General features: G+C 41.2%; 2 protein-coding genes across 7 annotated transcripts; one reads left to right on the top strand and one right to left on the bottom strand.

Annotated features, from left to right (window-relative positions):
* The first annotated feature begins 1,709 nt into the window (after window positions 1-1,709).
* On the top strand, window positions 1,710-29,172 carry LUC7L3 (LUC7 like 3 pre-mRNA splicing factor). 6 transcript variants are annotated; one of them, XM_075994465.1, is made up of 12 exons: window positions 1,710-1,971; window positions 15,375-15,441; window positions 18,447-18,486; window positions 19,000-19,144; window positions 19,664-19,738; window positions 20,952-21,056; window positions 21,928-22,089; window positions 22,701-22,984; window positions 23,540-23,700; window positions 26,971-27,111; window positions 27,217-27,322; window positions 28,666-29,172. In XM_075994465.1, exons 1-12 carry the CDS (start codon window positions 1,873-1,875, stop codon window positions 28,697-28,699), a joined length of 1,419 nt encoding a protein of 472 aa, XP_075850580.1. In that variant the 5' UTR covers window positions 1,710-1,872; the 3' UTR covers window positions 28,700-29,172. The 6 variants fall into 6 exon arrangements, with proteins under 6 accessions (XP_075850580.1, XP_075850579.1, XP_075850582.1 ...); XM_075994464.1 differs by having other exon boundaries at window positions 27,217-29,172; XM_075994467.1 differs by lacking the exon at window positions 27,217-27,322 and having other exon boundaries at window positions 26,971-27,164.
* Window positions 29,173-35,540: 6,368 nt separating this feature from the next.
* Window positions 35,541-40,589, bottom strand: ANKRD40CL (ANKRD40 C-terminal like). The gene is given in 4 exon segments (XM_075993909.1): window positions 35,541-35,681; window positions 36,880-37,040; window positions 37,648-37,725; window positions 40,550-40,589. Coding segments are annotated over 4 exon segments (420 nt in total).
* Between the last annotated feature and the right edge of the window lie 20,359 nt (window positions 40,590-60,948).

The following is a 60,948-nucleotide window of genomic DNA, read 5'->3' as shown; positions in this document are numbered from 1 at the left end:
CCTCTGTTACTCTCTGACAGCACCCTGTTCTTTTCCTTTCGTTATCATAATAGCTAATGATTAAATGAACTTAAAATGTGTTGGCAGCATCTCAAAGGCTGAGGTAGGAGGATCATTTGAGCCCAGGAACTCGAGGCTACAGTGAGCTATGATCACGCTACTGTGCTTGAGCTGGGGTGACAGAGGGAGACCCTTCCTCTAAAAGAACAAAACAAAACAAAACACTCTATTGGGCCTAGTTGTATCAATATGTAGTGCTTTACATTGTATCAATTCATTCAATCTTCATTTAATCTTTACAACAATGCCATGTGTGTATGGGGTGGCTATTATAAACCTCATTCTACAGAGGAGGAAACAAAGGCACAGAGTGGCAGAACTGGGATTACCAACCCAGACAATCTGGCTTTAGAGTCTATACCCTTAAGTGTGCTAGAGTACCATCCCAATTCATACTGATATTTTTGCGACTTTATTATTATTTTTAAAATTTTGATTCCCTTCAATATACTTTTTCTTCTGTGTTGCCCAGGCTAGAGTGCTGTAGCATCAGCCTAGTTCACAGCAACCTCAAACTCCTGGGCTCAAGTGATCCTCCTGCCTCAGCCTCCCAAGTAGCTGGGACCACAGGTGCAGGCCACCATGCCCGGTTAATTTTTTCTATTTTTAGTAGAGATAGTTGCTCTTGCCCAGGCTGGTCTGGAACTCCTGACCTTAATCCATCCTCCTGCCTCAGTGTTTGAGAGTGCTCGGATTACAGGCGTAAGCCATCACGCCCAGCCTATTATTATTATTTTAGACAGGAGCTAGCTCTGTTGCCCTGGTTAGAGTACAGTGGCATCATCATAGCTCACTACAGCCTCCAACTTCTGGACTCAAGCAATCCTCCTGCCTCAGCCTCCTGAGTAGCTGGGACTACAGGCTTACCCAACTACTGTCTACTTTTTTTTAAGTATTTCTTTGTAAAGAGGGAGAGTCTCACTTTATTGTTGCCCAGGCTGGTCTCCAACTCCTGGCTTCAGGCAATCCTCCCACCTTGGCTTTCTAAAGTGTGCACCCAGCCTTAGTTGTGGCTTTATTTCTTTGGTGATTGTCTCTCTCACCAATGCACAGGTCTGCGGGAGCGAGGACTGTGTCTGAAAGATTCTGAGCTTAGCTTCAAGCACAGTGCCTGGCACATGGTAAGTACTAAGATATTTGCTGAACAAATGAATCAATAATGTTTTAAGATTCCACACTGACAGGCATCATGTGTAGGACTGAATCCTCATACTCCTTTTAGAAACCGCCTTGTCATTTCCTGCCTTGATTTCCCACCCTGTGCATCAGGAGAATCCGGGTGGGAGGACAAAGCAGGTAGAAGAGGCGGCGAGTGCACTGGGAAAATGGAGTCGGAACACGGAATCTTCAGTTTTCCCCACTGCAAGATGGCTCCGTGCACACCGCGGGGACTCGGGGAGAGTGCCTGTTTTATCCATTTTGGAGCAGCGTCCACGCTTCAAGCCTTGGGATCCTATTTCTCAGTGAAAAAGCCCGGGAAGACCTGCGCTTGGGGCGGCTCCCGGCCGCACACGCAGAGCGGCACCGCCTCCTAGTGGGGGCGGAGTCCGGGCCGGGCCTCGGCAGGCCCCGCCCCCAGACGGCGGAAGCCGGACCGCCCTCGCCGCCCTCGCCGCCCGGGCCTGGGCGTGTCTCCGCGGGCGCACGGCATGCTGGGAGGGCGCCCGCGCGGCGGCCATTTTGTCTTATCGGCTTCTCAGTAGAGGAGGCTTTTCGGCCTTGGAGCGGGCCGGGGGGGTTGGCGACTGTGTCGCCGGCATTTTCGTTGGTGGGTGCCAGGGCTGGTGGGAGCAGCCGCCCGAAGAAAGCACCATGATTTCGGCCGCGCAGTTGTTGGATGAGTTGATGGGCCGGGACCGAAACCTCGCCCCGGACGAAAAGCGCAGCAACGTGCGGTGGGACCACGAGAGCGTAAGTCCCGCGGGCCTAGGGCCTGCGCCCGGGCGCCATGGGGGAGGGGAGCAGGCGCGGGCTGGGGCCCGCCGGGTCGCGGTGCGGTTTGGGGCCCGGGCCGCGCCGGGGTCGGGCGTCTGACCCGGTGGCCGAGGGAGCCGGGAGCACGGCCCAGGAGGGGGAGATTCAGCCCTGACCCGGGAGAAGGGGTGATTTGTTTTTGTTCTGGTATCGAGGAAGTCCGAGAGAGCCCTTGGTAGAATTGGAAAGCAACTTGATGAGGCGGAGAAACGCGGGAAAGGAAGGATAGCAGCATTTTATTACTCCTAGCGGCTTCGAGTTTTCACCTCATGAAATAGGGAGAAGGGCAAATTATCCCGTTATTTGGGTTGAGTGTCATATTTAGGCTAAAATTTCTGGCCAGAATTAGTGGTAAAAATCGTGGCGGTGTCTTAATTTCAGTGGTGCTTCAGTTTTGACGCTTAATATGGGAGAACAAATTTAAAAGTAGTGATAACTTGTTAGGGTTTACCGTGATTTACACATACTGTTTGTTAACATTGTGCTCTAATAAGTCCCACATACAGATGGTTGTCAGGTTTCCCCACACACGTATAACTTATTTGCTTCTCTTAACACTATGAGTAAAGGTAACTGTTACAACCCCAGTTTCACAGGTGAGACTTGAGAGGCTCGCGCAAAGTCTCTTGGCAAGTAAGTGGCGAAACTAAACCAAATCGTTCTGTTCACTTTCTATAATTCTATGAAACTGGTTCTCTGCAAATACTGTATTTCAAGTAGTTTGATCTAGTTTTGAACATACAGTATAACGTTTGTTTTAAATCTTACCCGAAGAGTAGATGGAGAATTTAGTTTTACTTTCTGGTTACAATCAAACATAGTAAAAGTTAAAACAGTTGCTAACGAAAATAAGAAGAAATAGTTCAGCAGAAATGCTTTTTTAGAAAATTAGTTGCTTGCTTCATTTAAACAGTGTTTGGTTAGAGTAAAATTTCTCTTTTGCAGCGCATGAAAACAAGTTACTGCTAGGTGAATCCTTTTAATACCTTAAAAAATGTGTTTGACTAGAGGTGTATTGGGTGCTACCTGATTCCAAAGCAGTATGAAGTGTTCTTAGAGTAGAATTCCTTGTAGGCTATCTGTCAGATTCATTCACACATTTGTCATTGATTTAGAAATGTGAATCTTTTAAAGAGGTTTTTTTTTTTGGCATTTGGGTTTTTGCCTCCATCACTTTAGGAGACTTAAGAGTAACTTATCTTGATCCTCTTTCTTTTCTAGGGGTCTTTGTCGAAATGAAGTAACTTTTTCAAAAATTTTTGCCACCTCACTCAGTAACCTTTAGATCTAAGCTTCGCAAAGGTTAAAAAAAGGAACATTACAGCCATTCAGCTGATGTGCAAAAAGGACATTTGTGTATTTGGGGTTCAAGAGAAACATGCTTTTGATTGCACTGCTCATCAACTGGAGCAGCCTTATGTCTCTACCTTTTGGTTTTTTTTTTTTTTTTACCTTTTGGTTTTGAAGATGTGTTGTGAAAAAACTTTTCTTTGCAGTAGTAATTTATTGCCATATTACATTGTATGTTTATGACTTTGTAATGATGAGGCTCTCAGAATAGCAATTTAGGTTTTATGTCATCTCAGCCATGATCTGCTTTCCTTTCAGTTTTAGTGCTTTTTACTGATTTTAACTTTTAGTATTTGTCACCAAAATATTTCATACCTTTAATGACCCATTGCACTTCATTCTAGATGCAAACATCTTAAGTCAGTTACTAGCATTTCAGATTCATGTCTATAAGGAAAAGGTTAGTGGTGTTGACTGGGAACAAAGCACATGGCTTCTTCTAAGTAAGTGGAATTGTAGGGTATAATAAAGCTGGGGAAGCTCACGATACCATTTCTGGGTCATTTGCATATTCTTTTTCTGTTGGCTGTTAGCACTAATCCTGGAGGGATGAACAGGCTCATGTGTTTGTTGTAAAGCATTCACCATCACTGTAGCCTAATACTTCAAAATGGTTTTGCATTCTTATTCTATCTAGAAATTGTTCTTAGCCACACTTGCATAGGAAAAGCCATTTCAGCTGAGCAAGTTCCTTCTCTTTCCTTTAGAATAGGGATGAATAAATATCTCCCAAAAGGAAGCAACAGTATATTAAAACTCCAGTTGCTGTGGCATTTTTAGATGTTTAACAATTAAAATGGAAACTACCTTAGTGTTGAAAGTAGTCCCAGGTAGCAGTATTTGACCTGTTGTTTTAAATGCAAATTTATGTATCTTACTCCAGAGAGAGTCTAATTCTGTAGGTCTGGAGTGAGGTGCATAGCCCAGAAATCTGCATTTTTAAAAATGGCTCCTTTAGGCATTCTGAAGTTTGTAAACTGCTTCCTGACTCATCCTGATTAGTCCTGGACTTTTCACTGTACAGATGTGCACAATTAAATTGTAATTGATATTACTTTGGTAGATGTTAATACTGTACTTTTTCCTCCCTTCATGATCCATGATGTGTGAGCAAGTGGCTCTTGGGGAAGCTCAGTTTTAAGTGAAGGATGCATCTGATGCAAATCATCGACCATTTTTTAGTAATGATGTGTATGTAACCATCACCGAGGTCGAATCTTGAAAATGCTTTTCTGGAGTCAATACAGGCATTTCCAGCTTCATAGATTGCTACCTCTGGATCTGAGAGATAGAAAGTAGTTTTCAGATGAATTCAAATCAGCTTTAACACTGTTCCAGAGATTCATTGACACACACTCCTTGCCTTTTTTATTTTGTATTTGCTTGAGATTGTTGGGCTTTTTTTTTTTTTTGCATTAAGTAGTTTATATCTGCTTTGTTTGGTTAATCCTAAACAACCACAATGATGAGGAAAGCATATGATTGTAACTAACTGCTTAGGGTGAGTACCTTTCAGTTTGGGTCCACAGGGGAAGATTTCAGTGTTTGCCAGGAAGGCATTAGTTCAAATTGAGGCTTTTGCATTCTAGATCTCAGAAAATGAAATTACTTAATTGTTGACTTAACTCTGATCTGGTAATATCTGAGGTGATATTTCTTTCAACATTTATGAAACTCAAGCATACCCTCTGTTCAGTGAATGTTTAATAATTTATGAAGAGAATTGAACTAAATGTTCCTTCCTAAAATCTTTGGAATGTTAGATACTGTCATTGACACCGAAAAGTTGATTAGAAAAGGAAAACCAGTTAAGGCTTCTATCCACATTTTTACTTGTGAACTTTTTTTTTAAACTCTGAAAAAAGGGCTCAAAATTTGGGAGGGAAATTGGAAGCAAAAAAATGAGTGGTTATAGTGCATGACATCTGTTAAAATTAGTATTTTACTAGATAGTTTTCATTCAGAGAGTCACCAAAATGTTCTTTCTGTTGGAAATGTAGGCATTTCCTGCCTTATTCTATAGTACATGGTAAGTGTTAGCTTCTCAGAATTGCCAGAAGTCTGTGTGTTAATTTGTGTATATAACTGCTATTTGCTTTTTCTTCCCCAAACATACAGAATTAGAGTGAATAGAATAATGGATTCTCTATGTACCCCCACACAGTTCAAAAATATCAACATGTGATCATCATTTCCTCTATCCCTTCTATTCTTTTGAAGCAATTCTATTATTTCAACCTTAAAGACATCACTATGCACCTCTAATATAAGGACTTTAAAGAAAAACATAACCAGGGTACTCTTATCACACTGAAAATAGTAAGGTATTTCCTAAATATTTGGCTGCTTTAGGAAATATATGTGTGTGTATATTGTTATATATGTTACTAGACTAGACACAGAGGGAGAAGGCAGCCTAAGTCCCTAACACTTTTTTTTTTAACTAATACAGTGCTTCATTGTTTTATGAAATATTTTTAATTTTGTCATTGCATACTAGTAAGTTGGGGAAATTCTTATATTCATTTATACAATAAAAATGTATTGCTTGTACGGTAGATAAAAACAGAATAGTATAGATACAGCACTTGGCCCTACTGTGTTGGAACCGTCAGTGTGTTAGTAACAGATATGAAGGAGTAATGTGATAAAGTGTCACAATGGAAAAAAGTACAGTGGATCTTTGAAGAACACAACATGGGTTTGAACTTGAGTGAGTCCACTTGGATTTATTTTCAAAAGATATATTGGAATATTTTTTGGAGATTTGCAGCAATTGAAAAAATGCGCAGATAAACTACATAGCCTACAAATATCGAAAAAATTAAGGAAAGTTGGGTATGTCATGAATGCATAAAATATTTGTAGATGCTAGTCTGTTTTATCATTTACAACCATAAAATATTCACTGATCTATTATAGAAAGTTAATATTTCAAAACTTACATAATCCCTTACAGAAAGTATATGGCACCATTTGTAGTTGGGAGAACATAAAGATGCAGTATTAAATCATATTGCATAAAACTGACTGCAGTGCATAGTATACTCCTGTAATAATTTTGTAGCCACCTTGTTATTGCACTGAGCTCAAGTGTTGCCAGTTATCCCTATCAGCTTAAAAAGCCCTGTGATGCTAATCATCTACATGTGAGCAGTAAAAAGTGCTTTCTTGTGGTTCCTGCGTATCTTGGTTGTTTAGGATTAACCAAACAAAGCAGATATAAACTACTTAATGCAAAAAAAAAAAAAAAAGCCCAACAATCTTAAGCAAGTGCAAAATACAAAATAAAAAAGGCAAGGAGTGTGTGTCAATCTCTGGAACAGTGTTAAAGCTGATTTGAATTCATCTGAAAACTACTTTCTATCTCTCAGATCCAGAGGTAGCAATCTATGAAGCTGGAAATGCCTGTATTGACTCCAGAAAAGCATTTTCAAGATTCAACCTCGGTGATGGTTACATACACATCATTACTAAAAAATGGTCGATGATTTGCATCAGATGCATCCTTCACTTAAAACTGAGCTTCCCCAAGAGCTATTTGCTCACACATCATGGATCATGAAGGGAGGAAAAAGTACAGTATTAACATCTACCAAAGTAATATCAATTACAATTTTTTTTATTGAGACATAGTCTCACTCTGTTGCCCAGGCTAGAGTGAGTGCCTTGGTGTCAGCTTAGCTCACAGCAACCTCAAACTCCTGGGCTCAAGCAATCCTTCTGCCTCATCCTTTGGAGTAACTGGGACTACAGGCATGCGCCACCATGCCTGGCTAGTTTTTTCTATATATTTTTAGTTGGCCAATTAATTTCTATTTTTGGTAGACACGGGGGTCTCACTCTTGCTTGGGCTGGTTTCGAACTCCCGACCTTGAGTGATCCTCCTGCCTTTGCCTCCCAGAGTGCTAAGATAACACTGTGCCTGGACTGAATCTTTTTATTAAAATTCTTTTATGGCCGGGTGCAGTGGCTCATGCCTGTAATCCTAGCACTAGTAAATAGACAACATGTAAACTTAGGGTATCAAATACTATAAATATATTTTCTCCTTCTGATTTTCCTTTTTTTTTTTTTTTGAGACAGTCTCATTTTGTTGCCTAGGCTAGAGTGAGTGCCGAGGCATCAGCCTAGCTCACAGCAACCTCAATCTCCTGGGCTCCAGTGACCCTACTGCCTCAGCCTCTTGGGTAGCTAGACAGGCATGCACCACCATGCCCAGCTAATTTTTTGTATATATATTTTTAGTTGGTCAATTAATTTCTATTTTTAGTAGAGACGGGGCCTCTCTCAGTCTGGTTTTGAACTCCTGACCTCCAGTAATCCACCTGCCTCGGCCTCCCAGAGTACTAGGTCTTTCTCAATTTCTTAATAACATTTTCTTTTCTCTAGCTTTTTTGTAAGAATGGAATATATAACACATATACAAAATAAGTGTTGGCCGGGCGCTGTGGCTCACGCCTGTAATCCTAGCTCTTGGGAGGCCGAGGCGGGCGGATTGCTCAAGGTCAGGAGTTCAAAACCAGCCTGAGCAAGAGCGAGACCCCGTCTCTACTATAAATAGAAAGAAATTAATTGGCCAACTGATATATATATAAAAAAATTAGCCGGGCATGGTGGCGCATGCCTGTAGTCCCAGCTACTCGGGAGGCTGAGGCAGAAGGATCACTCGAGCCCAGTTTGAGGTTGCTGTGAGCTAGGCTGACGCCACTGCACTCACTCTAGCCTGGACAACAAAGCGAGATTCTGTCTCAAAAAAAAAAAAAAATAAGTGTTGATTGACAGTTAATGTTATCAGTGAGGCTTCCAGTCAACAGGCTGTTAATCGTTAAGTTTTGAGGGAATTAAAAATTTATACTTAGATTTTCAGTGGCTGGGGGGGGGTCAATGTCTTAATCCATTCATATGTAATAAAATTAAAGGCATGGAAATGATAAGAAATGGTGATCATAGCACAGCTGACACATAAAACTACATGTTGTCAGGGACTGAATCTTTTTGTTTTTTTTTTTTTGAGACAGAGTTTCACTCTGTTGCCCAGGCTAGAGTGCCGTGGCCTCAGCCTAGCTCACAGCAACCTCAGACTCCTGGGCTCAAGTGATCCTACTGCCTCAGCCTTCTGAGTAGCTGGGACTACAGGCACAAGCTACCATGCCGGGCTAATTTTTCCTATATATTTTTAGTTGGCCAATTAATTTCTATTTTTAGTAGAGATGGGGTCTCACTCTTGCTCAGGCTGGTTTCGAACTCCTGAACTTTTGAGATCCGCCCACCTCGGCCTCCCAGAGTGCTAGGATTACAGGTGTGAGCCACTGCACCTGGCCATAAAAGAATTTTAATAAAAAAAATTCAGGCCAGGCCCAGTGTTATCTTAGCACTCTGGGAGGCAGAGGCAGGAGGATCACTCAAGGTCAGGAGTTCGAAACCAGCCTGAGCAAGAGGAAGACCTCGTCTTTACTGAAAATAGAATTAATTGGCCAACTAAAAATATATAGAAAAAATTAGCCAGGCATGGTGGCGCGTGCCTGTAGTCCCAGCTACTCGGGAGGCTGAGGCAGGAGGATTGTTTGAGCCCGGGAGTTTGAGGTTGCTGTGAGCTAGGCTGATACCATGGCACTCTAGCCTGGGCAATAGAGTAAGACTCTGTCTCAAAAAAAAAAAATTCTTTTATTAAAAATTATCTCTTTGGGGGTTTATCTCTTTTCAACTGTCAGCTAAAAGAAAGACATTTGCTTATAGCCTATTATAATTAGAATTAAACTTAGTGGTAGAAGTGACAAAAGACTACAGGGTGAATTATTTTTTCTCACCAGTAAAATTTCCAGGCATTCTTGCATTTTAAATTAACACATGTATATGACAGTTGAGATATTGCAGTAATACTTTATTTGAAACTACAATAAGGTTGTTGATAGGTTCTTGGAAACTGCAACTTTAAGCAAAATGACCTATAATAAAACCAGTTTTATTGTAGGCTAATTAATATAAACAAGAGTAAGTTCCTGTGGCGTATTTCTGGTCACAAAAACATTGCCAAACTTCTTAGTAAGGACCTTACAAAATTAAATATCGAAATGTGAGCTACACATACATTTAAGAAAGATTAATAAAAAAAGAGAGATTAATAAAAACAAGACAATGATTTACTCAATTTTTGGTGAATCAGTGCTGGCAGTTGTGGTGGCTTAAGTCAAGGAATAAATGTAAAGTGAAAATTGTAAGAAACAACTACCACCCCACAGTTTAAAAATAGTCACGTGGTAGGCTCACTGACTGGTTTCGGACCGCATCGTTTATTGTTGTGCGTTTGTGTGATTATTGTATACTTTATGAATTTTTATTTTACAATAATTTGCATTCATTTCTTTTCCAACTTATTCCAGTTCAGGGTTGCAGGTGGCCGCAACCTGTTCCAGCAGCTCAGGGCGCAAGGCCAGAACCAGCTGTGGACAGGATGCTCTTCTATCAGAGGGCACACTCGCACACCCACACTGACTGGGATTATTTAGACACACCAATTCACCTTCTGTGTGCAGCTTTAGATATGGGAGGAAACCGGAATACCAGAGGAAAACCCACACAGACATGGAGAGAACTTAATTTGCAAGCTCCACATAGTGATCCTAGATGGAAATCAACTTTTTTTCCTTCAGGGTTATAACAGAATGAAGTTATTGGAGGACTGGCTGTATGTAGTAATTAGGATTAGCTATTTAAATTTATTTAAGTCCCTGTCAACAGATTTACTATTGCCAACATGAGTTATATTTCCTGTATGTTTGTATGTAGTTGTTTTTTTTTTTTTTGGAGACAGGGCCTCTCTGTCACTCAGGCTGGAGTGCAGCGGTACATTCATAGCTCACTGTAACCTTGAACTCCTGGGTGTAAATGATCTTCCCACCTCAGCCTCCCAAGTAGCTGGGATTATAGGATCACACCACCATGCCCACCTAATTTTTAAATTTTTTGTAGAGACGGGGTCTCACTGTGTTGCCCAGGTTGGTCTCAAACTCCTGGCCTCAAGTGGTCCTCCTACATTGGCTTCCCAAAGTTCTGGGCCCTGGCGTGTTACCAGTGTTTAGACTATCAGAATTAGACATTGAATAAATGCATTATCTTTTGTAAGTAGTTTAACAAAAATAATGCAGACTGCATTGAAAATATATGATTAGCTCAAGGGAGAATTACATTGCTTGCTCTTGGGTTTCAATAGGTACAGAAAGACAGAAACATTGAGATAGATGTTCTTAGTGTACTTTTGTAATTGGAAGAAATCGATAATCAGAATTGAGAAATACCTATGTTAAAAGAAGTGAATGCTAGTAAAAAAGGGCACTGTTAAGATGCCTTAGCATTTTCCCAGTTAAATATTCATACTGTACTTAAATCCCCCAATATGTGTCTTCCTTACATTAAATAATGTTCTCATTAGAGATTGATTCCATTTGTATAAGACAGTTGATTTTACTGTTTTATGTTTTCTGAGTTTAGAATTAAAATTGCTTTTTATGAAAGGAAACATGCTTGCTATTAAAGATTCAAATTTAACAGATGTAAAAAAAATCTGTTCTTGCTCCTTTCCCCATTGCCAAGTCCTTCCCCAAGACAACTTAAAAATTGGTATGTGTTTCCAGACCTTTCCTAATAATTTACAGACATATAATTTTTGATTTTTTTTTTTTTTTACAACATTTTCACTTGTACTGTGGGATTTTTCCTTGTTGGTACATATGAATCTACCTTATTTAACTATTTGTTTCCTGTTGGATATGTAGATTATGTCTGATTTCTCTTGCTGTTGCTAACTAAGCTGCAGTGAATATTCTAGAATGTATATCTGAGCCACTTGTAGGACAGGTTCCTAGAAAGATTAAAGGAATACACATTTTACATTTTGGTGAATGCTGCCCAGTTGTCCCTGGGCCCTGTAGTATTTGGAGTGTCACTTTCCCATCAGTGTATCTAACACCAGATATTTTAATTTTTTGGCAATTTGACTGTGTTTTAAATGGTGGAAACTTGCAATTAAAATTTTCTAGTCAAATTTCCAAGATTGATTATGTTTCTGATGAGATTGAGCTCTTCTGGTAATTGATGTTGCCTTACACTTATTAAGAGGATAAATCATGATTATGTTAAGAGAATTCTAGCATCCCCTCTGTGATGTTTATGCCTCCCATCTTTGGTTATTAAGTTGCTAGGTCCATGGTGGACATTTAATAAAGACTTGCTGAATAAAAGGCTAAGTGAATGAGTGAATTAGTACATATTTAGAGAGTTTGCAAGATTACTAATTTGTAATAAAGGCTTATATCTTTTAGGGGGTCACTATTAAATGCTTATTGCTAGTATTCCAAAACTTGAACAATTGGCATGATTATATCCAAAAGATACTAATTCTCTTGGTTGATTTTTTTTTTTTTATTGGCACTGATGGCTTTAAGTACCCAAATATGCATGTACTGCCGATCTTTTTTTATATACATATATATATACACACCTTTTTATATATTTTTTATTTTTTTGAGGCAGAGTCTTGCTCTGTCGCTCCGGCTAGAGTGCAGCGGCATCATCATAGCTCACTGCAATCTCAGATTTTTGGGCTAATGTGTCTTCCTGCCTGAGCCTCCCAAGTAGCTGGGACTACAGGCAGGTGCCACTACGCCTGGCTAATTTTCTATTTTTTTCAGAGAACTGGGCTGGTCTTGCTCAGATTGGTCTTGAACTCCTTACCTCAAGCAATCCTCCACCTTCTAGAGTGCTAGGATTACTGAAGTGAGCCTGCTTGGGGGTCTCTTGTTAATATTTTTAGTTGAACATCCTCAATCCCTGTGGAGAGTTAAAAGAAGCAGTCTAAATAGCTAGAGTTTATTGGATAGAGTAACAAATTTGATGTGCCATTAAATGGTCAAGCAGTATCTTGAGAGGGAAAGAGCCCGTGGAACTGGATTTAAATGGATTCTGTTCTGGATTCTCTTAGTAGCTGGATGTGTTCAGGCAGGTCTTGTGTTTGATTTCAGTTTTCTCCACTCAAATGGGGTGATTAAACTAAATTTGATAGCTCCTGGTTAGTCCACAGACAGGCATGTCTTATTTGGTCTACTCTGCATAGCACCTAAAGGCATCTTAAAAATTAATTGGTAGTATTTTAAAAATAAGGATAACTCACCCTTTTCTCCCAGTTTAACACATGTATATGGTTTTGATCTTCATAATCACATGGGAGATATTTATTACCTCCTTTTTTTTTTTTTTTTTTGAGACAGTCTCACTTTGTTGTCCAGGCTAGAGTGAGTGCCGTGGCGTCAGCCTAGCTCACAGCAACCTCAAACTCCTGGGCTTGAGTGATCCTTCTGCCTCAGCCTCCCGAGTAGCTGGGACTACAGGCATGCGCCACCATGCCCGGCTAATTTTTTTTATATATATATCAGTTGGCCAATTAATTTCTTTCTATTTATAGTAGAGACGGGGTCTCACTCTTGCTCAGGCTGGTTTTGAACTCCTGACCTTGAGCAATCCGCCCGCCTCGGCCTCCCAAGAGCTAGGATTACAGGCGTGAGCCACAGCGCCTGGCCAATTACCTCCTTTTTTAATATGAGGGAATCAAGGCAGAATTACAACTTGTGTTTCTTTCCTTTTTTTTTTTTTTGGAGACAGAGTCTCACTTTGCTGCCCAGGCTAGAGTGAGTGCCGTGGCCTTAGCCTAGCTCACAGCAACCTCAAACTCCTGGGCTCAAGCAATCCTCCTGCCTCAGCCTCTCGAGTAGCTGGGACTACAGGCATGTGCCACCATGCCCAGCTGATTTTTCTATATATATTAGTTGGCTAATTAATTTTATTTATAGTAGAGATGGGGTCTCGCTCTTGCTCAGGCTGGTTTCGAACTCCTGACCTCAAGCAATCCGCCCAGCCCGCCTTGGCCTCCCAGAGTGCTAGGATTATAGGCGTGAGCCACCGCACCCAGCTGCAATTTGTTTCTATAGCAGATAAATGGCAGCCAGGATTTGAACTCTACATCATGTTGCCTCTCCAAAGCGTACCTGTTTCACCCTTGACTGTTTCATACTTTTATGTGTCTTTTCACATTTGCTTCAATAAGTACTATGTAGCTATTTTCTAGAAACACTTGAAGTTTGTATGTGGCTATATTTTAAGAGTCAGGAGGGAGAGTAGAGAAGTGTTTATTCCTCTTGTTTTAATGAATGAGCCTTTCTGAAGATCAATAGAGATTGTGGCTTGACCAGTTTATACGTAAGAGGGAATAATAGTCTTACGTTGGTCATGATGACAACAATAGCAGTCTTATTGAAAACCATAAAATTAATCTTTAGATAAAATCTTCTCTAAAACCCTAGAATATACTTCTGTAAAAGTGGGAAATAGAAATTAAAATGACTGTTTAAAGGTAAAATGCACAGTAATAGTCAAGTTTTATGTCTACGAGAGCTGCACACAAAATTTTGTGTTTCAAGATCATTATATAACCGTATAGTTTACAGCTATCGATAATGGCAGATTGTGGCAGTAACTTTACTAAACACAGTTTTGTGAAATTTGTTAAGTAATTGTTGGGTCTGTGGAACCAGGGTTAATGTAATAGTCTGAAAGATTAGGCCACAGTGAAAGTGGCGTACTCTTCGCTCCATCTTGCCTCCCCCAAATAAAGAAATTATTAAATATTTTTTAAAAATTGAATACTAGCATTGGTATTTTATTGTGACACACCTAAAGTGAATGCAAAGTTTAACAAATTAGAATTAATTTTAGTTTTTTTTTAAAAAGATGGTGTCACTGTGTTGCCCAGCTAGAGTACAGTGTCCATTCAGGGGGACAGTCATATAGCCTCAAACTTCTGGGTTCAAGCAGTCTTCCCACTTTACCTTTCCAAGTAGCTGGGAGTACAGGCATGTGCCACTGTGCCCAGCTGCAAAGAGTAATCTCAAAAATCAAATATTAGAACTTCTAAAGAAAGAAAATAGTATAAAGATACTAAGACATAAGGTTATGTCAGGATAATCTTGGCATAAAACTAAATCTGTTGTTTAGGGACTGTTTAGATATGTTTTATGACTTTAGCTCTCTGGATGCAGCTTATGGGACCACATTGCTTCAAATGAGTGTAAAGCCTTTGAGGCAGAAAGCAGTCTTTTCAGATTTACCATCCAGTCCTAAGTGTCTAGAAAGAACTCTCAAGTTTAAATTTAACACTACCTTTTCTTTCATATGTCATAGTTGTGCATTGATAATCCACGTAGTAATGATGAAGTTTTATGTGAAGGGAGAGAGTGATGCTTTGGAATTCTGATTTACATGGTTTGGTTTGCAGTGTTACAGAATTAAATACAGAATAGAGCAGTTTTGGACTGTATCTGAAGGAGTTAACAGTAGTACCAATGGGGAGAATTAAATGTTGGTTTCATATTAATAGTTTTCCCCCCATATCCCACCAAGAGTCATTCAATAAAGTGTTGGCATGTATGAAACTATCCAGTACATTTTATGGTGTATTATAAGATCTTTAAAAATTTGGAACCGAGTTGCTTTAAATGAGTGTTATCTGTAATTTAGACAGTGATTTCCAAATCCTAATCTGTAAATAGGTTCTAGTCTGTTAAATAAATAGAATAAGAATAGTGTAGGGTTTTTTTAATATAAAGATTTCCCTTTATTCTGGGATGTCTTTCCCGTATTTGTTTTTGCTACTGGAGAACCAACAGGTGGCAGTTAGAAATATTTATTAATAGTAGAAAATATTGGTAGGTAATTCTGTCAGTACTGCACATCTATTCTTTTATTGAAATTTGGAAGTCTAAGAGTCACTAATTTACCTAGTTTATATGATTCAGCAAATGAACTTGTTCTTATATTTGATTGAAAGATATATACATGAAGAAATTAGACAATAGTTATGTGGCACCCTTTACCAAAATAGCTTTAAAACTGAGCAATTTAAAAAAATTAAGTGCCTTTGTTTTTTTTCCCCCCACTAGGTTTGTAAATATTATCTCTGTGGTTTTTGTCCTGCGGAACTGTTCACAAATACTCGTTCTGATCTTGGTAAGTGAATTTTCTGTGTATCTTTTATCAAATTTATGACTTTAAAAAAAACTGGTCCTTTGTAGTTCCTGTTTTTTTTCTTAAAGTTTTGCTAAGTAATTTCTTGGCTTAGGTATTTATGAATGTGTTAATAAATGTCAGTTTGATTAAACATGGTGGCTTAATTAAACATACATGTCTATTTCCACTCCCTCCCAAAATCTCACTAAAATGAAAATTTTTAAAAGATGTAAATGGAAGAGGAGATAACATTAGAGATGTCAGCAAATTTTTGGAAGATGGCAAGTGGATGGAGGAGTAGCAGCAAACTCAACAGAGCAGAGAAGCCTGTACCCTAAAAGCCTGCAGAAGGGGATACTAAACAGAAGCAAGTGTTTGATCAGCAGAACGCTGGACAGGCTCAGGATTTGGAGGCACCAGGTACCACAGAAGGCAGGGTTGAGTCATGGGTCTGAAATTAAGAGAGATTAGTCTAGTTCAGGGTTTTTCAACCTTGACATTATTAACATTTTGGGCCAGTTTTTTTGGGAGCTGTGCCATACATTGTGGGATGTTTAGCAGCATCCCTGGCCTCTACCCACTAGACGCCAGTAGCACATCCCGTTGTGACACTTAAAAATGTCTTCAGACATTGCCAGAAGTCCCCCAGAGTTCAAAAGTGTTCCCATTTGAGAGCCACTAGTCTAGGTTGTCCTGTATATATGTTGATTTTACCTCCCCTACCCCTATATCTCAGGAAAATACAGGTTTATTTTCTGGAGAAATTGAACTGGAGAGACTCTAGTTCATCTGAACCACAAAATACAAAAAATAATTGACTATTTTCTCAATTCTCTCAAGGATGATACATAACTAGTATCATTCCAGATACATTAAAGAAGTTAATTCATTATGGTACAATGTTTGTTTTAGAGCATTAGGGACGCTTTAGGGCCAGGAAAGTCTAGATCTTGTGATTGCAGAGATAGCACAGATCAGCAGCAAGTAAAAATAAGACTGTAAAAGAGATGAAATGAGTCTGTATTCTTAATATGAGGCTGTCCTCTACCCCGTTCCTAGAAGGATACAGCCAGATGTTTTTCCCCAGGCAGAAGAAAAGAGGATTCTTATCTAGAGAAAGTAAACAGTTCCAGAGAAGTGACCTCTACAGATACTGACCTTTGGGGAATCTCTTAAAGTCTTACTGCCTGGTTTTCCTATGGTGAAGCAATAGTTAACAAACCCAGCCGATCCATAGTAACTTCCACTCAGATCTTGGAGGTTTATTTTAAAAACCAGTTGCCAGCCAAGGAGCACCAACCAGACATTTGAAGAAAACCTTCCATGTGAGAGATTTACCAAAACCAAAAGAGAGAGAAAAACTTAGTGGAATTAGAGATAATGGGCAAGACAAAAGAAAATTTTAAAAATCATAACTAAATTTAGTATCTTCAGAGAAATAAGAGAAGATACTGCATTCATCAGAATTGGATCCATAAAAAGGGAACTTTTGAAAAATAAAAAGCACTTAGAAATTACACCTGGAGAAATCTGAAATAAAATCACTGGAAAGATGTGAAAATAAAATCAAAATCAAATGCTGGAACGTTGGGCAATAGGATAGAAAAGATAATTTTTTAAAAAATTAGGGAACTCTAATACCCAATTAGTAGTTCTGGACAGAGTAAGCAGAGGGGGAAGGAAATGACCAAAGAAATAGCTTAAGAAAAAAAATTATAGTACTGAAGGCCATCAGTCTCTAGATTGAGCAGATCCTACAAGTGGTCTTGACAGTGAATGAACAGGATCCATACCAAGGTATAGGATTATGAAATTTCAGTACACCTGGGATGTGAGGGGATGTGTAAGTCACAGGCTTATGAATCTGAATGGCCCAAGACTGGTGATTAGCAATGCAGGAAGCTTGAAGACTTTGGGGAAAAACACCCTCAGGGCTCTGAGTGAAAATATTTTTGCCAACGTTAGTTTTATAGTCAGACATCAAAGTATGAAGTGAAAAAAGGCATTTTCAAACATACAAGATCTCAACAAATTTATCTCCCATGGACCTTTTCTCAGGAACTCCACCAAAATGTGCAAAACTAAGAAGGAGCGAAAAACAAGAGAATCTAGGAAAACTCATCCAGTACAAAGCAGAAAAGGAATTCATCAGGATGGCAACTCTTTAGTGAGCTTAGAAAATGAGTATCCCTGATTGAAGTAAGACGGAAAGTTCATGGAAGAAAATGAAACTGATTATCTGATGTATTTTGAGTTTTAAGGGAAATTAGTATGAGAAAGTTTCTATAGCTGAGTTGAGTGTTTAAGAAGAATTTTAAAATAGATACATAGAAAACTAAACAGATGAAAAAATTTCATGAAAAGTGTATCAGAAGTATCACATAATGCACCTTTTGTTTGGCCTGACAATGAACAGTACTTGCATAGTTGAACTATAAACATTGGATGTTTGTTTAACCTAAAATTTAAATGTCTAAGATTGATAAACCAAGAAAAAGAGAAATAAGCATAAGCTTGAGAAACATGAGATAAAGTCCAACAGAAACAGCTAACAGTGAAGTTGGTTGCTTTTTGAAGGTGGGCAGGAGTAGGACTAGGGTGCTAGTCTTGTGCTATTTGACTTTATCTGGAGGTATTTGAAAATAATAAAATGTCATTGATGGTTCAGACCAGTGGTCCACCCGGGCAGAGTTTTCTTTGGTGGCAATAAGGAACAATTTCCTTCCTCCTTACCCTTTTTTTCCTGCCTTTTTCTCTCCTTCCCTCCCTTCTGTTTTTATCCTATAGTTGCTCCCTATTGTATTAACCTTGAAGACTGAGGAGATCACTTTTCACGTGCTATTTGGTCATAATGCTTCATGGTTCAGTAGGATCACTTTAGTTGTCTACAGACTGCTTAGTGATAAAATACGTCTTTTTCTTTTTAAAAATCAAAATTTTCTTTTTTTTGGCAAGAAAAAAATGCTAATGTCATGAATAATTTATATCTTCTTTTCTTCCCCTAGGTCCATGTGAAAAAATTCACGATGAAAACTTACGAAAACAGTAAGTAGTTGTGCTTTTTTGTCATTCCCCCCCCCCCCAATCAACATTTGGTTTAAAGGGGACAAGGGTTGAAGAAATAATTGAAATTAAGCAAAATGAATGTCTGAGAGAGGTCTAGTCACTAGCTGGGGATGGTAATAAGGTTATATGGCTTCAGTAATGATACCATTAACCACCATATGAGGTACATACTTACACGCCAAGCTTTTTTTCTGCGTGACAGTTGCTTTTTAACAGCCACGATTTTATAGATAAGACTTGTACCAGGTCCAGAGTCAGAGATCTAGTGTAGTGATAGAGCTGGTGGTCAAACCCTTTTGTAAACCTGTGCTCTAAACCAAACATAATGATCTATATTGACTTCCCTGGTGGCAACCAGAAATTCACTTCATATGCTTCCGGTTTGCTCTTTAGCCTGAATGCCGCAGTCATTGAGACTGGTTAAGATAGAGTATATGAGATGTAATGGATAAATGTTTGGAAAGTAGTGCTTGTTTGTTCTCATTTTATTAGGTATGAGAAGAGTTCTCGTTTTATGAAAGTTGGCTATGAGAGAGATTTTTTGCGATACTTACAGAGCTTACTTGCAGAAGTAGAACGTAGAATTAGACGAGGCCATGCTCGTTTGGCATTATCTCAAAACCAGCAGTCCTCAGGGGTAAGTATGAAATGAATTTACAGTGTTCATAAAGCATCCGTGTTCTCTGGAGACTCAGAGACCTCCCTAATACTTTTGAAAATGTCTTCTATTACTTTGTTCTTTTAGAATGATTTAAAACTTAAAGGCATTCATTTTTTTTTCAGTCTTTATTAGTAACATTGATTTTGCTAGTCATAAGATTTTTGTGTTAAATATCAGTAACTGACAAAATATGTAATTGACTAGAAATTGAAGGTAATTGAATTATCCTTTTGATTAAACATTTTAGATTAAATACAGATTAAATATTTAATATTAATATTAAATTTAATGTTTAATATTAATATTAAATACAGATTAAAAGGACTAGTCACACCAAACATTAATGAGAATGTGGGCCAGCTGGAACTGCATACACTGCTGGTGAAGGTATAGAATAGTATGAATACTTTGGAAATAATAATGTATAGCATATAAGAGTTTGAATGTTTATCTTTGTAGATATTTGTTTGTGATATATTTTGTTGTCTTTAACAGGCAGCTGGCCCAACAGGCAAAAATGAAGAAAAAATTCAGGTTCTAACAGACAAAATTGATGTGCTCCTGCAGCAGGTGAGAATTATGTGCACTGATGTCAGAAACTACTAGGGACAGACACTTAACAAGCAGAAATATAAGGATGGCAAATAGGAAAAGATGCTCAATATTATTAGTCATTAGGGAAATACAGATTAAAAGGACTGGTCATACCAAACGTTAGTGAGAATGTGGGCCAGCTGGAACTGCATACACTGCTGGTGAAAGTATAAAATAGTACAACTACTTTGGAAAATAATTTGTTTCTTAAAAAGTTAATAATAATGCTGGCCAGGCCTGGTGGCTCACACCTATAATTCTAGCACTTCAGGAGGCCAAGGCAAGAGGATTGCTTCAGCCCAGGAATTTGAGACCAGCCTGGACAACATGGTGAGACCTTGTCTCTGCAAAAAATTAAAAAATCAGCTGGTTATGGTGGCATGAACCCAGGAATTCAAGGTTGCAGTGAGCCATGATAACATTACTGCACTCTAGCCAGGATGGCAGAGTGAGCCCCCTTCTCTATGCTCCCGCCCTCCCCCCAAAAGTACCATAAGCCATTCCTGAGTATTTACCCAAAAGAAATGAAAACATTTATGTACACAAAGACTTGTACAAGTCTTTATTTATAATAGACCAAAAAAGAAAAAAAAACAAAAAACATTAGAAACAATTCAAATACCCACCAGCAGGTAAATGAATAATTAAATTGTGGTGTATCCATATGTTGGAATATCACTTAGTGACAAAAATGAGTTAACTACATGCAACAGTATAGATGAATTTTAAAATAATTAGCCTGAGTGAAAGAAGCCAGACCAAAAAAGGAGTACAAACAGTATGATTCCATTTATATAAAATTCTAGAAAATGCAGACTAATCTATAGTGATGGAAAGCAGAAGAGTGGCTGCCTGAGGATGTGTATGGGTTTGAGGTTGGAGGAGGTACTGAAAAGAGGCCAGAGGAAACCTTTTGGGGAGTGATGGATATGTTCATTATCCATATGGTGGTGATGATTTTATGGGTATATACTTCTGTCCAGACTTACCAAGTTGTGTGGCATAAAAATGCATTTTTTTACCCATCAGTTAGACTCATTAAAAAAACCACAGGGGTAAATTAAACCCAAAGAGTCTTTAGTAAACAAAAAAGATGGAAAATAAACACTTAATACTAATGAAGTATGGGGACAAAAGAAAATAATTTGGTTAGAATTCTTGACTGTCTTTTTGCCCCTCACCCTTTCAGATTGAAGAATTAGGATCTGAGGGAAAGGTAGAGGAGGCCCAGGGGATGATGAAATTAGTTGAACAGTTAAAAGAAGAGAGAGAATTGCTTAGATCCACAACCTCGGTAAGTAACACCTCATTTTAAATCATCTAGCCTATTCATTATGAATTACTAGGGACCCATTTCTGTTTGAGAACTTTTGGAAACAACTTTTTAATGTCTTAAAGTGAAAGTCGTCAGACTTTTTCCTACAGGGCCATGTGGTAAATACTTTGTTTGTAGGCCACAAGGTCCCTGGGTGCTACTGAGCACTGCTTGTGTATCATGAACTCAGTATTAGATAATACCTAAATAAATGGGTGTGGCTGTTTTCCAGTAAAACTATATTTACAAAAACAGTCCTTTAGCGGCTAGCTTGCTAATCTCTGCCTTAAATCTTAAATATTTACTTGATCCTGGATTTTATTTTCAGTACCTATTTACCTTAGAAATTGGCACACATTGTCTCTAACCTTTTACTTTTAATATCTAAAACATGTACAATATACATGTTTTAGATATTAATGATAGTAGAATATAATTGGTCATTGGTTCTCTAGTATTGAATAGGATATGTTCTGATTATACTCAGTAAGTTCCTTAATGATATTTTAAAAATTTTTTATTTTTTTAACTAACTGAACTGAACAGAATTGAATCTATGCAAGAAATGAATTCAGTATAAAATAGGTAGTTTTCTGAAAGGTAGTTTAAAATTTTTAAGGTGACATTGGTGTTCAACAGTTGAACAGTGGGTCTCAGTACATTTCCTATATAATACGGCAGCTTGGTTGCTGTGCTTTCCTAATAGTTGACCAGTTTCTAATATTATTGCTTTGGGAAAATGGACAATAGCAATTCAGACACATTAGAAATCTGTTCTAAATGTTAACTACTTTTTGGGATTTGTTTCTCTTCCTTGGGTATTATTGTAATAACTGATTTATCATTTCAGACAATTGAAAGTTTCGCTGCTCAAGAAAAACAAATGGAGGTTTGTGAAGTGTGTGGAGCCTTTTTGATAGTAGGAGATGCCCAGTCTCGGGTAGATGACCATTTGATGGGAAAACAACACATGGGCTATGCCAAGATTAAAGCTACTGTAGAAGAACTAAAAGTAAGTTTCTTCTAAATATATATTTTAGCTATAGCTAAAAATCATGATTTTGGCTGGGCTCGGTGGGTCGACACCTGCAATCCCAGCACTCTGGGAGGCCGAGGCAGGAGGATCGCTCAAGGTCAGGAGTTCGAAACCAGCCTGAGCAAGAGCAAGACCTTGTTTCTACTAACAATAGAAAGAAATTAATTGGCCAATTAAAATTACATGGAATAAATTAGCCAGGCATGGTGGTGCATGCCTGTGGTCCCAGCTATTTAATATAGCTAAAAATTGATCACATGGAGATAGAAACCTCTCATTGATATTTTGCTGAAGTGTGTAATTACTTGAAGCACTGAGAATCCCTGTGAAATTTTACTATTTATTAAACTATGAAAGCACTTTATTTTCTTGATTCTATAAAGTACCAGAAATTGGGGAAGAATATTCCTGAGGATTTAGTCATGTAATGATATCTTGTGCACACATATGGTATTGGAATTTCTACATTTCCTTAAAGGGCATCAGCTTCCATAAGTTGGTCTACAAATTACTTCACATTAGGTGACCATTGTTTGGCATTGTCTTTAAGGTTACAGTTGTATAAAAATCCAACTTGATTTCCTTAGGAAAAGTTGAGAAAAAGAACTGAAGAACCTGATCGTGATGAACGTCTAAAAAAGGAGAAGCAGGAAAGAGAAGAAAGAGAAAAAGAGAGGGAGAGAGAAAGGGAAGAAAGAGAAAGGAAAAGACGAAGAGAAGAGGAAGAAAGAGAAAAAGAAAGGGCTCGGGACAGAGAAAGAAGAAAGAGAAGTCGTTCACGAAGTAGGCACTCAAGCCGAACTTCAGACCGAAGATGCAGTCGGTCTCGGGACCACAAAAGGTCACGAAGTAGAGACAGAAGGCGAAGCAGGTATGTAAAGCACCGAAGACAGCATTCAGCTTATAATGAATGCAATAAACAGTGGCAGTTTATTATGGTTATTCCTTGGAATTATACTTGGAAGCTCTTAAATATCTTGAAATGCTAGAATGAGAACTGAAGAGAGTGAGAGCTGAATCAGTGAATGGCTCCATCTTCAGGCAGCTGCTTTGCTGTTTCCCACCTGTATAGGAGATTTGACACAACCTTTTTAGGAAGTCAGTATACCTGACTTGAGTTTCTCACTGATTCTAAGAAGACATAAAATATTAAATCAACCATACTGTTTTAATTAGAGTTATAATTGAAGAGCCTTAAAGAACACAGTAATAACTATTTTAGCACTATTGAGATAAATTGAATTTCAAAAGATTTTCGATTCTTAAAATTTCTAATGTAATATGTTTTAGTAGTAGGTTTTATTCATTTGCTTTTTTAAGGGTAAGTTTTGCTTAACATTCGTTACTCAACAGTGTATATTTTTTAAGGTGTTTTCTCACTGTAATACCACCTGAAGTTGCCTTCCTTTTGTTTTAAATTATTAAGAAGTAGAGATCGACGGAGAAGCAGAAGCCATGACAGATCAGAAAGAAAGCATAGATCTCGAAGTCGAGATCGAAGAAGATCAAAAAGCCGGGATCGAAAGTCATATAAGCACAGGAGCAAAAGTCGGGACAGAGAACAAGATAGAAAATCCAAGGAGAAAGGTTAGTTCCTATGAAAATTCAGTTCATTAAGAGACTTTTCACACACTTTTCTCCAGACACAGGCAGAGTTCCATTTGAAGCATACTCTTTTTCATTTAAAAGGAACACCATTCAGTAGGAGACAGGCATTCTTTCCCCCCTTCTGCTTTGATTTGTGAGAATGACAGTTGGCCTGGTGTTTTCTTAGGGCATGTTAAAATCACATCCTTCGATTGCTAACCTGAAGATTTTTCATCTGGATTCTTTCAAGTATTGTGTTTCCTTTCAGGGTTATTAAGCTGTAGAATTTATTACCTTGGTTACTGGCTACATTTTTTTAAATTCACTGCAGTGTTCCATAATATGTCTTGTAATCTAAATGTATTTTGTTGCATTGATCTTTGTTTGCAACATTCATTTAACTCAGTAATTCTAAGTATCTAGAAGTTGAATACCTTACATGTGTCTTAACATGTTTGCTATTGAATCAACATGCTCTTTCACTTCTACTTCTTCCTTTAGTTTTTTGTGGCATACCAATAGCTGACTTGCTGTGCTATGAGCACTATTAATGGACTTTTCATTTTGTCTGGCATGTTTTCACAAGAATATTCTCATCTTTTAGCTTTTATTGAAAAATATTCTTTTAATTATCAGGGTCTCTTCCCTTTTCTTTTGTTTTCTCTGATTCTTTAGCATCTTTGATTTTGTATTGACACTGGGCTGTTCTGCTTTGCATGGTTTTAGGAATGAGGGAAGGGGCCTATTTCTGATTTTCTTAGCTCTGCTTGTTCCATTCTGTTCTGTCTTCCTGTCCATGTTTGATCCCCAACATTGGAGCTGCTGTTTGAGTTTATTATACTGGTCTTTTATGAAGTATTTATTTATTTTATTCTTTTATAGAACTATCCTAGTTTTTTACTGGATTGAGTTAGAACTAGCAGCATAAACAGTGGACATAGTTTTTGGCTTCTGCTTTTATTCTTAAATAAGTGGACCCTGTGTTTTAAAAATGTATTTGTTTTCCATTTATTGGCTTTTTCTATAACATGGAAAAATGTTAAAAAGTAAGAAACATTTTGACTTTCAGGAACTTCAGTACTTGCCATTCAAGTTCAGAAATTGCTTCTGTGATTCAAAAGGCAATCACTACCAAAGGTTAACTGACTTTGCATTTTAAGAACATTTTGCCCAATCTTTTTGCAAGACTTTCTGTGTAATATATTTTTGAGGTGAGGAGTCAATTCTCAAGAGCCAGATATGGATATCAGGTCAAATTAATCACTTCTCTTTTGAGAAAGTTTTTAGTCTTTTATATTCAGTTGTTACTTCAGTTGCTCTATTCTGTGTCATCATTTGTGCCACTTAAAATGGTTGGTTGGTCGGTTCTTATGGGTAAAAGCTAGCTATCCTTCATAACTACCTAAAATCAAAGTTAAGCAGTAAATGGCACTGGCCTGCCTAGAAACAGGCATATTTGTATAATTTCTGGGTAGAGTAAAAAAGTTGTCCTGAGTTGCTTACCTGTAATCCTAATGGTAAATGACAACATCATGGAATTTAGCTAAACTTTTATTTATGCAAAATAAGCTTGTTTAGACAGACAGGTTTTCTTGAATGAGACTTGGAGAAAGGAAAGAAGAAAACTGGATACCAAGAAAACTATATCAGGCTCGTCTTCATTGTAGAGTTATCTTAAACTGTAGGACCCACTTTCAGAAATGGTATGACTTACTGGATTTTGAAAATGCTGTGTATCCATCTAGATGCTCCTTAAGTATATAAATGACTGAAGATCTGGACCTTGGGCTAGGTATGAGTAGTAGCAGGCACTTGATAATGGCAAATGAGTAAGAACAAGTTCATTACTCCAGGTGCTGTGATGGAAGCAGTTTATCTAACTCCACAAATGAAAAGTGGTTTCTCACACAAAGCTATCTTATCAACCAGTTTAGGGTACTCTCTTTGTCAAGAGGGTTTCGTTTTTTAATCCATAGCCCTAAAATCCACCACACATTGTGGATGTCCTTAGGACTATTAAGATCTACCATATTTACATAGGGCAGAAGATAAGATTATTGGACTGACTACTAGTCCTCCACGGAGCAACAAGACGACTCTTCCTCACTGAAGCTACCTGTGCACCGGAGAAGCCCATAAGGCACAAAGGGAGGACTTTCCCACAAGGTCAGTTAGAGCATACTGTACTGGCACAGTTCCCACAGTGGACAGACAGGCATGAAGCAAGTCTTGCTGTTAACTACTTGGACATTGCTTTGTGTATTTTGCAAGTGTTGTGGACTGAATACGCTCCTTCACCTAAGATCTTTAGTTCTTACATTCTTTGAGTGGGTGCTTCTCCCATGCCATATTTTGTTTTCATGTCCATTCCTTTCCCAGTTATTTGGTGTTGTGTGTTAATAACTTTGTCCAGAAGCTGTGTGGAGGGTTTGGCTTCTCTTAAAACATCTTTTGGTCTTATAAACTATTGTTAGACCAGGTGTTCTTAGTTTTAAGGGGAAAAAATAATTTTTCCAGAAAGTTTATATTTTCTGTGGAAATCTTTTGTTAGGGAACTACTTGGAACTAAAAAAGCCTAGAATGTGCTTGCTCTATGTAATGCTTTTGCCTCTAGCCTGAGGGTTTTACACTTCCAAAGAAAGTAGTACAGGAAAAAGCTGAAATTTACTTTTTTCCATTCTTTTACAGCTGAGATGAATTTTAATTTTTCCTTTCGGAATAACAACTCTCAGATGGCATATATGTTGCTTTTCTTAGCAAAGCACAAAAGTTCAGTTGCTTAGATTTGGATTTAAGATCCATTTTCTTCCATTAAACTTGTCCTTCTTGGATACTCAAATATGTATATAAATAATTGTTTGTATTTTAAAATATGTATTAATTGGATAAACATGCCTGTTAAACATTTCAACCTTTTATACCTTTGGGAGTTATTAGTATTTTTACCCTTTCTAACTTAATAATTTAACATCACATGAACAGTATTATATACTGTCTTTTGTACTTTTCCTATTCTAATGTTCTTTACCCAAAATGAAATTTTATATCCTACTTTGTACTTAATAGCTTCTTACCAATTTGATTCCCCTTCCTGCCCTCTCCCTCCCCCTTAAACTACAAATTTTATCCCTTTGGTAAATTCACCAAACTGTTACTTGAAATCTGTGGGAAATGATTGTCTTTCATCTCTCAATTGTTTCACTTTTAAAAAATCATATCTTTATTGTATTTTACTTTAAAATCCATGGTCAATGTCTTCTTTTATGGCAGAAAAAAGGGGATCTGATGATAAAAAAAGTAGTGTGAAGTCCGGTAGTCGAGAAAAACAAAGTGAAGACACAAACATTGAATCGAAGGAAAGTGACACTAAGAATGAGGTCAATGGGACCAGTGAAGACATTAAATCTGAAGGTGACACTCAGTCCAATTAAAACTGATCTGATAAGACCTCAGATCAGACAGAGGTAAGTGTATTGTTTCTCACTTTGATTAGGGCTTTTTGTTACTGTTTGACAGTGCAGCGTAAGTATGCACAGATGAAGATGGAACTAAGCCGAGTAAGAAGACTTACAAAAGCATCTTCTGAAGGAAAAGACAGTGTAGTCCTGCAAAACATTTTGAGGTACATTGTTTTGTCTCAGCTATTTTGTAGCAGACTCGTGCCCCCATTAGTGTGCCTCTTTGGAAATTATTGCCCACGTTTGTAATGTAGTCGCCATTGAAAAGTTAATTATCCTTTTTTTAGGGATTTTGCTGTCATTTCTTTTTTTTTTTTAATAAAAAGGTTGAACTGCTTTTTTTTTCTTTTTGGTATTAAGTCCATCTTGTGTTGGTACATTGGCAGAGACATATGCTTTAAAACCTTAAATATTTCTGAGGCACATGTTGGACTACTTTGTTTTAATTAAACTGCTAGTATTTCTTTGTCAAGGATGTTTCTAGTTTTTTGCTTTATTGCCTTGCATTCTAATGCAGTTTGTTCTGTAACTCGAGAGCCAGTAGCATTGGATTGATGGAAGTGTAGGGTTTATGAATTATTGCAGCTGACTACCATACCTCACACAGCGTTGGTGTTGTGAGCGGCCCATGAAAAGCCAAATTAAAAATCAAGGATTCAGTCAAACTAAGCAGGTACTCATGCCAGGTACTCCTTTCTCTACCCACATCCATGTTTGAATGCTATTGCCTGTGATCTTTACGCTTAACTGTTGTGTATCTTTTTTGTTCTTTACAAGAAGCACAGAGGGGTTTTTGTGTATTGCGTGAAAACTTAAATGTTAACAGAATGGAATTTTTTTTCAACTGTATGTAGGGATGCAGTGGTGCCCAGAATTAGATATCTTTAAAGAATTTTAAGTACAATAAACACTTCATATTATTCGCCTTGTTACATTCAATGCAATTCTCAAGTCTTTCAGAGGTATGTGTTTAATATTTCCTACTGTGTAGGAGAATTTGCAGTCAGCCATAGGTATCTAGGAATAGTCATTGGCTGATACAATTAAAGCAGCAGTGAATAGCAAGGACAAACATCTTCAATCTGTGAAATACAAAGAACTGACACACTGTATGGAATAAATTTGGGTTTTTAAAGAACTATTAAAAGTCAGGTTCTGTAAGTGTTCTTAAAACCTACAAACTTGTTCATTCTTTGGGCTAGTGGCGTGGGATAAAATATTCCTAATGAAAGGAAGTACCACTTAGTTGATTTGTTGATGGCATTCCTTTTCTGGGAAAGCAATGTAGCATTTATGTCTATGTGAGCCATTCACACGTAGGCAAGCATACACAGGCACATGGCTTTAAGAACCACATTGATGCCTTGATTATTAAAAAGAATATAAACATTCCATATACACATGTTAATTATAATTAGCAGTTAGTGACTGGGCCAACACTTTGTCATAAAAATTAGCCTTTTACATGTTGTCTAATTATCATTTTTCCCCAAATTTTGCATTGTAGGACTACTGTTCGAAGACTTTTGGATGAATACTGAAAACGACATAAAGTGAAGATCGACATTAAATGAGGTGAAAGAAAGCTTATAGTGGCATAGAAAAAGTATAAAGCTCAGTTAGTATTTTTTTTTTTTTTTTTATTAAAAATTAATTCAGGACTGATGTGACCTACCAGATTTCAGAACATGTGTTAATAGTATATATGCCACTGAAAACTTAGGTCATGTATCATATTTTTTCTTTAAGACTTTTTAAGAAATATTACCTAAACATGTGGCTTGCTAAGTGTTTAATTGCAAGTTTTCATTCTTGGACTTTGAAAACAGGATAAAACATTAGTATTTGTTTGAATCAGCCTAAGTGGGATTCCATTTTTACAACTCTGCTATACTTAGCCTTTGGAATTAGAAGTAAAAATAAAGTATCTCTGCTTTCTGTTACAAAGTTGATTGTCTCTGTCATTGAAAAGTTTTAGTATTAATCTTTTTCTAATAAAGTTATTGACTCTGAACTAGTCCCTTGTTTTAAATATAACAGGTACGCTATTACTAGAGGTGTTGGTGTACAGTTTTATCTAATTTGTTATGTTTAAGACTAATTTTTATAGACTTTCTAGTTTAATGTTTTAAATAATGGTGCTTCAATTTTGGGTGGTTATGAATAAATTTGCATTTTGCTTTTAATAGCGAAGATGTACAGTAAACTAGAATATATTTTTACATCCCCAAGAGATTTCTTTAGTAGTAGAAAATTCCAAATATCCTTCTGACAAACCCTATCTTTAGCTATGAAATGATTATGTAGAAGACCATTCAAGAACTTTTAACTAGATTTTGGTCTTTAAGTCCTGTATCAAGATTTCTTTTAACCTTGTCTTGTCAGTTTATAAATGTATTTCTTTCTGTGTATGGGGTGCCTAGTATATATGACAAGGATGTTTTTTAAAAAGCAGGTGATTATTTTTATGTCACATATAGGAAAATTGGCAGCATATTTATTTCTGTCTATAGCCAGCTTCAACTGTATTGAAGTATTATCTCAGCTACATACATACTTACACACATACACATATCTCTCTCATAGCAATTCCTTGTATAATTTTTAAATATTGCCACCACTTTTTAGGTAAAGAAATTGAGTAGTGGGTTAAATGACTTACCCAGGGTCCTGTGCCTTCATGTTGATGGAGTGCTAGAACACGGACTACAGGTCTCTGCCTCATGGTCCAGTGCCTGACTTAGGCCACTGTGTTCATTCTAACAGGTATAATGAATTGTTATGGAATTTACTAAAATAATCCTTCCACAAACTTTAGAAAATAATGAAGCCACCACTTTAGGGGCTCTGTATGAGAAAATGCTGTGGGGACAGAGCCCTGTTGACTTCGGTAGCTGATGGTGGAGATGCAGCAATAGATGAGTGGGGTTATCTCCAAATTTGTAAGAGATGATTCACATGAGGGTTAAGATAAGACAAGAAACAAAATCTAACAAATGGCAAGTCAGCCAGCTCCCGAGCTCTGCTTTGTGTAGTTTGACAAGATTATGGTTATAGCAGTAAAGAACTTAAAGTGATAGTTTATCATATTCTGTTACTAAATATTAAGAAAAACAGATAAGAAATCTAAGGTATTAAAATGCCAGATTTGTTATGTTCTTCATCTAGAATCCAGTAGCTAACTTAAATGAAGTATAGTACATGAGCTCATGTGAAAAGGCTTCCTTTGTGGATACTTAAATCTGTGGAAAACTATTGAAGTTACCTAGGGTTTGACGGGGAAAGCTGGCCCCTTAGAAACATCCATGACTAAAGTCTGGCCTTACGGAGATTTAGAGGTTGGGTTTTATAAAACCATTTATACTCAGAACTGATATGGTCAAAAGGAACTGATTTCTAGCTATCCAGGCTCACAAGAAGCCAATATAGAGGCCAATTTACTAGAAGAAATAAATGTTTCTGCCATGCACACCAAAAAGTTGTCAGTTGGTAAATGTATTTTCTCTTTAGAAAGCCTAAATTTAAGGGGAGTCAGTTATCAGAAGATTATTTGGTAAGATTGAAATCAGCAATCAGTTGATCCTTTTTTTTAAAAAACTTTTTGCTTTGGAAATGTAAAGACATACACAAAAGTAGAACAGTATAATTAATCTCTATTAACTCATCACCATCACGACCAGTTTTACCTCCTGTGTGCTTGTGTTTGTATCCACTGGCCGGTTTCATTTTCATGCAAGTCTCAGACATACCATTTAATCTGTAAATAATCCAGCATGTATCTAAAAGACAAAGACTTATTAAATAACAGTTCATTAATATAAAATATATTGGATGAACTTTTAAATGCCATAGCCATCAAAGTATAGTACTGGTCTGATAGCTTAATTTCCATTGCAGCTCTTAAGAGGACCAGTCTGTTCCTCCAGGCATCTTCTCTGCAATGTAGAAATGGACTCCTCTATGTATCATGTCCCTTTTTGTTAAAACATGTTTTTTTTCTTCAAAGAGATAGCCGTCCATTTATTTTTCAATTTCAGTTGAAATATCTTTCTTGCTGTCTTGATCTTGAGCTTTTAATAACCTAGTCATATTGCTCAGATATTTTTACCCCTCTCTTTAGAGCATTACTCACCTGCAGGCAGTCTGTTTCCTTAAATATAGTTAGTGTCACAGAGGATAACTAACCTTATTTCCAAGGTCTGACAACACTTGGACCACATAAGCATTGAGCTCAGCCACCTTCTGGTGAAAGTTTTTAGAGATGTAAAAACTGAAAAATTTTATGGTGGAAGTTCTCTGAGCTCGCATTCATTGTGTTTTTTTGAATGCATTGTAGATGAGCTATGTGAATATGTTTTTAAACATCTATTATGTGCATGAAACAAAAAACACTTGAGAAGTTATTGTGTATACATTCTATGGGATTGGACTTCATTCAGGGTTGGGTTTGAAGTTTGAGTTTCTGACTGATTGTGAAAGAACCCCAGGTGACTGCATTTTTGAAATTTTGTATTACCATTGTAATGCTTGCACACGGTTAAAAAAAAGTGTTTAGTGATCTATGTCTCTCCTTTTACTCCTGTCCTCTGTCCTTCTCCAGGAGATACTACTGTTAACAGTTATTCTTCCAAGTGGATTTTTTGTGGGGTGATGTGAGGTGGGGGATATAACCATATGTATAGATCTTTTAAAATATATGACAGTATACCCATATGTTCTGAGTCTTGCTGTTTTTACTTAGTAATATTCAAAAACATTTATTTTGAGATATGAGAGGTAGCACTTTTAAGTTGAACCTGTAGTTTGAAGTAAGCCAAAGCTGAGAAGTAAATGTATTTTTCACTGTTGTATTAGAATTTTGAATTTTCTATTTTAAAAATGCAACTTGAGAGTTTCATAGTTGATCTGTTTCTTCCCTTCAGTCATTCCAAGTAGATCAGTTGTCAGCAGTTTTAAGAATGCTTAGGAACAGCAACTTTGGGAAATAATTTGGCATAACTGGGTATGCCATTCACTCCTAGATACCCTAGAGAAACTCTTTATCATACGTGCCAGGAGATGGCTGTAAAAATGTCATAGCAGCATTGTTTGTAATAGGAAGAAAAGAAGAAAAAAAACCCGGGAAAGCCCAAATGTCCATGAGCAGTCTGTTGGATAAATATTGTGGTATATTCCTACAATGGAATTCCACAGAAGTGAAACTGAACCACAGCTCCACGTGTGAACCATGGTCAAAAGCAAGGCACAGAAGAATGCATCCACAACAGTTCCATTTCTATGAAAGTCAAAAACAGGTTGTTAGATACATGATAAATGAAAAAAAACAGGAAGATGATTAACACAAAATTTGATGTTAGCCGTTGAGTTGGAGGGATGGTGGGAGATGTGATCTTCAGGGCAAAGAGGGGCCTTCAGAGGAACTGCTGATGCTCTGTTTCTGAAGCTGGGTGGGGATTTTCTTTTTCAAACTGTATGTTTATGTGCTCTTATGTATATGATATTTCTTAATAAAATTTAAATTTGAAAGGGAAAAGGCCTTGGTGTGTAGGTAGTTACTAATAACATAGATATGTATTTCATAAAATTGACCCTCCTTCAGTGATTGGCAGGTTTCAAAGCTACTGTTTATTAAAGTGTCAAATTTAGGGTCTTAATTGTTGTTGGTTTTCTTTTTCTTTTTGAGACAGTCTCGCTTTGTTGCCCAGGTTAGAGTGAGTGCCATGGCATCAGCCTAGCTCATAGCAACCTCAAACTCCTGGGCTGAAGCAATCCTACTGCCTCAGCCTCCCGAGTAGCTGGGACTACAGGCATGCACCACCATGCCCAGCTAATTTTTTCTATATATATTAGTTGGCCAGTTAATTTCTTTCTATTTTTATAGTAGAGACGGGGTCTCGCTCTTGCTCAGGCTGGTTTTGAACTCCTGACCTCGAGCAATCTGCCTGCCTCGGCTTCGCAGAGTGCTAGGATTACAGGCGTGAGCCACCTTGCCCGGCCTAATTGTTCTTTAAAAGCTAGGAAGAAGATCTAAATGCATTTTCTTTGTGTTAGCCTATTTTTATCTTGACAATTTGAATGCTGGCCAGGGAGCTGATGCTTTTGTTCTCCTGTCCAAGCAGCTTCCAAAGAATCTCTTCTCTCAGATTTATGCTATTTCAGGAAGGAAAACTGCCAGGCTGAGCAGTACTCCTTCCCTCTTGCTCAAGATGATCACCTCAGAGAGGCTGCTGCTTTTGGCCTTGTTCTAATTTTAATAGGGGCACCATGAAGTGTTAATGAAAGTTTTACTCTTTAAAAGGAGGGAAGTGATTGAAACTTGAAATGCACCTGCAGATGTGCAGGGTTCATGTAGCTAAGGCCCTGTGCCATCAGTTCACAGTCGTCCTCTTATCCCCCAGCATCGGTCCCCAGGTGAGACTTGGATCCTCTCTATGTGAGCTCAGGGCTTGGCTATTGTGAGTTCATTCAGCACATCCCTTAGTGTTCCTATGTGCCCGGTGGTATCTGCTAACTTTGGATAAATCAGGAACAAAGGTGCAGCTCCCTCCCCTACTGGAGCCTGTGCTCACTGCAGCAGTGGCATTAGGGGCTCTCCGCTGCATGTGGGACAGCTACATACATACATAATACATACATATATATGGCTGTGACTGAGGAGGAAGAGTGGAAAGGGGCAGTGCTGTGAGTTGCCAATCGCCCCATTAATTGTAAGTCAAAGTAGGTTGTGAGCAAGTAAGAATTCTAGATCATTCATATTTTAACCTAAATGTGTTCTGGTACCTGATAAATTGGATAGCATTCTGGTACCTGATAAATTGCACTTAAAAAATGATTTTTAAAGTACTTCAATGGAATTGTGCCTTACCCAGAAACTAGTTTTTACAAACAATAAATGATCAAAATTACTCTTGAAGCTCTTCAGATTTTTTTTACTTAAAACCAGCAATCTTAAGACCATTTGTGTTTGTTACAAAAAATACATCTTTGTCATGTTTTTGTGTGTGGACTGTATTAGAACAGGTATTGAATTTGCCCGTCAACATTGTGATGATTAAATTGTTGCCCTCATTGATCTTGCTGTAACTAGCCACCAGGTGACGCCTGTTTGGGTTCATTCAGCTTTCCTCCCAGCAGTGATTTTTTTCAAATCTCTTCTACTATGTTCGTTTAAAGACAACCTAAAAATCTCATTTTTCCCACAAATGGTGATTTGGGGCCATTAAAACCAATCCCGAGCCTCTGCCTAAATTTTCCTTATTAGTCAAAATTGAAAATGACTTAGTGTGGTGTCACCTGGGGATTGACTTGTGTCACCCACTATCACAGTCTCCCAGCACCGATCCCTACGTTGGCTTGTATTAGGGGCTGTGTGCTATGCTACGCTCAGTGCTGAAGTGCTCTTACCATAAGAGGCCATGGATACTGAGCACATTGCAGGCTCTTCCGTTGACTCATGACATTTCATGAAATAGTACAAACTTCTCCCTTGCTAAACATTTTCCTCTGTTTTGGACAGTTGGGTCAGGTAAGTTCATGTAATGCTTATGTGTCCCTTCCCCACCCTTCACCCAAGCTGAGCTATTGGATGTTGGAGATGAGGGAACAGCGGCCTATTTTATGTACTGGGAATACAAGTAAGACATTGTGCTTGCCAGTATTTATACCTCTTCCATGACGATTAGAGATGACTTCATAGTCTGTGAGGAACAGATTTGCAAAGAAGTGATGCTGCTGTATGTTAATAAAAGCTGGTAGATAGGGTCGAGTGGCATGAGTGCTTATATGCAAGGTAGAAGTTAGCAAGAGAACTGAGCCAGAAGGATGCTAGGTAGTGTGCTAGGGAAGAACCTACTGTGGGACGTGATGACAGCCCACCTTTGAGCCAGGTGCTCCTGAGGGCACCAGCTCTTTTTTGTTTTTTGCTTATTTAAGTGCTCCTACCATAAGAGGCTATGGTGAGTTAAAAAGTGTAAATTGGAAGGGACAGTATGAAATGGTTTTTGAATGGAGCACACAGGTTCAGGTGGTGTTGCCAAGTGGGCCCTGGCTTTCCCAGCCCCATGGGCTCACCCTGCCCACGTGGGGTTCATCTGAGGAGATCCTGGCCATGTGTCCTGGCTGAATCCCACAGGGCCTAGTAACTATACCTGACCAAGATTGGGGTGCGACTCTACACAGTAAACATGCTCCAGGTGTCAAACCTTACCATTTCCTTTCATAGCTGTTTCTCAGAACACTTTGAACTTAACTCTTCTCCCAGCCCAGAGAAGTTGGAGATGAGGAAATAGTTATCCGGAGTTGACACATGAAGTTAGCCAAAGTGGTATATGCATCTAGGCTTCATTATTTACAAAATGATTCCAGGTATTTTTCCTGGGTTATTTAATTCATTTTTGCGGCATTGCTATTGTAGCAGGGCTTCTCTATCAGAGATGGTGTGTGTTCTATTAATTCAGTGCTTCCGTTTTTCAGTAAAATGAGTTCCACTTCCTGAAAGTTCTGTAGTCTTCGAATGTCTTTGTCCTGATGTGGAAAAGAAATATAATCGTTTATAAATAATTATAAATAAATACTGTGAAGTATAAAAACGCATAATATGGGCCAGCATCGGCCGGGTGCGGGAGCTCACGCCTGTAATCCTAGCACTCTGGGAGGCCAAGGCAGGCCGATTGCTCGAGGTCAGGAGTTCGAAACCAGCCTGAGCAAGAGTGAGACCCCATCTCTGCTATAAATAGAAATTAATTGGCCAACTAGTATATATATAGAAAAAATTAGCCAGGCATGGTGGCGCATGCCTGTAGTCCCAGCTACTCGGGAGGCTGAGGCAGGAGGATTGCTTGAGCCCAGGAGTTTGAGTTGCTGTGAGTTAGGCGGACACCATGGCACTCACTCTAGCCTGGGCAACAAAGTGACACTCTGTCTCAGGGAGGGAAAAAAAAAAAAAAAAAAATATATATATATATATATATATATATATATATATATATATATATATATGCCAGCATCATGGGTTCCTTTCCTAAACTCTTAAGATATTTCTGTATTGTTATTTCTTTATCCATGGTAAACTATGTTAGTAGTTGAGAATGGGTTTTTGTTTGTTGTTGGGCGGGGTGGTGGGGTCCCTGTTGCAGGTTTCTAGAAGAGACTTTAACCAGGGCATGATTTTTTTCTCTTTTTTTTTAGAGACACTGTTTTGCCCTGTTACCTGGCTGGGGTGCAGCAACATCATCCTAGCTTGCTGCAACCTTGAATTCCTGTGCTTAAGCAATCCTCCTGCCTCACCCTCCCAAGTAGCTGGGACTATGGGCGCGTGCCACCACACTCGGCTAATTTTTCTTAGTTTTATAGCAATGGAGTCTCACGATGTTGCCATGGCTGGTCTTGAATTCTTGCTCAAATGATTTTCCCACCTCAGTCTCCCAAAGTGCTGGGATTATAGGTGTGCGTGAGCCACCATTCCCAGACTGAACTAGAGTCTTAAATTGGGAGAGTCACGTGTCATTTGGAGGCTTTTAAAAGGGTTTAGGGATTAGGTGTGCAAATCTCTGAAAGCACCAGACTGAAAATGACCTAGCTACCATATTTGGCCATTCTACAGCCAAACTTTCCAGTATCTTTAATTTTGTTTCATATCGGAAGTGCAAAAGCTAAATCATTGGCTCCAGAGAACATAATTTTACCCACAAAAACTCCACATTTAGAAACTTAAAAACCCTACCTTTCTGAGCAGTGTGTTTGGTAGCTTTCTGATCTTCTCCACTTGCTCTGGCTTAATCCCCAGTTCACAGCAACTCACTTTTAGTAGGTTTTGATAACTCAGCTCTTATCTTTTAAGTTCAATTTCAATGAAGTCATTTTCTTTGGGGTTCTGAATTCTGACTTTAAGCACCAGCTCTAGTATCCATAAATTCAAATATGGTTTGTAGAAGAAAATACCCCTTAAAGATTTTCAATGTTATCACAGCATAGATAATCCTAAAATCTTGAGTAATAAGTAGACATGGAGCTTTTGTAGGTACATACACACTTTTCATTAGCTGGGGCTTCTTGGAGTGCTGGGCAAGCTCTAGGATGTATGTCCCCACTAACTCCAACACAAACAGCTTACAGTTTGGAGCCAGCCAAGGATTTAAAATATGCAATGGATGTTTAAATGTATCACCTTTGGGCAATTCATAGCAGTTGTTTATACCTTTCTGGTTATCTGGACAGCTTCAAGGGACATGTGCATAGCCTTGGGCCCTTCTTAAAGAAGCCATTGTGCAGAGGTATAAATCCCCCCTTGTCCCCCATAACTCTCCAGTGAGAGGTAGGACCTGAAAAATAGGATAATTCACCCATCTTTTTGGACAGTGGCATTTAGTTGAGTCTTCCAACTTAACTGTCCTGAGAAGGAGCAGTATGGACTAAGGGTCCATTTGGAGGAAACCAAATGTTGAGTTTGGCTTTGCAGCATGATCACATGATCTAGGGGCTGAGTCCTCACCTAGACAGGTGTCATCAGATTTGGCATTATCACCTGGGTCAGTCGACATGTGTGGATTTGTGTCCTGTTTATATTCACCTGGGAGAGAATTGGGAAAGAGTCGAGAAGCGGCAGGGCCTTGGCATCTGGCTGTGTGCCAGACAAGGGACAATGATACACCACCTCCACTTCAGGGAAAAAGCGAGTCAGGGAAAGGGCAGCAATTACTTTCTGTCTGGAAGAGTACTTTTCCGTAATCACCGTGCAAATCATGAAAAGGAGCTGAGGCAGTATTTTTAAATTGTGCGTAATCTGGGGAAGAAATATTTATAATCTATGTGCTTAGCTCAAGTTTCTACTTAAATATTTTCAGCACCACGTGCTTTGTGTCTTCAGTTCTCTAGCAGTTATACAGTTAGAAAGGTCCCTTTATAGGGAGAAATTTTCTCACCCAGAGGGATGGGAAGGGAGTGGATATTTACAGAGCACTTTGCATATGCCAGGCTTTTATATACTTCTCTGTTTCTTAAAATACCCACTGGACACGTTGAAAGCTTCCTCTGCACCAGGCACTGGGGAAAGGATCAAAAACCCCAAATATGTCCCTGTCCTGGAGTTTACAGGCCAGCAGAAGAGAGATGTTAATAAATGGGAAATCACAATTGTGGCAGGTGTGGAGAAGGTGAAATACAATCATATGAAAGCAGGTAAGGGGTCAAGGAAAGCTTCTCTGAAGGTCGAGAAGCTTAACTAGATCCAGAGGGTGAAGAGCCTTCCACAGGTCCGGGAACAGCGTCAGCAAAGGCGCTGTGAGGAGAGGAGAGAACGGGAAGCACTTCAGCCTGGCTGCAGGGAAGAGAATGTGGAGGGACAGTGAGGCAGCAGGGGCCAGATTCGAGAGCATGAGTGGTGGCCCTGTGCGTTGCATTTAGGTACCCCTTGTCACATGGAATGAGATATGCTCTAAGTGTAAAATACACACTGCATTTCAAAGGCAGTAAGGAAAAAGGTTTTCATTTTTCATATGGATTATATATTGATAATGGTTTGGATATATTGAATAAAGTAATATGAAAATTGGTTTCACCTGTTTATACTTTTTAAATTGTGGCCACTACATATGTGGCTTGCGTTACATTTCTATTGGATAGAAGTGGTCTAGATGGAAGGTTTTGGTCTTTGTCCTAGAACACCGCCAGCCATTGTAGTTTTCAGCAGGAAGCTGCCATAATCAGACTTGGATTTTGGAAAAGAAAAAGAAAAACCTCACTGTCCTCAAACTTACAGGGTATAGACATTATTATTTCCTTTTTCAGACAAGAAAATTGAGGCTGAAAGGGGAAGTAACTCGCTCAAGTTAGTAAACGGCAGGACCTGGGTGGTGACCAGGGCTGGCTGTGTACTTTGTGGAGCTGAGTGCAAAAGGAAAAGCAGGATGAAGCCAATCTCTCCCCTTCCCACAATCCTGACCAACAGCAGATGGGTGACCCCCAGGGGATTTTGATCTCACCTGAATGCACCAGCTACCTGGATGGGGGTGGGCGAGGGGTCCCCACCTCTTCCCTGCAGTTGCCCTTCTAGCATGCTGCCCTGCCTGCCCCTCACAGTGGAACGAGGCACTGTGGCATCGGGTCACAGCAGTGGTGGGGCTGGCCTGGGTGTGGAGCCCACATGCACCACAGAGGCTCCAACTCCCAACCCTCGCACATGCTCTGTTGTCACCACTGACTCCACTTACAAAACAAATCCAGGCTGTGTGCGGTGGCTCACATCTGTAATCCTAGCACTCTGGGAGGCCAAGGCAGGAGGATTGCTCAAGATCAGGAGTTTGAGACCAGCCTGAGCAAGAGCAAGACCCCATCTCTACTAAAAATAGAAAGAAATTAATTGGCCAACTAAAAATATATAGAAAAAATTAGCCAGGCGGGAGGCTGAGGCAGAAGGATCACTTGAGCCCAGGAGTTTGAGGTTGCTGTGAGCTAGGCTGACACCACTGCATGCTAGCCCAGGCAACAGAGTGAGACTGTCTCAAATAAAACAAAAAAACAAAAAAATCCAAAGCCAAAATGATGACCCATTTCAAGCCAACGACCACAGAACATTAAATCCCAAGGCTGAGGCGACTGCACTGATCTCAGGCTCACGAAGTCAGCCTTGTTCGTGCCACCCTGCCAAATGCCTCCCCAGAAATGACACTCCCCACCCAGCTCAGTCCCCTCCCAGGACAGGAATAATGTCCCTTCCCCTAGTCCTCAGGCATCTGCAGAGTCTTACCTTTGCCCTTCCACTGCAAGCCCTGGAGGTGGCTCAGCTCTGTGGCCCCTCTCCCAGGCCGCCCTTGGGGCAGCTGGGCCCAGCCCACCACAGACCTGGAACCAGGCCTTCCTGTCTCCCTAACTCAACCAACACACAGCCTGAGAACGTTCCCCGCCTCGTCCCCCATGCTGGAAAGCGTCTTATTCTCTGATTAATATGTCAGATCTGTCTGTGGAGGGACAGTGTCTCACAGAGGACAGGAAGCACGCCCTTGACAGGCAGGTGTGGGTCTGAATTCTTCCTCCGACACTTAGCGACAGTGATACTCGGGGCAAGTTAGGTAACCTCTCTGATCCAGGAAATGGGGTTAATAAGGCGTAGCTCACAGGACTGTAAGAAGCAATGAGAAGGTGCACTGAAGGCCTGACTGCTCCTAGCACGAGTGGGCACAGGAATTGCCGCCTGCTCCTACTGTCTCCTCACTGCGGGTACTCGCTGCCCCCTGAAAGGGCCGTTGGTCCAGGGGCTCTGCTCTTGGCTGCAGCACTGCAGACTGAGGGAGGCCATGCGCCCTGCTGGCCACAGCACCACCCCTGTCCCAGGCTTCCCCCGCCCTCTCTCCCATCCTCCTTGAGGACTCTGTTGGGAACAGGACTCACAGACTCACCTGCCGGCTTTTCCCTGACATCCTGTTCGGGTTCAGCCATGATCAGTGGTGGGCTGTCAGATCAGCAGCCCCTCTCGCATTTATGCCCAAGCTCCTGACCAAATACAAAGCACTTTTTAAAACCTCAACACATCCGTCTGCAATGAAACAACAGTGTGTTCGTGTCATCAGCCCACTAGCACAGGGCAGGGACATTTTTATTATTCGTAGATAGGCGAACTGAGCTCAGGGGTGTTGCAAGACTTGCACACGGTGATGCAAGTGAAGGAAGGTCCCGAAGTTCAAGGCTCTTGACTCTCTACTCAGGCTGTGTCCACTGCTACCAACAGTACTCACAATAAGGGAATGGCATCCTCGGGAGGGGAGGCCTGGGAGGCACAGCCAGGCACGCAGCCAAGCCCCAGGTAGGGTCAGGCCCTCCTTCGAAAAGGTTGGCGGCTAGTACATCAGGGGCAAGAAAAACCAAACGGTTTCTGGGATTGAACAGACTCCCCCAACTCCCCACTTCTCTCTCCCTTTTCTCCCGGTCCCTCCCTTAGCAGCTGTGCATGACAAGAAGGACGCAGGAAGACCCTGGCCCACACCTGGGGAGGCTGCCTTGGTGAGGATCCCGGATGCCTTGATCCTAAACATCAAAATGGAGCAGGTGGAGGCTGGAGTAGAAAGTTCAAGAAGGGTGCGTGGGGCTGGTCAAAATCCTTGGTCTGTAGGGCTGTCGCCTCAAAGGTGGGCTGAGGACAGAAGGAGGTGCTGGGATAGGGACCCAGATATTCAAGTGACTCTCATATTTCATTTAACTCTCTGGAGACAGAAGACCTCGCTCACCTGCGCTGCTGCCGGTTCATTTACTCCCTTATCCATTGACTCATCCATTCACACGGGCATGCCGAAACACTCACTTTTTTCTCGTTTTGGGGACACTCTTAAAGTTAATTTTAATTTCTTAAATATTACATGTTCTAGTTTATTTTTATTTTATTTTATTATTACTATTTTTCTTATAGAGTACTGTGGTGTCCGCCTAGCTTACAGCAACCTCAAACTCCTGGGCTCAAGCAACCCTCCTGCCTCAGCCTCCCCAGTAGCTAGGACTACAGGCATGCGCCACCATGCCTGGCTAATTTTTCTATTTTTGGTAGAGACAGGGTCTTGCTCTTGCTCAGGCTGGTCTCGAACTCTTGAGTTCAATCCATCCTCCCACCTGGGCCTCCCAGAGTGCTAGGACTATAGGTGTGAGCCACCACGCCTGACTACGTGTTCTGGCTTAAAACATCAATAGTACTAAAAACCGGGGCCCATTTGCAAGGAAGAAGGCTAAGTGCTTTTTGGGGAGGCAATCAACTACCACGCAGGCCTTGGCGTGTGTCTTTTCTCACTTTTATGCTGGGTATTTAGTTTGCCCTTTTATCTGTGCGTTAGCTTTGGTGTGTGTGCAGCCCATGCCTATGGGAGGTTGCTTTTAATTTTGATATAGTTTCAAATTTATAGAAAGTTGCAAGAACATTACCCTTCGCCAATTAATAACATTTTGCCACATTTACTTTCTCTCTGTCTCTCAGTATGTGTATATAGTGTGTGTGTATATGTGTGCATATGTATGTGTGTGTATGACACACACACATTTTTCCCTCAAACCATTTGAGAGTAAGTTGTAGACATCTTGCTCCTCTACCCCTAAAGATTTCAAACTGTATTTCCTAATATCAAGGATATCCTCTTACATATCCAAGACACAATGATCAAAATCAGGAAATCTGACATTGATGTTCTACCATTGGCCTAACCACAGTCCATACTCACATTTCATCAATTAACCCAACAATATCCTTTTTTTTTTTTTTTTTTTTTTTTTTTTTTTGAGACAGAGTCTCGCTTTGTTGCCCAGGCTAGAGTGAGTGCCGTGGCGTCAGCCTAGCTCACAGCAACCTCAAACTCCTGGGCTCGAGTGATCCTTCTGCCTCAGCCTCCCGGGTAGCTGGGACTACAGGCATGTGCCACCATGCCCGGCTAATTTTTTATATATATATCAGTTGGCCAATTAATTTCTTTCTATTTTTTTATAGTAGAGACGGGGTCTCGCTCTTGCTCAGGCTGGTTTCGAACTCCTGACCTTGAGCAATCCGCCCGCCTCGGCCTCCCAAGAGCTAGGATTACAGGCGTGAGCCACAGCGCCCGGCCCCAACAATATCCTTTTTAGGTTCTTTTTGTTCTTCCTGGTCCAGGATCCAATTCAGGATCCTGCCTTCCATCTAATTTTCATGTCTTTTTAGTTTCTTTAATCCGGAGTTCTTCAGCCATTCTTTATTTCTCATGACCTTCGCATTTTTATAGAGTCTGAGCCAGTAATTTTGTTGTTTGTCCTTCAGTCGGGTTTGTCTGAGGTTCGCTCATGATTAGATTTCGATTATGCATTTTTGGCAGTAATAACAAGTGATTTGGGGTTGGTCTTAGTGCATGATATCAGGAGGCACATGTTGGGTTGTCCCATTTGGGGACGGTTTGGGGATGGTGACTTTAATCTCTTGTGTAAGGAGGTAACTGCCAGGCTTTCCCAGTGTGAAGTTATTTTTCCCCTTGTTAGGCAGGGACCAAATCTGCACGTGGCAGATACAGGCCAGGAGGGAGGTTTCTCGGGGTGGGTGAGGGGAGGGCAGGGGAGGGACTGCAGGAAAATGCAGCTCACGACCACAAAGAGCAGGAGCTTGAGGGTTTGAGGCACACACACCTGCGGAGCTGCAACTTTGCCATATGAACACCTGTCGATTGTGTCTGTCGATCATCTGGTAACACCCCATGCCTCCCGTCAGCCCTCCCCCTGGAGCAGGCCAATAAAAGGAAACCACCTGGTCGTCCTCAATGTCTTTCTCCACTTGTGGGGACTGGCCCGTTCCTCTCTGGAATGTCCTCTCACTTTGCATAGCCAGCTCCTTTTCTGCAGTAAAAGCTGTTTGTGTGGAATTGCTTCGTATCTGTGGTCACTCTGTCACACCAGCCCCGCTTGTGAATTTTCCAAGCAAGGAGCCAAAGAACCAGAACAACAGTCTGCCAAGGGCCGGACCTGACACCCTTTGTAACTAATATGTAATTTGCGGGGAGGTACCGTGAGACCACGTAGGTATCCCATTCTTGTCCAAATCTTCATGCTTTAGTTTTTAGCATCTGTCCATGATTTTGGCTTGAATCAGTTGTTACTGTGATGATTGCAAAATGGTGATTCTCTAATTCCATTATTCTTTCTACATTAATTATTTGATAGTCTACTGTATGAAAGAGCCTTCCTTCTCATTCTCTCATTCATTCACTAATCAGTATGGATTCATGGATTCTTATTTTATTCAATGCATCATAATCCATCACTATCATTATTTTGATGCTTAACTTATCCCAACTTTATTCAGTACTTTATCCTTACAGCTATTTCCCACATCCTCTGACATATCCCCATTATTTTATGAGTACTTTCCTATTTTCTGGCACACCAAGATGTTCTGCCCCAGTCCAGGAATAAGGCATTTCTCCAAGGAATCTGGTTCTTTTTAGTGATGAATAGGTGTGATCATTCCTATGGAGATGACAATGCTTTTGGGCTCTTTCAGTGTGCAGAGCTAGGAACATGTACACGTATGTGCACACACACAGAAACACAGGTATCTATTTATGTACATATATTTTTGAATCAATCTAATTTATTTTTCTTTTTTTGTTTGTGTGTGTGTATATATATATGTTTTAGGTTATTAAGTATGAAATATCCAATTTCTTCAAGCATTAAGTTTGACAGTTATAGTTATCTCTGACATTTCACTTTGACACTTCTTGTTTTATTTTTATTGTGAAGGTACATCCTCAGTCTTGTAAACCCATGTTTTGGCTTGTGATTATCTTTCAAAAATTTTTAGAGCAATTTTTGTGAAACCATGCATAAGTCAAAAATTCGTGTTATTTTTGAATATGAGTTCTGTCGTGGAAACAATGCAGCAGCACAAACAAGTGTTTGGGAAGGATATCAACAAGTGTTTGGGAAGGATGCAGATAACGAACTCACAGTAGGTTAATGGTTTGAGAAGTTCTGTTCTGGTGATTTTAATCTTGGAAATGAGCCACATAGGCAACCTGAGCCCAAAGTGGATAATGATGAGCTGAAAGCTGGAATCGAAGTGGAAGCGAATCCCTCTCCCTACACATGAATTAGCAGCAAGGTTTCACATTACTATTCCAACAATATTGGACCATTTGAAACAAATGGGCAACGTAAAGCGCGGCGGTGGCTCACACCTGTAATCCTAGCACTCTGGGAGGCCCAGGCGGGTGGATCACTCAAGGTCAGGAGTTTGAAACCAGCCTGAGCAAGAGCGAGACCCCATCTCTACTAAAAAAATAGAAATAAATTAATTGGCCAACTAAAAATATATATACAAAAATTTAGCCGAGAATGGTGGCACATGCCTGTAGTCCCAGCTACTCGGGAGGCTGAGGCAGAAGGATTGCTTGAGCCCAGGAGTTTGAGGTTGCTGTGAGCTAGGCTGACGCCACGGCACTCTAGCCGGGGCAACAAGAGTGAGACTCTGTCTAAAAAAAAAAAAAAAGGAAACTGGATAGATGGGTACCACATGAATTAAATGAACATCAGAAGAGAAATCAATTCAAAACTTGGCCTTCTTTGGTGTCACGACATAAAGGCAAATCATTTCTATACCATAATGTTACATATGATGAAAAATGGATTCTTTTTGATAATCACAAGTGTTGAGTGCAATGGTGGATAAAGATAAAGAGATGAATCACAGTCCAAAACCGAATATTCATCAAAAAAAGCTAACAGTGTCTATTTGATGGTCCAGCACTGGTATTTTAGGCTTCATGAAACCTGGTCAACCCATCACAGCGGATGTCTACGGCAACCAGCTGGACTAACCCATGAGGATGATTGTGATTAAGCAGCGGAGATTGGTCAGTAGAGACAGCCTGATCCTCTTGCAAGACATCCCTCCACCACCATATGTTGCGTAAACAACGCTGCTCAAACCACACAGGCTGGACTTGGAAACCCTCTGTCATCCACCGTATTCACCAGACCGTGTACCGACTACCACCTCTTCCAGGCTTTGGATCACTTCCTGCAAGGAAAAATATTAAGTTCTCAGCAAGCTGTGAAAAATGCCTTTCACAGTTTCATCGCCACTCGCTCTCCAGGCTTCTTCCCTGCTGGCGTAAGCAAGCTACAGGTAAGATGGCAAAGCTGTGTGGACAGTTTAGGCACACATTTTGGTTAATTGTACTGCTTCTCTTCTGAGATATAATAAACTACACTTTTGATTAGAAGTTGGACATTTCATATTTAATGACCTATAATGAATGACCTATCTATTTAAAGCCACAAATTCATACCTCTAATTTCATTCCAACCTCACAGGGCTCTCGCTAGCTTGCTAGCCTTCCTTTCATATTGACTCCCTCTCTCCTTCTTTCTTTCATTCCCTTTCTGTCCTTTTCTTCTTTCCTCCCTCCCTCCCTCCATCCTCCCTCCCCCATACCCCCTTTCTCTCTCTCTCTCTTTCTTTCTTTTTTCTTTTTCCCTCCCTCCCTTCCTTCCTTCCCTCCTTCCTCCCCCCTCCCCCTTAAACAACAGAAATTTATTCTGTCACAGTTTTCGAGGCCAGAAACCCAAGATCAAAGTGTTGGCAGGGTGGGTTCCTTCTGAAGGCTCTGAGGGAGACTTTGTTTATGCCTCTCTCCGATTCTGGTGGTTGCCAAAGTCCTTGGTGTTCCTTGGCGTAGCTTCTCCCATTCCATATGGTAACTCTCCTCTCCAGCAGTGGGGAATCTGGCTCCGGACATCTTTAATATACCTACTCTTTGCTCAACCGTATCATACACAGAAAGCAGTTTCAGAATTGCTTTTTTTTTTTTTTTTTTTTGAGACAGGGTCTCGATCTCTAGCCCAGGCTGGAGTGCAGTGGCTCACTGTAATCTCAAACTCCTGGGTTCAAGTGATCCTCCCACCTCAGCCTCCCAAGTAGCTGGGACTACAGGTAACGTGCCAGCAGGTCCAGCTAAGTTTTTTTTTTTTTTTTTTAAGAGACGAGGTATTGCTATGTTGTGCAGGATGGTCTTGAACTCCCAGCCTCAAGTGATTCTTCTGCCTTGGCCTCCCAAAGTGCTGGGATTACAGGCATGAGTCACTGTGCTCAGCCATATATATGTTTTTTTTTTTTTTTTTGAGACAGAGTCTCGCTTTGTTGCCTAGGCTAGAGTGAGTGCCGTGGCGTCAGCCTAGCTCACAGCAACCTCAAACTCCTGGGCTCAAGCGATCCTTCTGTCTCAGCCTCCCAAGTAGCTGGGACTACAGGCATGAGCCTCCATGCCTGGCTAAGTTTTTCTATATATATTAGTTGGCCAATTAGTTTCTTTCTATTTATAGTAGAGACAGGGTCTCGCTCTTGCTCAGGCTGGTTTCGAACTCCCGACCTGGAGCAATCCGCCCGCCTCGGCCTCCCAGAGAGCTAGGATTACAGGCGTGAGCCACCGCGCCCGGCCATATATGTATTTTTTTTCTGAAGGTTGTTTAAATTTTATTTTAAAGGCAAAGAGCAGGAAGGATTCTATAGCCAAGTTTTCAGTTTCATTATTGATAACAAATTTGTTTAGTCACAAAGTCTAGAGATTTCCTTATAGAGCCTTAAACAATTAACAATATTGTTGAACAACAATGGCATATTGCCTGCAGAAAAAAATATATAGAATGGAAAATTAAAATTAATTTTTTTCTTTTTTTAAATTTCAGAATATTACGGGGGCACAAATATTTAGATTGCATGCATTAGGCCGGGCGTGGTGGCTCACGCCTGTAATCCTAGCACTTTGTGAGGCCGAGGCGGGCGGATTGCTCGAGCTCAGGCGTTCGAAACCAGCCTGAGCAAGAGCGAGACCCCGTCTCTACCATAAATAGAAAGAAATTGGCCAATTGATATATATACAAAAAATTAGCCGGGCATGGTGGCGCATGCCTGTAGACCCAGCTACTTGGGAGGCTGAGGCAGGAGGATCGCTTGAGCCCAGGAGTTTGAGATTGCTGTGAGCTAGGCTGACGCCATGGCACTCACTCTAGCCCGGGCAACAAAGCGAGACCCTGTCTCAAAAAAAAAAACAAAAAAAGATTGCATGTATTGCCTTTGCACTGCCTGAGTCAGCATGCCCACCCCCAGACAGCGTGCACCGCACCCTTAGGTGTGAATGTACGCGACCCCTCCCCCAACCTGCCCGACACCCGACTAGTGTTATTTCCATAGATTATGTGCACATAAGTGTTGATCAGTGAGCACCAATTTAATGGTGAGTACCTGTGGTGCTTGTTTTTCCATTCTTGTGATACTTCACGTAGAAGAAAGGGCTCCAGCTTCATCCAGGATAATACAAGAGATGTTGCTTCACCATTGTTTTTTGTGGCTGAGTAGTACTCCATGGTATACATATACCACATTTTATTAAATGTATATATTTTTTAATTTTTATTTTTTTGAAGACAGGGTTTTGCTATGTTGCCCAGTCTGGGCCTTGAAATCCTGGGCTCAATTGATACTCCCACTTTACCCTCCCTCCCAAGTAGCTGGGACTATAGGCTTGTGTCAATGCACCCAGCTTCAAGTTTTTAACTACTTCTAACATGCTTGCTTAATGGTGGTTTTTTGTTGTTGTTGCTGTTTTTTGGTAAAATATTTTTTTTATTTAGAAAATCTTTTAATTTTTTTTTTTTTTTTTTTGAGACAGAGTCTCACTTTGTTGCCCAGGCTAGAGTGAGTGCCATGGCTTCAGCCTTGCTCACAGCAACCTCAATCTTCTGGGCTCAAGCGATCCTCCTGCCTCAGCCTCCCGAGTAGCTGGGACTACAGGCATGTGCCACCATGCCCAGCTAATTTTTTGTATATATATATTTTTAGTTGGTCAATTAATTTCTTTCTATTTTTGGTAGAGACGGGGTCTCGCTCAGGCTGGTTTCGAACTCCTGACCTTGAGCAATCCGCCCGCCTCGGCCTCCTAAAGTGCTAGGATTACAGGCGTGAGCCACCGCGCCCGGCCTAGAAAATCTTTTAATTTTTTTGTTTTTAAATTTATTCTTTAATCTTTGTTCTTTTTTCTTCTTTCTTTTGCTATTCAACAAGTATGATTGCAAGGTTTTTTTAAATTTTTATGTAATGAATTTATCAATCATTTCTTTTATTGCATCTATATTTTGATTAACAGTTACAAAGCTTTTCTATATATCCAGATTATAGAGGAATTCAACTGTGTCTTTTCCCCTAGTACTTGTATAATTTTCATTTTATACATTTCAATCTTTAATCCATTCAGAGTTTATTCTTGGAGAATAGCATGAGATGTGATTCTAATTTTATCCATTCTACAAATGGTTATCCAGTAGTCCCAGCATAATTTATTTAAAAATCAATCTTTGGCTGCTGGAGTTGGAGCTATGGTGATGCCACTGCACTCCAGTTTGGGCAACAGAGTGAGACTCTGTCTCTAAAAAAAAAAAATAAAAAAAAATAAAGATAATAAAAAAATTAAAGATAATAATAAAAAAATCAATCTTTACCCCGTTGATTTGAGATACCACTTTTATTGTATGCTAAGTTTCCATATGTATTTGAGTCTATTCCTGGACTTTCTATTCTGTCCACTGCTCTTTCTGGCTAATTCATGTGCTAATGTAACACTGTTTTAATTACAGAGGATTTATAGTATATTTTTATATCTAGAAGAGTTAGATCCCTTTATAGCATTTTAAAACTATCCTTACATGTTTATTTTTCCATCTGACTTTTAGTATCAGCTTATCTAACTTCAAGAAAAGCTTATTGATATTTTTATTGGATTGTGTTGCCTTTATATATGACTTAGAACTGACTTTTTCTTTTTCTTAGTAGACTAGGGCTATGCTAAGAACTAATATTTTTTTTTTTTTTTTTTTTTTTTTTTTTGCGACAGAGTCTCACTTTGTTGTCCAGGCTAGAGTGAGTGCCGTGGCGTCAGCCTAGCTCACAGCAACCTCAAACTCCTGGGCTTGAGTGATCCTTCTGCCTCAGCCTCCTGAGTAGCTGGGACTACAGGCATGCGCCACCATGCCCGGCTAATTTTTTATATATATATATCAGTTGGCCCATTAATTTCTTTCTATTTATAGTAGAGACGGGGTCTCGCTCTTGCTCAGGCTGGTTTTGAACTCCTGACCTTGAGCAATCCGCCCGCCTCGGCCTCCCAAGAGCTAGGATTACAGGCGTGAGCCACAGCGCCCGGCCAGAACTAATATTTTTATGTTATCACAAGACCAGTGGGTATCTTTCCATTTGTTCAAATCTAATTTTGGTTTATTCAGCAGTATTTTTTTTTTCTTAGCAAAATATTCAGCAGTATTTTGAAGTTCTCTTTAAATAGGCTTTGCACATTTCTTGTTACAGTTATTACGTATTTTATCTATTTTGATGCCGTTGTAAATGAATTTTCCCCCACTATTATATAACTGCTTATTGTTGGAATATATGAAGCCTATTGATTTCAGTTTGCTGGTTTTATGTTATATCCTGCCACATTTGAATTCTTTTGTGGTTTGAGTTAGCTTTATCATTTAGTAGGGCTTTTTAGTTGTTGGGAGACAATTCTTTATGGTGTCTTGCATGCATTTATTTCAGTGGAGCAGAGACACTGACTGCCTTTGCCCCTGGGCTGTTTTTTCAAGGATGTTTATATACTGAACAGCCTTGGAAGACAGAAATAATGTCTCCCTGCAGCAAAGGGCAGGTTTCCTTACTGTCCACTCTAATAAAGATAATCTTCTGAGGCAAAGGTCAGGCAGGCTTACAGCTCATTATAAAATATTCTGATTCTCTGGATTCCTCTTCTGTAAGCCGTTTTATTATTATTTTTAAAATTATTGACACATATTATTATTATTATTTTAGAGACAGAGTCTCACTCTGTCACCCAGGCTGGAATGCAGTGGCATCATCGTAGCTCACAGCAACCTCAAACTCCTGGGCTCAAGCAAGTCTTCTGCCTTAGCCTCCCGAGTAGCTGGGACTACAAGTGTGCACCACCATGCCCGGCTAAGTTTTCTATTTTTAGTAGAGATGGAGTCTCACTCTTGCTCGAACTCCTGACCTCAAGTGATCCTCCAGCCTCGGCCTCCCCAAGTGCTAGGATTATAGACATGAGCTACCTCGCCTGACTAGCACATATTATTTTGAAACAAATATTTTTTTTTTTTTTTTTGAGACAGAGTCTCGCTTGTTGCCCAGGCTAGAGTGAGTGCCGTGGCATCAGCCTAGCTCACAGCAACCTCAAACTCCTGGGCTCAAGCGATCCTTCTGCCTCAGCCTCCCCGAGTAGCTGGGACTACAGGCATGCGCCACCATGCCCGGCTAATTTTATATATATATTAGTTGGCCAATTAATTTCTTTCTATTTATAGTAGAGACGAGGTCTCGCTCTTGCTCAGGCTGGTTTCGAACTCCTGACCTCGAGCAATCCGCCCGCCTCAGCCTCCCAGAGTGCTAGGATTACAGGCGTGAGCCACCGCGCCCGGCTTGAAACAAATATTTTTAATGGCTGAGGAAGGTTATGGAGGCAAGTGGTTGAGGCAAGTCCAGCCCCAGGGAGCCCCCACACACCGGTGTGGTGTGGAGGAGAAGCACGCTGAGGTCTCTTGGGGGCTGAGAGCTCTGGGTACCCCCAGGAGGCCCATGGGTGGTGGGAAAACACTGGGCCTACATAGGCCTGAGGTTGCAATGAAGAGTGAGACCGAAACCAACGGGCTTTTCTATTTCTGCCATAAGCAATACAGGCTAAAATAATCTGGCTACTTACTGGGAGATAAGACCATGTGCCAACTAAATAGTACCTGGCTCCTAGGTGACCATCACAAGTATTTATTGAATCAATGAAGAAAATCTATACTGGCTTCTAGAATTGGAGACCCAACAAAAAATCCAATTTTATAGAGCCAATTTTATTGGCTCTATAAAAAAGCTGGCAGCTCTGGGAAGAGAGGACGTAAATGGAGGTAGAAGTCCTTCCTGCTGAGTGTGGAGCTGTAGGCCATTTGCCTAACCTCGCTCTGAGGTTCAGTTTCTTCATCTATACAATGGGAGGTAATAATAATAATAATAGCCTCTATTCTACTTTAGGTAGGGCTGATTCAAGTATTGCATATACAAAAATACATCCTGTGAATTTTAAAGTGCTGTATCAGTGACATCTGTTGTCGTTACTTGATGGAGTCTTCATGGTCTTAGAGAAGCCAGTTCAGATACAGGCCTTGGGCAACCACTAGGGGTCAGGAGAGGACGGGGATGTTTCTTCAGGGACAGGTCTGTTTACCCAAGATCCTTTGCCCGCTAGCCCCATCTTCCCTCCACTGTTTTGTTTTGTTTCCTTCTTCAGAGTCAGGTGCTATTGTAGCCATGGAACTTTTTTCTTTGATCTTGGAATCAGCAAGAAGGCTTGAGTAGGATGATGAATTTATCTGGGACAGGAAGGCCAGTGGCCACCTTATAGCGCGTGGGCTGCGAGAGTCTGTGGGAAGAGTAGAGTCCCAGGACAGTGGGGAGCTCTGGCTTCATGAGATGGGAATTTGAGCAGGGAATGGAGGGGAACCAGGACAGTGCCACCTGCATCACAAAGTTTGAGTATGTAAGAGTACCCCATGCTATCTGCATGTGTCTTCTTATGCTGGTGTTGCTCTTTTGTTTCTCCTGGGTTGGGGGTATTTTTCTCATTCTAGAAGATTTGAGTTGGGAAGAGACTCAGGGCTGAGTCCTATCACCTTCCTACTCCATCCTGATGTTCTTGAACTGTGGGACTCTTGTCTGGCCTGACCTCTTTCTTCCCATCTGTATCTATAATGTTTGTTGGTTTTTTACCACATTTGGTTTTTCTTCTTTTCTTTTTTTTTTTGAGACAGAGTCTGTCTCTGTCACCCAGGCTAGGGTGCAGTAGCTTCATCATAGCTCACTGCAACCTCAAACTGGGCTCAAGTTTATTATTAATTTTATAATAATTATTAATTTTATAATAATAATTATTATTAATCCTTCTGCCTCAGCCTCCCCTGTAGCTGGGACTATAGGCTGGCACCACCATGCCTAGCTAATTTTTTTCTATTTTTAGTGGAGACGGGGTCTGGCTCTTGATCTGGCTGGTTTTGAACTCTTGACCTCAAGCAATCCTCCCACCTTGGCCTCCCAGAGTGCTAGGATCACAGGTGTGAGCCACCTCACCTGGCCTGTTTTTTATTTTCAAAGTAATGCAATACTCCTAGTTTAAAAAAATATTTTTTGAGGCTTAGAAACCTATGAAGTAGAAAATAAAGTTCTTCTGTGGCTCCTTGTTATGGATTCAATGCTTTTATTCCCCCGGACCCTCCTTCATATGTTGAAACCTTATTCTCCAATGTGACGGCCGGCCGTAAGCCAGGAAGAGAGCCCTCACCAGACACCGGATCTGCCAGAGACTTGATCTTGGACTTCCTAGAATCCAGAACCTTGGGAAATAAATGTTTATTGTTTACCCACCGGTCTATGGTATCTTATTATAGTCTTTTGAACTGACCAAGACACCCCTCCCAGGAATCACCAAGTCCCCACGGAGCAGGGGCTTTGCTGCTCTGTGTGCTGGCGTGTGCCCAGCGCACAGGCCAGAGCCGTGTCTGGCACCCCAGGGTGCCGGTATTGTCGAATGAATGAAGGAATGATAAATGTATGAGCAGTTTGATATGAATTTTCCAATATTGTTTTCTAGCTATACACAAGCATAAGTATATTAAGAAAAAAATATAGGCCAGACGCAGTGGCTAACTGTAATCCTAGCACGTTGGGAGGCCAAGGCAGGAGGATAGCTTGAGCCCAGGTGTTCAAGATCAGCCTAGGCAACATAGCAAGAACCTGTCTCTACCAAAAAAATAAAAAATAAATAATCAGTTGGGTGTGGTGGTGCATGCCTGTAGTCCCAGCTACTTGGGAGGCTGAGGCAGGAGGATCGTTTGAGCCCAGGAGTTTGAGGCTGCAGTGAGCTATTATAACGTTACTACACCCCAGCATGGTTGACAAAGTGAGATCCTGTCTCTAAAAAAAACCAGTGAAGAAAAGAAAGAAAGGAAGGAAGGAAGGAAGGAAGGAAGGAAGGAAGGAAGGAAGGAAGGAAGGAAGGAAGGAAGGAAGGAAGGAAGGAAGGAAGGAAGGAAGAAAAAAAGATGGGGTCATGGTATAAATATGATTCTGAACTTGCCTTTTTAACTAAACAATTTATTGTGGGCATTTTCATGTTACTTTATACCAGGGTTTCTCAGCCTCGGCACCATCGATATTTGGTGCTGGATCATTCTTTGCTGGGGTGGGGCTGTCTAGTGTGTGGCAGGATGTTTAGCAGCATCCCTGGCCTCTGCCCACTAGATGCAAGTAACACCCACACCCTGCAAATAATTAAAAATGTTTCTAGATGTTGTTGAATGTCCTCTGGGGAGGGGGTGCAAAACAGCCCCTGGTGGGGAACTGCAGTTCTCTATAGATCTACCTCTTTTATTGACGGCATCAGAATATTCCAGAGTGTGGCTGTGGAATTTTTCAGCTCATTCCTCACTGACACCTGGTTGTTCCCAGCTCCTTGCCCACTTCAATGCTTGTGTCAGTGTTTCTACAGGAAGCTCCGCAGAAGTGGGATTGCTGGACTAAATCAAGGGCACACGTGCACCGATCTGTGCCCCATGGCCGGTGCATGACAGCCTGCTCCACTCCACACTCGATGGCGGTGGGAATTGCCGCTTTTTTATCTTTGCCACTCTGAGGCTCTTTGTAAGCGATAGGGCTTCTCTTCTCGTTCTCTTGTATAATCGTGCTGACCATTCCTTCTGGGAAAATGTTAAGTAACAGTAACGACCAGGAGGAACCCCGATTCTGCTCCTGACTCTTCCAGGGCACTTGCAAAACTGTATCACACAGATAGGCAGGTGTCATATATATACAGACTCATTTTCCAAATACTTTGCAATGAGAGTTTTAATAGTCTCTCTGAACATAACGTTGTTTATAAGCTTTGAAGTTTCTATGTGGTTAAGGGGTTTTCTTAGGCTGGGTGTGGTGGCTCAGGCCTGTAATCCTAGCTCTCTGGGAGGCCGAGGTGGGCGGATTGTTCGAAGTCAGGAGTTCGAAACCAGCCTGAGCGAGATCCCGTCTCTACTAAAAATAGAAAGAAATTAATTGACCAATTAAAAAAAAATATATATATATATAATTAGCCGGGCATGGTGATGCATGCCTGTAGTCCCAGCTACTTGGGAGGCTGAGGCAGGAGGATTGCTTGAGCCCAGGAATTTGAGGTTGCTGTGAGCTAGGCTGACGCCACTTCACTCACTCTAGCCTGGGCAACAAAGCGAGACTCTGTCTCAAAAAAAAACAAAACAAAAAAAAAAGGGGGGGAGGTTCTTCCTATTTTTGTTATTTATTTCTAATTTTTTCAATTGTGGTCAAAGAATAGGGCCTGTAGTCTTTCTTTGGAGATTTATTGAGATGTCACTTGCACCCCGAGTCCATTTTTGTAAATGTCTGTAAACATCACGTTACCACTAGAACGTCAGCTCCATCAGAACAGACTTTCCCCCCAGTTGTGTTCCCAAGGCATTGTTCAGGATATTTGAACAATCCCTGGCACATGCTTGGTGCTCGATATAAGTGTGTTAGGAGTGGCTGAGTGGCCTTGTAAAGGTGCATTTGTTCATTGTGACATATAACTTCTGAGAAACATTATTTTGCTTTTCCAAAAGGGCTGAGAGGTGTTTCCACCTGTCTATTTTTCCATGTGTTTAAAAAAGTTAGGCCGTGCGCAGTGGCTCACGCTTGTAATCCTAGCACTCTGGGAGGCCGAGGCAGGCAGATTGCTCGAGGTCAGGAGTTTGAAACCAGCCTGAGCAAGACCCCGTCTCTACTAAAAATAGAAAGAAATTAATTGACCAACTAAAAATATATATACAAAAAATTAGCCGGGCATGGTGGCGCATGCCTGTAGTCCCAGCTACTCGGGAGGCTGAGGCAGGAGGATCACTTCAGCCCAGGAGATTGAGGTTGCTGTGAGCGAGGCTGATGCCACTGCACTCACTCTAGCCTGGGCAACTCTGCCTCAAGTGAGACTCTGTCTCAAAAAAATAAAAAATAAATAAAAAAGTTTTTGCTTTGTATGTTTTTTTAAAGAACCGCTTTATTAAAATATAATTTATATGCCATAAAATTTACCAATTTTGAAATATACCATTCAGTGGTGTTTAGTATATTCACAGGGTTGTGCGACCTTCACTGCTATCTCATTTCAGAACGTTTTCCTCACTCCAAAATGCGATCCCATACCCATCAGCTGTCACTCCTCGTTTCCCTTCCCCAGCCTCTGGCAACCACTAATCTACTCTCTGTCTCTATGGATTTGTCTGTTCTGGACATTTCATACAATATGTGGCCTATTGTGTCTGACTTCTTTCTCTTAGCATAACGTTTTCAAGGCTCATTCATGTTGTAGCATGTATCAGTATTTCATTACTTTTTATTGCTGAATAATATCCCATTGCATGGGAATATTATTTATCCATTCATTTTATTTTATTTTGTTACATTTTATTTATCCATTCATTAGTTGATGGGCATTTGGGTTGTTTCTACGTTTTGCTATTGTAAATAACGCTGCTATGAACATTCTTGTACAAGTTTTTGTGTGGATGTTTGCTTTTTCATTTCTTTTTTTATTATTTTTTTTATTTCGGCATATTATGGGGGTACAGATTTTAAGGTTTCAATAAATGCCCATTCTCCCCCCCCCCCCCCCCCCCGCTTTTTCATTTCTCTAAGGTATATATGTAGGAGTCAGATTGCTGGATCACTGTTACATCTAACATTTTCAGGAATTGCCAAACTCTTTTCCCAAGTGGCTGCGCCATTTTACAACCCAACTATTAATAACAACGTTCCAATTTATCCACTTCCTCACCAGTACTAGTTATTACCTGTCTTTTTATTATAATAATTTTTTTATATTATTATTTCTTCTTATTTCATTTCACAGGCATTGTTTATGTGCAGAATTGCCTGTCTTTTTAATTTTAGCCATCCAGGTGTGTGTGAAATGATGGTTTATTTTGGTTTTGATTTGCATTTCCCTAATGACTGACAGTATTGAACATATTTTCATGTGCTGACTCACCATTTGCATATCTTCTGTAGAGAGATGCCTGTGCAAATCCTTTGCCTATTTCAAAAGTGGTTTGTCTTTTTGTTGAGTTATAAGAGCTTTTCTACAAGCCCCTTATCAGATATATGATTTGCAGATATTTTTCCCCATCCTGTGGATTGTCGTTTCACTTTCTTGGTGTACCTGTGTTTTCATGTCATGTTATGTGGGGCACATTTTATCTTCTGGGGTCTTGTCACCCTCAGCATTACAAAGAGATCTGCTTAGTTTCATGTACTTCCTTGAGTTGAATTGAACTCTGATCTTCATGCCATGACCTCCGTTTTCTTTTGCTTTGCATGTGCCTGTGTATCTTTGCCCATTTTTTAAAAGTTTACACCTTTGTTTTCCACGTTTCTCTTTTGAGCTTATAGTCAATGCTCAGTAAAGGTTTTATTCCTTCCTCCTTTGTCGTCACAGAATGCCCCTCCCCACACTGGGCCCCGATGGAGTAGCCATTGCTGTCACTGGGTTTAGCTCCTGAGTCCAGACTCCACACAACGTGGGGGGCCCTGTCTGCACCTCCTCTGAGCCCGCCCCTCCCCTGCCCTCCTGCTCCCCCATTCAAGGCCATGGGCAGGGCAGGTGCGCCTCACTAACCTGCCATTCTCCTTATGTCCACCAGGGGCCGCCACACTCCTGCCTGAGTTCCCTCCCAGAACCTGCGTTTTAATTAATCGCCGTCCTCCCCCGGCCCCTGTCTCCCAACACCACCTTCGAGTTTAAAGCCCCACCGCAGTTATTCAAGGAGCCCATCTTTGCAGCCCTCACAACATACACTGTCCTGTAGGACGTCAGCGCAATGCACCCCGGCTCCCCAGTTCAATACCTCTGTGTTGCAGTTTCCTCATCTGCAAAACCGGAGCAGTGATTTCCACCTCACTCAGAAATAATGTATGTAGTGTTCAGCATCGCGCCTGGCATAGAGCAGGTGCCTAATAAAAGCAAGCCATTTTTCGCCCCCCAGGCTTCAGTCTGTCTCTCCACCACTCTCCCTAAGGCTCCCCAGGCCTGGCTGTACCCCTGGTTCCTTAGGCAACGGTGGGGACAGGGTTCCCCGGTGGCGGGATCCCGTTGAGGTGGGCACGGATTCTTGGACCATGAAGTGGGATGTGTGAACGTTCTCACTTTCCATTACTGACTTTCATTTCTGTCTCCATTTGCCATGTTGCATGGTGTGGAAACGTTTTTCTTAAAATAATTTAGGATTTCTTCAGTCAAATTCTTAATTTTTGCTCTTCCCCTTCACCCTGGGGCTGCGGCTGGCGCTGTCGGAGGGAGAGGGTGTTTACTCTTGGTCGCCCTCATTCTTTTTCTGGCATCCGTGATGATGGGCTCTGGTCCCCTGGGCACCATCCGCTGACGCCTCTGCACACGCAAGACTCGTCGCTGCTGGCGTCCACCCCTGCCAGCACCCACCAGAGGGCTCCCAGGGATGTGACGGTGTCATTGCGTCAGCCCCAACAGGCAGCCTCGTGTGGGCCTGGAACCCTGTCTCTGCCACTTCTGTGGGAAACATGGCGGAGGGGGCCGTCCCAGGCCCCCTGTGCCCAGACAAGCGTGCCACCACGTCTCCCTGGCGTGCAGATACATGTAGCGTGTTCTGGGAGGTTGGCACCTCCACGTCTTCTGCGAGAAGCAGGCTGCTCCACTCCCGGAGTCCTCTGGGCCCCCAACATCGGCCCAGAGAATGGGGGAGGGGAAGGCCCTCCCGTGGTTAGCATTCTGACCCAGGCAAGGACCTCCACGTTGAAACTCGGTGTGCAAGACCAGCTCCTTTTGCCTCCTCATTTCTTCTGGAACATCCCCGCCCTGAGGGCAGCCTGGCTGCATCTTTGTAGGCTGGTGTGGTATACTAAGAAAAGAAGCACAGTTAGTATTTCCAAATAGCAGCCAGCCACACCTTTGCCCTGTGCTCTGGGTGCTCTGAGTACAGACTGACTCATGGCCCGCAGCAGCACCCTGGGGAGGTTTGTGCTCCTGGTAATGCTGGGGTGGAGCTAAGGGCGATGGGAGAGGTTTTCTGAGGGTCCGTGCTCGGCCCCTTCTGGGAGGGTAGAGAAGTCAGAGTTCCTAATTGCAAACAACAGAAAACAGCTTTGGTTACCTACAGCCCACAAAGAATTTTCTGGAAGGATGGTGGGTGGTCCGTAGAATCACAGGGTGAGCTGGAGAACTGGACTTATAAATTGGGCAGGAATCCAGACATCTGGGAGGCAGAACCCCAGAGGGACTTAGGAGGTTGATCCTGTTGACCTCACGTCAACCACTGTCCCTTGATGCTGGCAGCTGGGCCCCAACACCATAGGAGTGACATCGCCACGGTCCCAGCCTCCATCAGTGTCCGGGTCCTAGGCAGGGGGAGCCCAGATGGAGCCCGAGCACTCCCTGCAGGGATCTGGGGGAGGTGATCCTTGGCCCCCCTGGACTTCTGCAGGGGGACCCCTGCCTCCAGCCCAACGACAGCTCTCTAATTCTCCTGAATTTTCATTTGCCAAGAGCCCGTCTGATACCTAGAGTGCTGCTGGTTTCTGTCACTTGGAAAGCTCGCTAAGGATAGTGGCGTCATCTAAACAGAGTAAGTGCTCCTGGCTAATACACCAGCCTCTTCCCCGGCCTTGAGCCACGCACTGTACCTGGATGATCACATCGGGTCTCACCCCCCATTTTTCCATGGGGGAAACTGAGGCCGGATGCTGTCGTAGCTTTCCTGAGTTCCCAGAGGTCTAAATGCAAAGAACAGAGGCTTGAATCCGGGCGGGCTGTCAGGCCCTGCTCTCTGGTGGCAGACGCTAAACCTGTAAGCACAGGACTATGTGCACTATGACAAGGAACGCTGGAAGGGGAAGTGCGGGTGGGAGGACGGAGAACAGAGAAGACAATCCATGCTGGCGGTGTGTGGGGGGGTGTCCCAGGAAGATCTCTGCAGGAACTTTTAAGCTGTGACCCACATGACGAGGATTTAGCCAGGCAAAAGAGCAAGGGGAAAGAGGCAGTGACAAGTGCCAAGGGCCTAAAGCAGGAGAGAATTGAATGTGTCCAAGGAGCCAAAAATAAGGGGCCAGTGCAGCTGGCGCAGAGAGAGCTGGGGTCTCTGGGTGGGACCCCAAGGCTGGTTCAGGCTGAGTCCTGGTGCTGCCTTCAGCTCTGAACCCCTCCCCTCCCCTCGCTGACTCTGCCGTCCTGTGGGCTCTCCGACCCCTTCTCCCCACCTCCCTGGGGCCACCCCTGCCACCCAGTCTGATTATTGCAAACCCCCCCCCCCACTGGTCTCCTGCCCTGCCCACCCCGTGCCTCTTCTCCAGCGCTAAAGCCGTCCTTGAATGCCTAAGTCAGCTCTCTCCGGCCTCAGCTTCTCATTTTGCTCAGAGTAAAAGCCGAAGTCTTGCCACGGTCTACCAAGCCCGCCACGATCTGGGCCCTGTGATCTCCTGCAACTGTCCCCTCCCTTGCTCGGCTGCAGCCACCTGGTCTTTTGCTCTCTCTCAGGCACACCAGGCAAGCTCCTGCCTCAGGCCTTTGCACTGGCTGTTCCCTTGGCCTGGAACGTTCTTGCCCCACATCTGCACGGGTCTCCATTCACCCCCCGGGCTTGCCCAGGCATGTTCTCACCACGGAGCACAGCACAAGGGCGGCCGGCCACGCTAAGGCCTCTGCTTGTCTGTCGTCCGCTAACTTCCCACTGGCCACAGCAAGCAACGGCTGAGCCCAGAGTCCGACTGGGAGGCCCCAGGGTGGCAGTGGCCACACGGTGAAGACACAGAGAGTGAAGAACTGGGGCCACCGTGCACGTGACCTGAGCTCCACATCTCACCCCTCCCTCCCGCACAGCGACCCACCACCATCGGTATCTCTCTCCTCCAATCACCACTGTGTTTTCATTCAACACACATTTGCGGGGCCCTAGCAGTGTGCCAGCCCGTCATAGACACTGGGGTACAGATGCACGTCAGGTAGACAATGCTCTGTCCTTTTAGAGCTTATGTTTTAGAGGCGATGACACACAATAGACAGAAACCCCAAATAGTTTCTGTGAAGGGAACAGAAGCAGGCGAGGGCCCGGCCTCAGAGGGAGTGGCCAGGGAGGTCTTGCTGATGACAGGCGGGAGCTGAGATCTCCTGCAGCCAGAGAGTGAGTGTGG

The sequence above is a fragment of the Microcebus murinus genome, chromosome 18 (assembly GCF_040939455.1).
Source record: "Microcebus murinus isolate Inina chromosome 18, M.murinus_Inina_mat1.0, whole genome shotgun sequence".
In the NCBI taxonomy this organism is placed as follows: domain Eukaryota; kingdom Metazoa; phylum Chordata; class Mammalia; order Primates; family Cheirogaleidae; genus Microcebus; species Microcebus murinus.
Note: the sequence above shows the minus strand (reverse complement) of the source record. Positions and strands in the feature narration are given on the sequence as shown.

Bases quoted from the DNA above. Each gene is read 5' to 3' on its own strand.
- LUC7L3 (XM_075994464.1), top strand. From the start codon at position 1,873: ATGATTTCGGCCGCGCAGTTGTTGGATGAGTTGATGGGCCGGGACCGA. The intron at 18,487-18,999 runs GTAAGTAGTTGT...TCATTTTATTAG, and splicing joins GATGAAAACTTACGAAAACA to GTATGAGAAGAGTTCTCGTT. The intron at 23,701-26,970 runs GTTAGTTCCTAT...CTTTTATGGCAG, and splicing joins TAGAAAATCCAAGGAGAAAG to AAAAAAGGGGATCTGATGAT.